The 72089-nt window shown below is 45.3% G+C and overlaps 1 protein-coding gene and 1 long non-coding RNA gene across 2 annotated transcripts; both read left to right on the top strand.

Moving 5' to 3' along the window:
* The first annotated feature begins 9520 nt into the window (after window positions 1-9520).
* Window positions 9521-12194, top strand: LOC143834518 (uncharacterized). Its single transcript, XR_013229792.1, has 3 exons — window positions 9521-9612; window positions 10076-10146; window positions 12134-12194. It is a non-coding gene; the product is annotated as an uncharacterized LOC143834518 (long non-coding RNA).
* A 3644-nt stretch (window positions 12195-15838) lies between these two features.
* LOC143831544 (uncharacterized) lies at window positions 15839-25160 on the top strand. Its single transcript, XM_077324609.1, has 2 exons — window positions 15839-15985; window positions 24450-25160. The coding sequence occupies exons 1-2, from the start codon at window positions 15910-15912 to the stop codon at window positions 25097-25099; spliced, it is 726 nt and encodes a 241-aa protein (XP_077180724.1). The 5' UTR covers window positions 15839-15909; the 3' UTR covers window positions 25100-25160.
* Window positions 25161-72089: the final 46929 nt, after the last annotated feature.

Raw genomic sequence — 72089 nt, 5'->3', positions numbered from 1 at the left:
CTACCGCTACCTTGTGTGCAGTTGTTGTGCCTCAAAAGGAATTTGTTTATTGTTCCCAAAGCACAGGTGACTGTATCAATGCACTCTGGCCAGCCTCCCTCCTCTCTGGTCCTTTCCAACTCTATGATTCTGTGATCCATTTTCTATATCCCTCCCTGCTGTTTGGCTCATGGAAAGTCTATCTCTGCTTTTCTGGGCCTAACTTGATGAACCAGCACCATTGGTCACCTGTGGGTCTTTCCCTTGCACGTTACTTGTGAGTCGTGACCTTTTGCCCTCTCTGGCATAGACCTTTTCTGGGTCCTTCTTCACCAACTTACATTTAAGAGCCTAACCAAATGATAGGATTCCTAATTACTTGGGCCTAGTGGGGAATTCAGTTCTTTTTATTCTAGTCTAGAGTCTCTGGCAAGGAGAAAGGAGGGGCCGTAGGGAACAGCTTGTTCTTCTAGAAGAAGTCAGCAGAAAGAGAAAAGTGTCTTTGAAGAGAAAGCAAGCTTTATACAGAATGGATGGATGTTTTCTGCCAAAGTCTATACAACTTTAAGGGTTTAAAAGAAATTCCATGGGATATTTTCATGGAACAACCAAAGGTTTTCCTTGACAAACAAAGTAAAAAATTGGAACCTTATTAATATTCTCCTCTTGGAAAAAAGTGAAAAGAAGGGGTTGGATACTCGGGGGAGTGTCCGGGCTTTCCTCTAGCAGAGCTGGACTTGCAAAGTCTTCCCTCCTGCCCAGCCACTCTGGGTGCTCGAGTGGGACACAAGGACCTTGCACCCCCACACTGGCCACTGGCAAAGCAGCCAGGTTCTGCCTCCCCAAGTGACCAAGTGGGAGGTCACCAAGCCCCTTTGGAAATGCGCAGACCCCTGAGCCTTGGCACATCACACAGAGACCACTGCTACATGACAGACAGCTGCATCAAACAGGGCACAGACCTTCCCCTTCAACAAAGAGTCTCCCGTCGACCCAGCACGACAGCCAAACCCACCAAGCTGGCAGCCAGGAGCCAGGGGTGGAGAGGGCGGGTGGGATTGCAGAGCAGCGATGGCAGCAGTCCTGGCTGGGAGAGCCCAACCCCATCTGTGCAGCAGCTGACCACAGACGCTGAGCAATCAGAGAGAGGCAGCAGATGAGGGGGATGCTTTATCATCTCAGAGGGATGGGGAGCACTAGGCCAGGGACACAGATAAAAGGCAGAGGGCTGGAACAGGAGTGGGTCGGAGGCAGAGGAGGTGACGGAGGGCTGACGGCTACCAGAGAGAGGGGGGGGGAGAGAGAGAGACTGGGAGAACTGCAGTGACGTTGTAGCCAGCAAGGTGGACGTGACTGGAGAAGGAGAGTGATGGCAGAACCTAGAAAGCGTGTTGCCAACCTACTGGAGATGGAGGCAAGCCAAAGCGGGTGGTCAGGGTGGGAGGAGCCTGGCACAGCCGCTGGAGCCCCCAGAGACTCCCAAAAACTGGTGGAGAACGTGGGCACGCCCCTCCCGCAAAGCGAACCCCACCACTGCTTCTCTCCTCCAGAAACAGCGGCAGGCCTGGCAGGAACAAGTGGGAGCCTTGCTGACCAGGGGGAAGTCCGCTCCCATGTACCCACGGCCCTGGTACCCCTTGAGCGGTGGCTGACAGAGCACCAGGCTCAGCTGCTGCAGGAGGTCACTCAGCAGCAGAGAGAGTCCCAGGCTGACCTTATGCGGGCTTTTAACCAGGGCCTAGTCTGCACACATAGGATAATGCACTTTCAATGTGCTTTGGCAGCTGGATTTTCTTGTGCAGCACAGGATAATCTACTTCTAAAGTGCATTGAAAGTGCATTATCTATTGTGTGCAGACTAGGCCCAGGCTATGGAAGTCGCTCGGGCCCATGTCAGCCTCGACAGAGAAAGAGCTGGAGTTTTCAACCCGCTGTGGGCCACAGGCTGCCAGTCCTGGGTACCCCTGACCCAACTGGGACCAGAAGATGAGGTGGAAGCCTACTTGGACATTTTTGAGAGGACAGCAGAGGCCGGACAATGGCCGAAGGCTCAGTAAGCCATCACCCTGGGCCCGTTTCTGACAGGAGAAGCCCAGGCAGCCCTAAGAGCCATGGACAGAGTAGAGGCAGCAGATTATGAGAAACTCAAAGCTGCCATCCTGGATCACTATGAGATTACTCGGGAGTCTCATCAACAGCGGTTCCGAAGCCTGACGTGCCAACCGGCCAGCGGCCGCGCTCCCTGGTCTCATTCCTGAAGGATGCCGCCACCCGGTAGCTACAGCCAACCACAGAAGATGGACGCCGTATCGTTGAGCAGGTCGTGCTCGAGCAATTGTTGCACATTATGCCTCCCCCAGGCCAGACACTGGGTTGCCTGCTCCAACCCAGCCAACCTGAAGGTTGCCGAAACACTGCGGGAGAACTTCCGGGCCGCTGGCCTTCCACCGCAGGCAGAGACAGGCCTGGGGAAAGATGAACACTCGAGGGCCAGACCCAACCTGGAGAAGGATGGCTGCCAGACCCAGCCTACCTTCCTGGCGCCAGGCGCCCACTCAGGGAAAAGGTCCCTGCTTCACCTGTGGGAAGGAGGGCCATTTTAGCCGCAAGTGCTCCTTGAGAGAGTGTGATTCGTAGCGTGACCTCAGTTTGCAGGCCTCCACGACACGGAGCAAACTTCAGCCTATGCTCATACAGGTCATGCTTGCAGGAAAAACCTCAGTAAGCCCTTATCGCCATCGGCAACAGGAGAGCAAGGGGAGAACCTAGAGGCAGAGGGAGAAAGGGTGTGGCCAACGAACAGGAGATGGAGGCAAACCAGAGTGGGTGGGTGGGTGGGTGGGTGGGCAGGGTGGGATGAGCCTGACACAGCCTCTGGAGCTCCCAGAGACCCCCCACAACATGAACATGGTGATGTTATAGTATTACCTGTCTTATGTCATTAAAAGACCTCCAGCATTCTACAAGTTCTTTAGAAACATTTTCAGGTGAAAGAACTGTGCGTTCAGATGAAAACTGAAGATTGGTTTACAAGGGTAATGAGAAGATTTGTAGTGGTAGTCCACCCCCCCCTTTTTTTTTTTTAGAGGCCAGTTTTTCAAAAGACCTGTCTTCCCGACGGCGTCAGGAGACATAACACAGATAGGACAAATTGTGTATTCAACAGTAATCTGTGGTAGTTTTCTCTGTTTACAGGACCCATTATTGTATGTATGTTCAAGAGGGAGTAAAATGGTTGTTCCCTCATGCTGAATAGTTACCCCAGATACAAACTCTAAAGAGCCTGTTTTCCCACCAGTTCAGCCCCCCAAAGCCCCCCATCAGGACCTCTTGGTCACTCTCCAGTGTGTGCGTGAGTGTGTGTGTGGGTGGGTGGGTGTGTGGGTGCTGGAGGGCATCATTTTTATTACGTTAATGATTTTAAACACCTTTCATTTGATTGCCTGCCGTCAGTTCATTTTGGCACGAAACGTCACGTTAAAACTACGATTCTCTGTTCTTTGGTTAGTCGGATCCGCTCGTATCTGTGTTAGTCAAATAACTTGTTCTGAATACAATGGCCATCTATAAGAGTTGCTACTCAGGATACACGAAGCAAGTGGAAACGTGTTCTTACACGGCACTTCTTGCAGGTGCACTGGGAAGCATTGCACACCCAGCCAGAGTTAAAGAAACAACCACAAAAGACCCTCCAGCCAATCAACCCCAAGAGGACTCAGCTGGCTGGACTGCAGCTGCAGCCACCAACAAGTTGGCCACATGGGGGGAGCCTTGGCCAGCCAAGGTTTGTATAGCCCCTTCCCACCCCTTCCAAGCCCATCATTGACCATTTTGGGAGGAGGGTCCAGGTAAATGTAATTTAAATCCCCCCCCTCCATCGGTGTAATGCCTCTGGGGCTCTCACGTAACCTTAGGGGCAGCCGTTTTCAACTAGGGTTTCATGACACCCCAGAAGGGTTTTACTGATTGGTTGGGAGTTAGTTAACTTTTTATATTTTAAAAAATTATTATTATTATTAATTAATTAATTTGATTTATTACAAGCCACTCCCAGATGGCTCGTGACAGGTTACAAAAGTCTAAATAAAAAACCTTTAAATTAAAAATTTATCTGTGAAATGACCATATACGGTCATGTCGACCTGTCACTCTTTCTCACTCAGTATTTCAGCTTCCATGATCCAATCATAGGATCTTCTCTCACTGGAGGACTGGGACTCAGGTGGACTCTATGGCACTGTATCCCACTGAGATGCCTGTCCTCCCCAGGCTCCACCCCCAAACCTCCAGGTGTTTCTGAACCTGGATCTAGCAGCCCTACCCTCCTGTGCCCCGCCAGTGACCAGGAGTAACCTGGCAACCTGAGTAATAAAAGATCACTCTGGGATTACGATGCCACGAAACTTTATGACCTAATATTTTCCAAGACAGACTTGTTTTGAGAAAATTGGCTGAAGTCTTATAAGCATTCGGCTTACAAATGCTTCTCGAAAAGCTCGCATAGAGAGAGTCAGCTTTGTGTAGTGGTTAGGAGTGCGGACTTCTAATCTGGTGAGCTGGGTTTGAATCTGTGCTCCCCCACATGTTACCAGCTGGGTGACCTTGGGCTCGCCACAGCACTGATAAAGCTGTTCTGACTGATCATGAATATCAGGGCTCTCTCAGCCTCACCCGCCCAATATGGTGTCTTTTGTGGGGAGAGGAAAGGGAAGGCAGTGATATCAGGGCTCCCTCAGCCTCACCCACCTCACAGGGTGGCTGTTGTGGGGAGAGGAAAGGGAAGGCGACTGTAAGCTGCTTTGAGACTGGGTAGAGAAAAGTGACATATAAGTACCATATAAGTACCAACTCTTCTTCTTCTTCTTCTTCTTCTTCTTCTTCTTCTTCTTCTTCTTCTTCTTCATGTTGTGCCATTTCTTTGCTCTCAGGCTTCCACTCCTCACGCAGGAGGTAAACAATAGGGTTGCGTGCCAGTCTAGATCCACCTTTATTTTTAGAGCCTCTAAGAATAATTGTGCTACGGTGCACTTGTGCAATGTCTGAACAGCATACTGAAGCAACACCAGACCGAGAGCGAGACCAAGAGCTGGTGTTCCCCTTTCCCTTACGTGGAAAAAAGGAATGAGGAAATGGTTGCTTGCACGCTCCAAGGGGATCGCGAATGCTGCGTTTCAAAACTCACTTCTCCCGAGAATCGGTTTGCTTACTATTCATGTTCTTACCTCTGCCCATTTTGCCCCCGTTTCTTCTTTATTTCCCTTGGGATGGGACAAGAGATGCTGCCAGCTATGTGGCCAACACGTTTGAGATGTGAACATACTGTGTTTGATGCGGGAGCCAGAAAACTGATACATTTGCCTGCTCATTATTCACCTCAAATGAAGCAAAAATCACTTAATTCCATGATGGCTCCCATAAGACGGTGTGAAAATACATGTGTGAAATAATGTCAATAGCACAGGCATCCGACTGTAGGACTTTTAAATATATATATATATATAGTTTTTATATATAGTTTTATTTAGAGAGCCTCTTGTGGTAAGGCAGCAGAAATGCAGTCTGAAAGCTCTGCCCATGAGGCTGGGAGTTCAATCCCAGCAGCCGGCTCAAGGTCGACTCAGCCTTCCATCCTTCCGAGGTCGGTAAAATGAGTACCCAGCTTGCTGGGGGGTGAACGGTAATGACTGGGGAAGGCACTGGCAAACCACCCCGTATTGAGTCTGCCATGAAAACGCTAGAGGGCGTCACCCCAAGGGTCAGACATGACTTGGTGCTTACACAGGGGATACCTTTACCTTTTTATATAGTTTTATTTATGTATTTATGCATTTATTTGATTTTTATACTGCCACTCTTCCAGTGGACTTGCGGCAATTTACACAAGATAAAAATAGTAAAAAACACAATAAAACCCCATAAAACACCCCTTATGAAAAATAGACAAAATAGATGGCGACCTCTTGCTCATCCTTCTCTAGTACCAATGTAGCTGCTAGGGTCCTCACAGGTACACCATGGAGGGCCCATCCAGCCGGTGCTGAGGCAGCTGCATTGGTTGCCAGTTGTCGTCCGGATCCGATTCAAGGTTCTGGCTTTGACCTTCAGGGCCATACGTGGTCTTGTGCCCAGCATATCTGAGGGACCACCTGTTGCCCTGCAAGGTTTTACATTCTAATATACTGGTCATTCCCGGCCCCAGGGAAGCGTGCCTGGCCGCGACCAGGGCCAAGGCCTTTTCGGTCCTGGCCCCAATCTGGTAGAAGAGCTATGGGACCTGCAGGAACTTCTGGCATTCTGCAGGGCCTGCAAAACGGAGCTCTTCCACCAAGTCTACAGTTGAGGCCAGGTGGCAAGGAAGATCATTCCCACCCCCCTATAGGAGTGGCGGTAGCGATTTCCATCTGTGCCCTCTGCTCACCCTTCCCCTCCAGAATGCATTATTGGGATTGTTAGAACTGGGATGAGTTTTTTGCTGCAGCCCCTCATGGAGCTTTGAACTGTATTTAGCATTGGTTCAGTTTTTATGTCTGTTTTAAGGGGGGTTTATTGGGGTTTTTTTTCAGACGTTGTAACCCGCCTTGAGTCTTCAGGGAGAGATGGGCAATAAATTCAAATAATAAATAAAATAAATACCCATCCCCTTCTCCCCTGTTCAGCGGCATGTTGTCTCCCATCCAAACACTAGCCAGGGTCACCTCTGCTTAGTTTTTGAGATCTGACAGGATTGGGCTTGCCTGGGCTATCTCAGTTAGGACCTCTCATGGATATGCCAATGACTTCACTTTTCTGGGGTGTTCCTTTCTAGCAGGAGGGACTATAGTTCAGTATTGGAGCAACTGCTTGGCATGCAGAAGTTCCCGAGCTCATTTCCCCAGCATCACCAACTGAAAGACCAGGTAGTAGGTGCGGTGAAAGACCTTCACCTGAAACGGTGGAGAAGCCCTGCCAGTCTGAGTAGACAATACCGGCCTTGATGGTCAGACTCATGATAAGGCAATTCCACATGTTCATGTGAAGCGTGGGCAGATAGGCATTCATGTCAAATCAATTATCCGATTTCCAAGAACCATCCTGGAGAGTTAAGTAATTAACATTGTTTCCCACTGCATTGGAGGTACAACGATCATGAAGCAACACCAAAGAAGGTGGCGGCAGTGATTATGGGAAACAGGGGTGGGTGTGTGCAGGGCCTATCAATAGCAACAAACAATTGCACATTGTTTTGGGATGAAGGGAATGGGTGGGCTGTGCTGGAAAGAGCATTCCCAGAAAAACAGCATCAATGGGTTCTCATAAAGGACATCAGATACATGAATCAATACCAAAGTCACTGGTTAGGAAAGATCTACATTAACAGGAGTTGCTGAATGGCTCCACTTCCGCGCCATTTTCCCAGCAGGCTACAAGTTAAGGGTGAAATGGGCATAACTAAAGCAGGCTAGTACTGTCTATGGAGCCTTTGACAAAGTTTAAACAGTAAGGCACCAGGTTCTTTCCAAACCTAAACAGAAATGACTTTGAAACCTGTGTCGTGTATCCATTTTATGGCTTACTTTTAGCTTGCCTTCTCCTGCAATGGGAAATATGCCAAAGGAATATGGAGCAAGAGTACTGTGAATGGCACATGGGACACATGGGATAGATGTGCCAAGAACTATTTTACTGAGTGAAAGGGAAGATTCACATTGCACTCTTCGAGCAACTGGAGGATATAGTCTCCATTCATGTTCAGGTCAAGCCAGAAGCAAGTCTGCTGTGTCATTTCTATTATCTATTTATTTATTGATTGATTTGATTTGATTTTGATTTTTATACTGCCCTTCCTTACGGCTCTGGGCGGTTTACATAAAACGTCGTAGAATAGTTACATAGAACATTATAACAATACTAGAATTAAAGCCCGTTGTAGCTGATACAATGAACCCCAGCATAGGGGGAAGGGGGAAAAGAGAGGTAGAAAGAAATAGAGTGATTAAGAGAAAGAGGATAGAAAAAGATAAAGAAAGTGAGAGATAAGAAAAGAGAGAGGGAAAAGAGAGTGATAGGAAGAAATATAGGTAGAAGAAAAGAAAAAGATAGAAAGAAGAACAGAGACAAATATAGAGAGTAAGAGAGGGGGGAAAGACAAAGAGAGGAGTACAGAGAAAGAGAGAATGAAAGACAAATTAAGAGAGGGAGAGAAGTAAACGAAGAGAGGGGAAGAAAGAGAGAAAGTCTCAAGGGGTGGTGTGCCACTGCCTTCCTCTAAGGAGCCTTCCTTGGTGGTCTCCCATCCAAGGACCAGTCCGGTTTAGCTTCTGAAACCTGACAAGATTGGGCTATGCCATGGCCTAGTTATTTGGCTTCTTTGCTTCAGTTCACAGGATCCAAGAATCTGGCTTCAACTCTCATGTCTAATTACTGTTTGTCAGTCCGAGGTGTTCTTTGTAGCAGACACACCTCAGTAAGTGGCTAAGTCCTCGTGGAAGATTCGCTGCGGTTATCAGAGCTTGATTTAATCTGCATGAAGTGTAGCTAAATCTGGGCCAGAAGGGCAGACAAAACTGGGAATTACTGCCCCCCTGGAAACCCCGAGCCCCCTAGAATAGATCGACAATCTGAGACATGTTTAAAAACTTGCACGTAAACACGATTGTCCCAGGGTCAGTCAGGAAGGCTGATGTTGAAATTTGTCTTTTTTTTTTTTAAGCCGAGGAAGCAAAAGCTCGCCCTTGCCCTTGCAATCTGATCCCTCATAGCGAACATCCAGTTCCTCCACAACTCAGAACTATGCAGACATATCATAACAGGATACTCATAAAACGGCAAGCTTTTTCCAGGGCTATTTTGGCCTCCAAGCCCGCCATAGCTCTCCTTGGGGCCAGGCTAAGGTGCAATCACTGCAACTCGCACAACTCACCCAGGCGTGGCTATGACCTGACGCTGTACAACTTGTCTGGGCTCTGGGGCGGCCTCTGCACAACTTGCATTGCTTGGCTGGGCCCAGCAGCGGTCACCACGAAACACCATGCAGCTGAGTAACTTGCTACAGTATGACTTGCAACTTAGCCGGAATGGCCCAGGGAGAGGCTCCTGGGGGAGGGAAGGAAAGCAAGCAGATGGCCGTGTGATTAGAGCAAGGATCCCCAACCAGGGGTTTATAGACCCTTGGGGGTCCGCAGGAGCTCCTGAGGGAGTCCATGGCCTTTCTCCTTGTACCAAAGTGGACTTGGCCACAAGCTAGGGAACTGGCCATCTCCCCCCAGAAGGCTTGCCGCTGACCATGCCGAGCATTAATGATTTTTCTAGCAAGTTCGATCGCATGATGTGTCCAAAGTAAGTGAGCTTCAGCCGTAATATCTTCCCTTCTAATGACATAGTTGGTTTGCTCCTCTCTAAAACTGTCTTCTTGGTAACTTTGGCTGTCCATTGGATTCGCAGCATTCGTCTCCAACACCATAATTCGAAATCTTCTATTCTCCTCCTGCCTTCCTTCTTCGGGGTCCAGCTTTCGCATCCATAGGTTGCTATGGGGTAGACAACGGCGTTGACTAGCCGGCACTTTGTATTAAGGCTGATATCCTTACTCCTCCATTTTCGGTTCATGCCTAAAATTGTGTTCCGGCCCAGTGTTATTCGCCGTTTGATTTCAAGGTGACAATATACTTTATAAAAATGACAATATACTTTATAAAAATGTTCACAAACATTGTGGTTAGGCCTTCTTCCTGTCCCAGTGGTAGGACCTTTGAATCTACTCATTGTCCTTCTTTATATAAACCCATAATGCCCCTCTTCAATGGGGCCATTTAGCGTTGCTCACCTGTTCCAGAGCACGTGATAAGATAGTGCCATATATCCAGATGTTAATCAGACAACCAGGGCCTGCTGAGCCAAAGGATGCAGAAAGCATTTCAGATAATTTATTTGCGTACTGGGACACATCATGACCCTCCCACATTCCTTTAAGACGTCCCAGTTCTGCTATGTGGGCAGTAAAGCTGGTACGGGGAGTTCTGCTGGCTGCTTGGCCTCCAAAGATAAATCCTCTTTGACATTCATTAGGTGAGCCTTGTTCAAGCAAACCAAAGGGACATCTCATTCTGTTTTCTCTCAGGGGCAAACAACAAGTTACCCGCCGTATCATCAGTCAGGTCAGTTCCCACAACCTGATGGTCCTTTTTACAGGTAGGCATCATGTTGGAGAAGGTCGGTTCCCAAAAACTATGGTAAGGGGAAGGAAGGGACTTAGTTCTTCCCTCTTGCTCTGTTTTCCCAAGCAGCAGGAGGTCCATGCTTTGGGACTTTGTATGTACAACTGGAATATCACAGTTTAGCCTGCTGTGTCCAGCCAATGCTCTTGGGATGTGCACAAAAAAGAGCAATTACACTTTCCTACTCTTGTTCCCAGTCACTGGTATTTAGTGGCACTTCAGCTCACATGAAGCTGTCAGAATTGATAGCTGCTAATAGACTAGCTCCTCCATGGATTTGTCTCATCCTCTTTTGAAGCCATCTTAGCAAATGTCTAGCACCACAATATTATTTAGAAGAAGAAGAGTTGGTTCTTATATGCCGCTTTTCTCTACCTGAAGGAGTCTCAAAGTGGCTTACATTCGCCTTCCCTTTCCTCTCCCCACAACAGACCCCCTGTGGGGTGGGTGAGGCTGAGAGAGCCTTGATATTACTACTGGATCAGAACAGCTTTATCAGTACTGTGGCGAGCCCAAGATCACCCAGCTGACTGCGTGTGGGGGAATGCAGAATCAAACACGGCTTATTGGATTAGAAATCCACATTCCTAACCACCACACCAAGATGGCTCTCTTTCGCAGCGAATACACACCTTGGATGAAGTTGGCTTTTGTCTGTCCTGCATGTGTTGGCAATTTCATTGCATGACTCTCAGTTCTGCAACAGGGGTGGCCAAACTATGGCCCTCTGGCTGTCCATGGTCTACAACAGGGGTAGTCAAACTGCGGCCCTCCAGATGTCCATGGACTACAATTCCCAGGAGCCCCTGCCAGCGAATGCTGGCAGGGGCTCCTGGGAATTGTAGTGCATGGACATCTGGAGGGCCGCAGTTTGACTACCCCTGGTCTACAATTACTTTATTTACATTATACTTATAGTCTGCCTTTCTCCCAGGGAGTCAAGGCAGATAACGAATAGTATTATAGGAAGGAGAAGGCAAAGTTCTCTTTCAGCTTTCTCTCCCCCATGCATCATTGAGGAATCCTGAGACATAGGTCTCTGACCTTTCCAGATGGGAACTGCTTTAAATGCCATGGTGCCGTGTAAGCTAGTAAGCTGTCAACACAGGACAGGAAGCCAGGTAACCGGTCACAGGAAGAGGTGGAGACATAATTATTATGATTTCCACACCGTGAGCCCTAGTGGAGCACTGAAAGACTGACTTTTGGGATAGTGGTCATCAGGCCCAACAATGGAGGTGGAGGAATAAGAGGAAATGCAAAGGAGAACTTGTGCGTGCGTGCGTGTGTGTGTGTGTGTGTGTGGAGTTTTGAAAGACAAATTCTCCATCAAGAAGTGACTTTACTCCAATGTCCCCTTTCAGCAAAGAGAATTAGGTTGTTTGTTTTGGGAGCAGAACATGGTAATGTTGTGGTACACAGTACTGTGACATCACTTCTGGTTACATTCTGAGAAGTGATGTCACAGTGATGCTTTAGGAATTTGCCATATTTCTGTGGTAAAATCATAGAGATTTTGGAAGGTCCTAGAGCAGGCTTTCTCAACTTTTTTTTACCATTGAGAAAACCCTGAAACATTCTTCAGGTTTCAAGAAACCCCAGAAATGGCACAATTGTTCAGAACATGGTTGGGAGCATAGCTGTGTACACACCCACCCCTTCTCACCCTCTCTAGACCCATCATTGGCCATTCTGGGAGGAGTGGGTGTGTCAACATGCCCATATACTGTCATATCGCCCAATAAAGGTTTAACAAATTTTAAAAAATTATAAAAAATTAACTCCCATCTGCTTAGGGGAAACTCTTCCAGGGCCATCAAGAAACTCCAGGGTTTCATGATACCCTAGTTGAGAAAGCCTGTTCTTGAGCGTTGCTGCAATGCCATGATGTCACTTCAAGGAACATAACTGGAAGTGGTGTTGTGTCATGTGGATTTCTCTCCTTCTTTTTCCTCAAGCAGCAGCATGAACCTGGAGCATGAGGGCAGGAGATCTTCCTCCAGAGTGGGAGGCTTGGTATCCCTACATGAAGACTTTGCTCGCTACGCATGGACAGGTTCTTTCAAAAAGCAGCAGAAAAAGAAAACGTCGGTTCTGTAGGACTATGCAGTCCACAAGTTGGGGCTCCGTATTTCATCTGAGCAACTGAATCCCAGTTTGAATGCAGCTGTTCTATCACCCCTCCCCCCAGTCCTATATTTCTACATGATAGAATGATGCTGCAAGGTGTGGAGAAACTGGGAGGAGATTGTAGTTTCTCTGTCTCCCAAAGTACTAAAATCTGAGGTCAGCCAGTGAAATTGAAGACATGCTCACATAGTTCTTAAAAGCATTCCCTTTTATGGTGTAGAATAGCAGTCCCCAACCTTCTTGTAGTTGGGGACCACCTCCGAGGGTGGGAGAGAGCCGGTGGCCCGGCCGCCGCTGCCGCTCGCAAACGCGCATGCGCAGTTGTCGCACATGCATGTTTTTGCCACTAGGTGGCGCTAACGCGCATGCGCACAGCTACTGCTCGAGCGCGTTTTCGCCAGCAGGGGGCAAACACGCATGTGCAGCAGCTCCACATGTGTGCATTTGCGTTGCTAGCGTGCCAGCGGCCGTACCTGCCTCTTCCCCTCCCTCTCGCTGCGGAGGGGGGGAGGAATGCGTGGCCGCTGGCGGCCCGGTACCATGGCCCGGGGGTTTAGGACCCCTGGTGTAGAAGAGTAAGAATGATCTGCTTTCTGTGTTTCTGCTTCTTGTTCTATATTAGCGTGCCTCCCAATTGGAAGGAGGGAAGGCAGAGCTGTGACTCGTGCACATGAACAAATGAAGCTGCCTTATACTGAATCAGACCGTTATTGCTTACTCCGGCTGGCAATAGCTCTCTAGGATCTCAGGCTGAGGTCTTTCATATCACCTACTGCCCAAGACTTTTAACCAGAGATGCCAGGGACTGAACCTGTGACCTTCTGCATGCTGAGCAGATACTCTACCACAGACCCATGGCTCCTACAGAGCTGCAACAGGCAGCCTCCTATCTGGAATATATTGTGCCTAATTATGTCGTGACTTCGTTTCTTGTGGCACACTAGTAATACAACAGCACGTTCACGTTTGGGAATGACCATTCTGTGGCCCTGATCCACACCTTGGGAGGAAGTGGGTTCATAGCGCATCTAACTTACAGAAAGGGGTAGTTCCCCTCAAAGATGGTCCAGCATCCTTTGCAAGAATCCCAGCTGGTCTGCCACAAACCGGTCTTTGGTTCTTGACTTACCTGTTTGACTAATGTTTGCCAACAAAGCTCTAGTCAGACCTGCAAAAGTCCAGGCCAGTGGATGAGAACAGCTTTCCAGAGTCTGAGGTCAGTCTTCTACCTGTGATCTTTTAACTGCAGGTTCCAGGGATGGTGCTATGGTTAGCTCTGGTTCCGCCCTAGCAAGGAAAAGTTTACGGGCGACAAGTAAAGACACCACTCAGCCAGTTATACCAACCACATGACTGTTGTTCCAGCCAGCAGCAGAATCAGCTTTTGAGCCCAGCAGAAGCTTGATGGAGGATAATAGGCTTCTGCCACTGAGTGGTGATTGCTGGAGGACACCACAAAGTTGTCCTAGAAGCTTCACATATTGGCAGACTTTGAACATGCAGAGACAGTAAAGCACTAGACTGCTTAAAGAATAAATTAGGTTTATTTAGGAAGATGAACAATTATGTACAGAAGGAGAGACGCAGAGACCTATAATCTAAGAAACTTATCTTCTGTCATTCTTCTGTTCAACTGCTGTTTTGGAGGCAAGCAGGGAGGAAGTATGCTCAAACAAGCAGGAAGTCTCTTCTTGGGCCAATCAGGACACTGGAGGAGATAATTTAAAAACCATCAGGAAGTTCCTATCTCATCTATGCTAAATGTATATCTCCTCCGAAGTCACCTGCAGAACACCTTTATAGTCTAGCTCAATTATACACACTGCAGATCTTGCAAATTCCAACACAGTGGTTATTGGTCTGCAACTTCTAAGAGACTCATGCTCCCCATTGCAAGTGTGAGCCATGACAACAGTGGCCCTTGGGTGCTGCTAGCTATTCTGCAGCTGTATACACACATGCTGCTGAACTAACATTCCTTGTGATCCCATCGTTGTCATGCAAATGTTGGGATCTCCTTCCTTCTCAGTCACTAGCCAGTAGAACTGCCATGAGTCCCGTTATAGCAGGCGACTTCTCAGCAACAGCTCAGTGCTGCTCAGTTGAGCACCAAGGGAAAACTATCTGATCATCACTGTTTCAATGATGGTGTGACAGCATTTCTGGGAAGATTGTAGAAGTAATGTCATTCTGTTGACACAATGTGTTAGGAGTCAAAGAAAGCTATAGTAACTGTAGAGTTTCTGGAGAATTCCTAGAGTGTTGTGTGGATGCTGTGACATCACTTCCTTGTTCACCCTGGAAATGACATCACACTGTCAATGTGATGCTTTAGGATGCTTAGGGCTGATCCTGCGTTGAGCAGGGGGTTGGACTAGATGGCCTGTATGGCCCCTTCCAACTCTATGATTTTATGATTCTATGATGGAGCTTCCCCATGTTTTTGCCCACCGGTCTCCTGATGGCCGGCAACTGCTTGTTGTGAATTCTTCTTGTGCCTGGGTGTGGTGAAGAAGAACTGATTGAACTGGAAGGGGCCTTACAGACTATGTAGTCCAACCTTCTGCTCAGCGTAGGAAACATTGGAGCATTCCATTCAGCTGGCTGTCCATCTTCTGCTTGAAGACCTCCACTAATAGAAATCTCCCTGGCCAGGTAATTGGTTCCATATTCAAACTGTTCTTACCACCGGGGAGTTTATGTTCAACCTAAAATAGATGCAGCCGTACTCTCTGGAGCATTAGAGGACAAACTGTTGCTGCTTTCTTCAGGTGTTTGAGCAGGAGGATCACAGCCACTGTCATGTTATAGGGTGGATCCCACCATCCTGCAAGGAGCCTTCCTCCATCTTAAGGAGATCTTTTCCAATCCAAGTGACTCCTCCTTCAGAAGAAAAGCCATTTAAGTGGTAGGAAGTCTTCTCAGGATACAAAAAAACTTCAGTCCTTGCTCAGAGGACTGGTAAGATAGGGACAGGGTTCACCCCATTGTCGTATCACAAATACTCAGAAGACTTGGCATGGAAACTCTGAAGGACCAGCTATTTCAGCATCCTCTCGGCTGAGGCAATGGGAAAAATTCCTACAAAGTGTAGTCATCTTATTCTTTAAACAAACATCCCCATGACCCTCTTAGCTTTCTTCGAATTAGAATGTGGTAACAGCCCAAGGTGAAAGGAACCCTATTGTCTATTTCCTCAATCTGGGTGAGTGAAGCGTCTCTGTTGAGTGGAGAAACGGATGCCTCGGGTTGGGTGTGTCTGTATTTTGCTGGGCCAGGACAAGGGGTGCTGGGAAACCTTCCCTCAACGGCCAGGGGAGCAGTGGTGGCCCCCGGCCGGAGCCTTTCCCCTCATTCCCGTCTCACCTTGCCAAACTCCCAACTGGAGGCTGTCACGAAGAGCATCAGCCCTGTTGAAACAGTCGGGAACTCCCACTGCAGGTGATCACAGATTTCCACACCCTGGCCGTCTGAGAAGCCCAGCCCTTTTCTTCCCCAACAGCAAGGATATAAACTGTCCCTTTGAGAGTGTCTGGAGCCATTCATCCAGGTGCCAAGGCTGTCCTCACAACCGAAACGGGGGCCTGATCTTGCTGAAGCCGGAAGGATGAAGCACGGCCTGGGCAGGAAGCCCCTGGGGGGGACCTTGGCCTTCGTTTTGGCGGTGACCTTGCTTCTGCCAGGTAGGGCGACAAAAGGGGGCAATACCAAACGAGAGAAAGTCTATAAGATGGACACGTGGTGGGAAGGGATCGCTCGGGAAACGTGGAGCCAGTTAGGAGCTGCCCTGCGGGGCAGACTTGGAAGCTAGGGCTGGCCTCAAATGGCCTCACAACAGCCATTGTGTGTTCAGACTCCTTTTCCAGCCAGCTCAAAGTAATCTCTAAGTGGCAGCTGCTTTTCGAGGGCTCCAGAAGCGCAGAGATTTATCCCGCTCGTGCCTCTCGAGGTCATGTGGCTGGAGAGGCCAGGGGTTGAGTCTGGTACTGTCTTCATGAGCAGGTTTTGGCCACAGACCCCGGAGCCCTGCAGGCACCTGTCTGACAACCGCCCAGTCTGGACGCTCATGGCAAGGATAAACAAAGCTAGCCGATTCCCTCCTGCCACTCCCAGCTTCCACCAGGCTAAGATGCTGAGATACCCGGTGCATCAGCGATCACCGTTGACACGTAATAGTTGTTGAGGCGCTGAGCCGGAAAATTCACCTCAGTCTTGCGTCACATTGCCGAAGGAATTGTAGTAAACGTTCTGTAGAAATGTTATGAAAACACCAAACTGTCCCACTCTGGGAGGTAAACGCCAATCCTTGTTTGGACATTGTGGCCAACTGGAGTCTGGCTGAAGGCTTCCCCAACCAGGGACCTTTGAATCATGATTCTGGTGTGAGCAGAGGAAGGGAAGAGTGAGCAAGCAGGGCAGATAAGCTATGAGGTGGGTTTAGATGTTTTGAGAGTGATTTGCCCTGAGGCGCTCTGGTATTTTTATCTCACCGTTCCTCCAAGGAGGTATCCCTTTCTGTCTCTTTGTTTTTGTCCTCACAACAACCCTACAAGATAAGCTGAGGAACACTGCTTGTCCTCAGTGGAAATTGAACAACACTGCCCGTCCTCAGAGTACCCACTGAATTTTCTGTCTGAAGGGGGTTTTGAATTCTGCCTCCCCAATCTGAGTCCAACCACTACACCCCAATGGATCTCACCCAGTCAGCTAATGGCAGCTGTTGTGTGTGCCATGTTCAGTCAAGACCCCAGGGACCTTTGGGTATCACAACTGTTTCAGTGTAGGGCCGCAAGGTGACACAGTCTTGTTTCCCTCCAGTTCTTCTCAGTTCTGGGACAGTTGAACAGCAGTGGTTCAGAGGGTGAAAAGATGGAACTTGGAGAAATGTGGGTCAGGACCCAAATCTGAGTTGTGAAGCCTCTGAAAGTGGGTCATGGGCCGCCCCTCCCCAATGGCTGCCACTGTTTTTTTTCCCTTGTTCTCTTTTTATTTCGGAAACCAGGATCTGATCTTGGAAACAGTATCTTCCATGTCATATATCAATTGATATTTTTTCTTCCTGCTCTTCACAGAATAGACATATTGATCAAGTAAAGCATGTCCTGTATGGTTGTTAGACTTCTTAGAACGCAGCAATGGTGAAATATCTAGCAATGGCTGCGGATGCAGCCTCAGTGTTGGAAAAACAACCCGTTTGAAACAGCCTTATAAATTCCGGACAGTCACTGGAAGTTTTGATCATACAGCAAGCAGCAGGCGCTAGGCTGTCCCCTCCATAATAGCTGGTCTACACACATCTGTGCATCCAATGAGATCAACCCAACACTCTTTATTAGCTGTCCAACCCTTGTGGCTGCTCTGATCATCCTAAGAATGGGGCCTTTGTCAACACTGTTCAAGAATCATGGAAGACATTTCCTTTTTTTTTTAATAGTTTCAATTTTTATTTATAATCCATTACAAAAAAAATTCATTTAGCCATCTCCAAAATTACGTGTTAATAGATTATGATATCCCTCTTTAAGTATTTGAAAGGTTGTCACTTGGAGGAGGGCAGGATGCTGTTTCCGTTGTCTGCAGAGGAGAGGACGCGCAGTAATGGCTTTAAACTACAACGATATAGGCTAGATATCAGGGGAAAAAATGTCACAGTCAGAGTAGTTCAGCAGTGGAATAGGCTGCCTAAGGAGGTGGTGAGCTCCCCCTCACTGGCAGTCTTCAAGCAAAGGTTGGATACACACTTTTCTTGGATGCTTTAGGATGCCTAGGGCTGATCCTGCGTTGAGCAGGGGGTTGGACTAGATGGCCTGTATGGCCCCTTCCAACTCTATGATTCTATCCTTATACACTTTAACAAAACAAAATCAGAGTCCGGTGGCACCTTTAAGACCAACAAATATTTATTCAAGGCGTGAGCTTTCGAGTGCAAGCACTCTTCCTCAGACTAAGTCTCACACTATGATTCTATCACATTTACAAATAATAACTTCCAACTGTATTTGTTGAAGAATATATGGGGGGGGGGAAATCCATTCTCATTTCCCCGTATAAATTATAAATCATAACCAATAGTCATAAATCCACAACTATACTTTTTTCTGATATACTCTATCCATAAATTCCATTTTGTCTTAAAGTCTACTATTTGTTTATCTTCGACATAAGTTGTCAATTTTGCCATCTGAGCGATTTCCAATGTTTTCAACTGTCAATCAAATACAGAAGACATTTTCATGGGATGTGTGTTCAGCCTCTTCCTTTTTGACCTTTCTGGAGGGCCTACAAGCCCATCTTATCTCAAAGATCCGTTTTCTAAATTGCGTTATGTGTCTTTGGGCACAGGTGGATAATACTGTGGCTTCTTCACTGTGCTGAGGGGTAAACTATTTTACTATTGTTTTAATGAGAGGAATTTTTTAAAGCTATTGTTGATAGTCACCTTAATCTGTCTGTCGGTCCGTGTCTGATCTGGTTAGCTTCACACAGAGAGCAGCAGATCATATCATTTTTACTTAAATAATTCATTATAAAAATGTAATTGGCAATTAGGGAAATTCAGAACCACAAAGGCTGTGCTGGGCACGTCTAGGCTGGAAGCCTGTGATCAGTCAGTTCTTTAAGCCCCAAGGGTCTATGCTTTGTCTGATCAAGGATCTTCCAGTAGAGGCCTAGTGCCTTACAGATGACATTTCTGGTCCATTCCGCACAAGTTTAATGTAGCAGAAGGGTTGCAAATTGTAAACGCTACAAATGTGCAGTTCTGCAAGATGCCGCACACAATCTGCAACAATCCTGCAACAGTTCCGCTAAAAGTGATTCGTTGTTGCGCTTCTAGGGAAATCGGGAAAATCTGTTTGGCTCTTGTGGTTTCTAATGCATGATAGGCCTTTTCTCTAATAGGGGTGGCCAAACTGTGGCTCTCCAGAGGTCCATGGGCTACAATTCCCAGGGGCACATGGGAATCGTAGCTCATGGACATCTGGAGGATCACAGTTTGGCCACCCCTGCAGTCTACAATATTGTCTAACCCCCCATTAAAGTATTGCAGGCCAGCGGCCTCATCCTCACAGCTTATGACCATGAATTCTGTGTTACATATGTATTGTAGAATTATGTCCTTCCCCCCCCCCTGCCCAGTCCCTTTCAATGGGTAACCCTGAGTTCTAGTTTTATGAAGACACTATTCAAGACAAGGTGAACATAGGTCTGTCAGATAAATAGCAAAAATGCACCCATCCATTGCTTTCTGAAGGGACATCTTGAGTGAGGATAATAAATCTCTTGGTGACATCATGGCATGCCAGCCAGTCACGACTGCCCACAGCCTGCCTTTTTGTTGCAGACTTGCGGAAGCGTGGGTTCTCCGCCTCCACGTTTTGCCCTGAGATAGATGCATTTGAATTATAATGTTGAATGGGATTAAGCACCACTAAAGCTTCCCTTTTGAAATCTGTGAATTAGGCAACACTTTGACCGGTCTATGCATTCGGAGGGCATTGCAGTATAGATTTGGGGCAAACCCTGTAGAGGGAAGAATTCCATTCCATTCTCTGCAGTGCTGAACATCCCCTTTAAATGCCAATTTGAATTTAATCCGTAAGTCAGTTTCCAGGAGCTAGATGCTATCACACCAAGGTGATAAGAGTGCTAAATCTCCACACAGTTGTTTTTGTTTGGCTTCTGTCCCCAAGGCATTTGCAGCATGCCTCAGTTTTGATATACATATACCTTTTGCGCAGACAAAGAAGGCTCCTGAACATGGGCAGAAAGCCCTTCCCCTCCAGCAATGAGTCTTTCCTTATCTAGGATTGGATTTGGTGGAAGTGATTTGCCCAAAGCTGCCTTGTGGACCTGGTGGCAAAGTTGGTGTTAAGTGACATCCAAAGTCAACGTGGATCACATCATTCAAGCCCAAGAGCAACTTAAACACTAACAAAACTTTCCAGGTTATAAGTACTGGACAGTCTAAGTTCATTTAGTCAGATTAAAATGTGTGCTAGCTCCTGATCAGATAGATGAGATAAGGGAGATGACATTCTCTGTTTGGAAAAAAAAATGGTTTTTAAAAATCTTACTCTTCCTTCATCATATGCCACTGAAGTGGGGGAAAATGAAGCACAAACCTAGCTAGGAAAAAGCATTCACATTCCAGCTCAATGGCTGGTTGTTTCACTAGGATACAATGCCAGGACTTTGAACCCAGGCCTCCCTGAATATATATTTGCCCTCTAACCAATGTACCATACTGGTTCGCCAGGGGGAAAGAACTAAGTTAGAAGCTTCTCTTTTCTCATTCACATGCTCGGTTTTCCCCATGAAGGTATTCCAGCCCAGCCTGACCTCATCAGATCTCAGAAGCTAAGCAGGGTTGCCCCTGGTTAGTATTTGAATGAGAGCTTGGCAAGGAAGCCCAGGGTCGCTACACAGAGGTGGGCAATAACAAAGTACCTCTGTCTGAATGTTTCTTGCCTTGAAAATTCTACCAGGGTCACCAGAGTCAGCTACAATTGATGGCCTTGGTTAGTATTTGGGACACCAGGGTCTTTACGCAGAGGCAGGCAATCACAATCCACCTCTGACTGTCTCTTGCGTTGAAAACCCTACAGCAGGGGTGTCCAAACTGTGGCTCTTCAGATGTCCATGGACTACAATTATCATGAGCCCCTGCCATGGACATCTGGAGAGTTACAATGGCCTCCCCTGCCCTACAGGCCCACCATGAGCTGGCCACGGCAGTGCTTTCTACCATCCCCACATGGGGGTGATTTTTATAACACAAGGAGATTATTTTTTTTAAATGTCCCAGAATAGAATCATAGAATCATAGAGTTGGAAAGGGGCCATACAGGCCATCTAGTCCAACCCCCTGCTCTACGCAGGATCAGAATCGAGTTGGAAGAATCATCTAGTCGAGTAGAATCGAGTTGGAAGAGTCATCTAGTCCAACTCTTATCTCCATCTTGAAGAGAGTTCAAATCACGTAAGAGAATGTGGAGAATCTTGCTTTCTTAGCAAAGTGCTTTGCATTAATATACTGCTAGCCTGTTACCTGAGAAATGTACATTGCAATAGGTAAAGGTATCCCCTGTGCAAGCAATGGGTCATGTCTGACCCTTGGGGTGACACCCTCTAGTGTTTTCGTGGCAGACTCAATACGGGGTGGTTTTGTCATTCCCTTCCCCAGTCATTACCGTTTACCCCCCAGCAAGCTCTCATTGCAATAGGATGTGCTTAACCCAGGCTTTCTCAACCAGGGTTTCATGAATCCCTGGGGTTTCTGACCTGGCTCATTCACAGGGATTCTTAGAGGCAAGACCTATTTGAATCCTTTTAAAATAAGCTGCAGGTGACAAGCAATGTGATTGGTTTCATGGTGGAGCTTGATGGCTTTATGAATGAAATTTCCAATTGCAATCCCAGGGAAGGGCTGCTATATGCAGAGGGGCGATGTTGTTGGTTTTTTTAAAGTCAGAATTACTTTGAAGTATTACAAAGCCAAGTCTTAAGAATTCTCGTAAGTCTCTGTCAGAGCTTTAAAACAGCCATTCTCAAAGGGGGTCATATGGCCCCTGAGTGGGGACTGGCACATTTGAAGGGGGCCACAGGCTGGAAAATGTGAGAAGGGGAGCCCAAAGGGTTTGGGCTGCTCTCAGTGATATATTGATGCTCTTTCCCCAACAGTCAGCACTTTGAGAGACTGCTTTTCTGTCATAGCCCATTTGCTGTTTTCATATAAAGGATACAGAATGAGCTAGGCCCAAAAGATGAAGCTGGTATCAGGTAGACTGTCTAAATAAAATTTAAAAATCACTAATTTTCCCTTGGATCTTCTGGCTAGTTTTGTGAATAAACTAATTCCAAGGTAAACACTGTAGCGTCATCTTGGTGTAGTGGTTAGGAATGTGGACTTCTAATCTGGTGAGCTGGGTTTGATTCTGCACTGCCACACATGCAGCCAGCTGGGTGACCTTGGGCTCACCACAGCACTGATAAAGCTGCTCTGACTAAGCAGTAATAGCAGGGCTCTCTCAGCCTCACCCACCCCACAGGGTGCCTGTTGTGGGTAGAGGAAAGGGAAGGAGATTGTCAACCACTTTGAGACTCCTTTGGGTAGATAAAAGTCCCGTATAAGAACCAACTCTTCTGTGGGGAGAGAAAAGGGAAGGCGAATGTAAGCCGCTTTGAGACTCCTTCGGGTAGAGAAAAGCAGCATATAAGATCCAACTCTTCTTCTTCTTCTTCTTCTTCTTCTTCTTCTTCTTCAAAAAAGTGTTGCGAGAATAGCACAACAGTAACTCGCCACAGTGATGAAATGATAAGAAAGGGATTTGCCTCTTTAAAGATCTACCTTTCTTTCCTGGTGCCTTTAACACGATAGGAGGATATTCATATGGAACTTTCCCAGCTTGGAAATTCAGTGATGGGGAAAGCTGTACCTGTCGACTGTCTGTGAAAGTCCTGCCGAAAAGGAGGTGACATCATCCTCTGGGATTATACAATGTGTTTACTCAGAGAAAACAACGTGGGTGGGGGAATGACTTAGAGAAGTTCCTTCTTTTCCCTTCTGCTTTCCCAAACTGTCTTCTGGATGTGGAAATCAGCAAAAGACTTTGGTTCCTCCCAGCCGGGATTCAATCAATGAAGAATGTAACCTCGACCTACCTGCGATGAGTAATCCCATTGGCTCTAAACACTAGCACAAGGTCTGCCACGTGAGCTCTGGGTTTATGGGAAATGAAGTCGGAATCTAAGCAAAGGTTATGGTGAACGCTCTTGGGTTGCTGGGGTGGGCAAGGGACCTGGCCTTTGTTTCCCATCTGGTTAATGGGAACAGCATGCCCCATCTGATGTTGTACCAAAAATGTGGAAGGGTTGTCATCTGTTCCTCATAAAAGGGTGAGGCTAACATCGAAACAAATTATTACTTGGGAGGAATTGGTAGGCGTGTGAAGCTGTCGCCTGCGGCATCAACAACAGCAACACCTTAGATGGAGCAATAAAGAACAAACTGCCTCTGTGGAGAAATCCTGTAGTACAACTCTCCCGGGCTCCATACCACTGCCTCATGGACATGAGAGGTGTCCAAATGATCTTGTGGTGCCACAACTCCGGGGGAATGACTTCCTCTCACTCTCCAGACCACTGTCCCTTGGGGTGTGGTTGGGCAGAGATAATGGAGAAAGGTAAAAACTGTCCACTCTGCTCCCAGAGCTTTCTGGAGGAGTGGCAGGATTTTAAAAAAACAAAAAAACAGGTAGAAAGTTAGCTTCTCAATCTTTTTATAGCATGGAGGTATAACATCACCTGCTAAATGACATCCCATTGGGCCATTCTGCACGACGGCGGCTGTCCCGGGCCACCGGCCATGTGGTGCAGTTTATTGTGTCCTCGTGGGGGACACGTTTCGGTGCTGGATCTGCTCCAGCACCAAAGTGTGTCCTCACAGGGGACACATGTCAGTGGGACACCTGGTGTCCCCCTGAAATGTGTCTCCCTGGGAAACAAAGCAGCGGTGGATTAGTTCTGCCATGTGGGGTGTGTGTGGGTTTTTAAAAATTTTGCAGGAGGGTGGGATTACGTTCCACACAATCCCAACTTCCTGCAAAATAAAACTTAATGCTCCGGTCTGCTCCACGTTGCAGCAAAACACCACAAGGTCAACCAGGGCATTCTTTGCTCCCTCTTGGCCATTGTGGGACCAGGCTCTGTTGGTCCCCCAGCGGCTAAAGGAACACAGATTCTCCTGCATTCCTTTAGCCCAGAGCAAATGAGGGCCTGATCCATGGCAGGCCAGGGAGAGGACCTGCCCAATGGCTGCATCTTGTGGAACCGGGATTTGCTCTGCTTCCATATGACCACCCTCTCAGACTTTTCCACCTATGTGAAATTGGCCATTCAGCCTTTGTTGTTGAAGGGATAGGACATTTTTCTTTAGGCCACTTGGCAGCCTTTGGAGGAAGAGAAGGATAAAAATATCTCAATTAAAAATACAATATTTTTACTCCAACGTGGTGCCGATGAATGGTAACGAAGTCTTGCTGTGGTTGGGGAGATGGATAGTTGATCTTGAGAATTCTTGTTGAGTTCTGGGTCTCTCGGTTTATAAATCTGCTCCTTCATCCTCTCTGTCTTTTATGGCCCTTTCAGGTGTGACATCTATGTCCATTGACCCCACCGCCACAGCATCCCCCACAGCAGTGAGTGACATCAACGAAACCGAAACAGCCAACGTGGAAGAGTCCCCACCGGGTGACAACGGAACAAGGACAGACGAGGAAAGTGCTGAGGAGGACGCTCTTGCCCTCTTCAGCCTCCTCGTCAAGAGAGCCGTGGACGAAGAGATTGCGGATGTCGGTGAAGAAGAGAAATCAGAAACAGATCTAGTCGATGAAGATAAATTTTCGATTTCTGATTTCCCCAAACTCTTAAAGCCCTTGATAGATGCTTTTTCCGATGAGTCACGTTCTGAAGCGCCCTCAAAAGATGATTTCTTGTCCTGGTTTCCTAGCCTGAAGGACCTGCTAGAGCCCAACAAACCTAAGGGAACTGAGGCAACAAGCAGTGCTACTCGATCGGGAAGAAGGTCCAGCCTCTCTACTACTACAGAGCCTCCTCCTCCAACAACTTCTGCCTCTGCACAGCCACCTGAACATGAGATCCTCGCCTCCTCTCAGCTAGATGCCTTGGCTACTACCGTTCCAACCATAACCAGCCCTCCTATAAGCATAACAAAACCCCCAGTATCCATTCCCCCAGAGGACTCAGCTTCTGCAGAGAGTTCAGAGATGGATTTTTAAACAGGACGTCATCTCTGAAGGCCAGCAGTTAAAATGGGTGATGGGGGAGGGGCCTTGTCCCTCTCTGACTCCTGGGAATTGCTTATATTTGGGGTCATTAAGACACATTTAACAAACCCCAAAAAGGCTTTGTAAAAACACACTGCTTTCCCACAGCATAATCTTTAATATACCTAAGAAGAGATCTTTGGAATTTTCTGTGTGTCTTCACTCCCCTCAACCTGAAACGTGCGGCACCCCTGGGAGGAAATCCAGTCAAATAAAGGGAAGGCAGGTTCTGGGAGTTCTCTTCCTAATTCTGGTAGGATTCAGAAGGAGGAGGAAGGACAAAATAGAGAAAGAACAAGGTGTTTTTTTTTCCTGCCAGTAAAAGCTAGGACATATAGTGGGCTAGTTTGGTGGGTAGAAATTAAGTATTTCATTGGCTGTATCCTGAGCATTGTCACCAGCTGTGGAAACATCCATTCTTAGATAACATTGGGACCATAATGGTTTATGAACGTTAGAGTATTTAACTTCCTGGTCATTGGTTGCTTGATGATTTTTTTTTAAATAAAAGGACTCTACTTTCAATAAAAATTATAAAACACAAACGGGCCTCCTTTCATTGGTATAAACAAATTTAAAGGTAAAGGTAAAGGTATCCACTGTGCAAGCACCGGCTCATGTCTGACCCTCTAGCGTTTTTGAGGTGACGCTCTCTAGCGTTTTTTTGGCAAATTCAATATGGGGTGGTTTGCCAGTGCCTTCCCCAGTCATTACCGTTTACCCCCCAGCAAGCTGGGTACTCATTTTACCAACCTCGGAAGGCTGAGTCAACCTTGAGCCGGCTGCTGGGATCGAACTCCCAGCCTCATGGGCAAAGCTTTCAGACTGCATGTCTTCTGCCTTACCACTCTGCGCCACAAGAGGCTCTATAAATAAATTTAGGGTTACCATATTTGGAAAAGCGAAAATAAAGGTCATGTCTCCCAGCTAACTACTTCAAACAAGTGATCACTATGATGAATCTCGTTTCAAATACCACTGCTGATTAAGCTGTAGTAATTGCTACTAACTAGGAATGTTCCTAACCTTCCATTCCCCAACCCAAAAAAAGGACGTTTTCATCAGTTTGTTTAAAAAAAGCCCAAAAGAGGAGCAACATTTTTTTAAAAGGACATGTCCTCTAACAAGACATCTGGTAACCCTAGTAAATCAGAATATATTCATATCCAAAAATATTATATGTTTGTGTCAGGGAAGCAGGCTATAGCTGATTGGGACACTCTTGGAGGAAGTCTTCAAACTTTGCTGAGCTGAGGGGTAGGATACAAGGCTAAGACCTTATAGCAGCCTTTCTCAACTTTTTTTTACCATTGAAAAATCCCTGAAACATTCTTCAGGCTTTGAGAAACCCCCAAAGTGGTGTGACTGTGGAGAATATGGTTGGGAAGCATCACCATGTACGTGCCTGCCCGATGACCCTTCCCTTCCCACCCCCTCCAGGCCCATCATTGGCCATCTTGGGGTGTGGGTGGCTGGGTCAATATGACCATATTTGGTCATAGGTAAAGGTAAAGGTATCCCCTGTGCAAGCACTGGGTCCTGTCTGACCCTTTGGGTGATGCCCTCTATCGTTTTCATGGCAGACTCAATACGGGGTGGTTTGCCAGTGCCTTCCCCAGTCATTACCATTTACCCCCCAGCAAGCTGGGTACTCATTTTACCGACCTCGGAAGGATGGAAGGCTGAGTCAACCTTGAGCCGGCTGCTGGGATCGAACTCCCAGCCTCATGGGCAGAGCTTCAGACAGCATGCCGGCTGCATTACCACTCTGTGCCACAAAAGGCTATATATTTGGTCATATCACCCAATAAATGCTTAACGTGACTGGGAGATATGCTTAAATTCCTCTTTTACAATGTCTTTGTATCTGTGGGAACCCAGTAGTTGAAGATCTGCCACACTATCTACTGAAATTTCCACTTCACACAGATCCAAGGAGGAAAGTTCTAAATAAAATTATTCCAGGGGCATTTTCTTCAGCTCATGATAAATTAAAGTATTTGCTTTCTGATACGGATCCATTCGTGACACAAAGGGTTGCCACCTTTGCTTTGGCCGCTGAACTTGTGGCAAATACTGTGGGCTTTCTAAGTAGCTAATGAGCAGAATGTATGGTCATATCACCCAATAAATTTTAAATGTATATAAAAAATTAACTCTCACCCATTCGGGGAACCCATCCAGGCCCCTTAAGAAATCCCAGGGTTTTTATGTTATCCTGGTCGAGAAAGCCTGCCTTATAATATTCTGAAATGAAATGTCTCTATAATTTATTATTCCTGTAAATCTCCGCTGACTGCTCAGACTTGTTATATGTATAATGCTGATGATGAACATTCTGACCAGCGTAATCCACACGGACCATTTAAATCCACACTGCAGGCTACCATAAGCAAGAACCTCCTTAATTTCTATGTGCGAATATGTTCCGAATGCCAGAAGCCTTTGCTTGCATTAAATGTGTACCACAGAATAGATGCTTATTAATAATTCCTCCCTTCAGCCAAGAATGAAAACTTACACATACCATCTGGTTTTATTGTGCTACTTCAGGCCAACACGGCTACCCGTTTGTATCTATACATACCATATAGTCCACTAGAGGGCAGAAGACGTTAAGAAATTCTATTTTGGAAGAAGTTGCAGAATAGATTTAATGTAGCCATTGGTGGAACTACATCATAAGTTTAGACCAGGGGTAGTCAAACTGCGGCCCTCCAGATGTCCATGGACTACAATTCCCATGAGCCCCTCATGGGAATTGTAGTCCATGGACATCTGGAGGGCCGCAGCTTGACTACCCCTGGTTTAGACTCTGGATTTAATGGCCTTTTGGAGGGCCCTCTGAGGAAGGCCTGATTAAGCACTTAGCCAAGTGCCAGATCCAGCTTCTGGGTTAGGTTGCTTGTTAGGTAGAACATGGCTTTGTGCCAGCTCCTGTGCCACATGTGCTGTCCCACCTAAGCATAGATAAGGACATTGACAGATGACCAATGAGGTCAGTTTTAGAGGCCAGCTTAACTGGATGTAACAGGATAATTTTAACATGGCTGGCTGCATGTGGAGGAGGAGTGGGGAATCAAACCCGGCTCTCCAGGTTAGATTCTGCTGCTCTTAAGCACTACACCATGCTGGCTTTCAACAGTCCTCACTCTTCTCTAGTCTTAGGCCAGCAGCCAAGCATCTCACCACATTCTAGTCCCCAATCCATCCTAGAATTGGCAGTAGAACCATGTAGGTCTCCATGGGAACCCAACTGGATAACTTGATGTATCTCCATGGCAACTGACCTGAGGTAGGTACAGAGGGCCTTCCCAGGCTGGTAGTAGTGGATGGAGTATCCCACCTTTAGCCACATGGTCATTTGGAATGGCAGACCTTCAGCAGCTCGTAGAAGGCAAAGGAAAGGGCACATTTACATTACTAAAGGTCATTATACTACGTCTGAGAAAAGGGACTCAACTGAGGACCTGGGGCACGGTCACAACGCATACTTACACCAGTAAGAATGAAGCCAGTGGCCTAATAAGGTAAAGGTAAAGGTATCCCCTGTGCAAGCACCGGGTCATGTCTGACCCTTGGGGTGACGCCCTTCAGCGTTTTCATGGCAGACTCAATACGGGGTGGTTTGCCAGTGCCTTCCCCAGTCATTACCATTTACCCCCCAGCAAGCTGGGTACTCATTTTACCGACCTCGGAAGGATGGAAGGCTGAGTCGACCTTGAGCCGGCTGCTGGGATCGAACTCCCAGCCTCATGGGCAAAGCTGTCAGACGGCTGCCTTACCACTCTGCGCCACAAGAGGCTCATAGTGGCCTAATATCTGTCCATAATTCATAGAGTTGACAGTCTCCAGGTAGAACCTGGAGATGTTCCAGAATTACAAATTATTTCCAGATGAGAAGGATCTGGTCCCCTGGAGAAAATGGCTGTTTTGGTGGAGTTTATTATACCCTGCAAGGTCCCCCCCTTCCTCATCTTACTACATTCCCAGGTTTCACTGCCAAATCTCCAGCCCAGAGTTGGCAACACTAATAATCAAGACCTTCCTCTTGGTGTGTCACCTCGCCTCCACTGTGTTTCTTGTGATATGAGTAGTGGGTGCCAGCTAAATGTGACAGCTGATGGCCTAGGCACCAAATTACACATTGGGCAAGGAAGTGGGTGATGGATCTCCTCATCTTTCTTTTTCAACCTCACACAGCAAGGTGGTCTGAGTGCTGCTAATTTAATTGGGAGAGCAATGTGGGGGCACACTTAATGCCTTTCTCCATCACATTTCCCAATCTAGATCTCAATATTTACTGTGAGAAGGAGGGGAGAATGCAGGTATGATACACAGGCAGCGTTCTCATTCTCCATGTGGGGCTTAGAGATCTCCTGACTACAGAGATCAGTTCCCCAGGAGAAAAAGGCCCCTTTGGAGGGAGAGTTGTATGACATTATGCCCTGTTAGGCTCCCTCCTCTTCCAAAATCCCATCCTTCTTTGGCTCTGCCCCCAAATCTTCCCACCTAAATAGTACACCCTTCCCAACTTCTGCATTTTTGTTTTCTTTCTTTGTGGCTCGCCACCCACCTAAACGTAGAAGATGGGGGCACCTGAAGGAAGGTCTGTGAAGATGACCTTCACGTTGGGGTAGGTTTTGGTGGGAGTAGACAATTCTTCTCAGCCTCTGCCTCTGAAGTCAAATGAGTTCTAGGCATGGACTCTGGATACCCATTTTCTATTCCCCTCTCAACAAACCCAAATCCAAGCATGGTGGGAATTCAGATTATACGTCAATGAAACATATTTTACTTCATTTTAGAGGGTAGCCATGTTGGTCTGCCAATACACCAGCTGCATTTGAGTGCAGTTGAGATTTGGGCTTATACCCCAGTATCTATACAGTGGTGGCCAAATGGTGGCTCTCCAGATGTCCATGGGCTACAATTCCTATGAACCCTTAGCAGCATGGCAGGGGCTTATGGGAATTGTAGTCCATGGACATCTGGAGAGCTACCATTTGGCCACCCCATAGAAACTTTTGTCCATCTCTAAGGTGCTTCTGGACTAAAGTCTAAATATTCTATATAGTTCATGTTCAGTTAATGTTTATGCTGGCCCTGGAAAGGAATGTAGAATGCCCTGCCCCAAACGTGGATCATGAGAAATGTTGCAGCCTAAACTCTTTTGTTGCACCTTAAACTCATCATCATCAGAGTAAAAAAAAAAGACATTGTCTCTTCCTTCTGTAAAAACTGAAATTCTCAGGTGGCTGAATTCGGTGCCAGGTAGGACATCCTGTATTTGCAGCCAAGGTGAGACTGAAATGCAAAGCAGAGTATCCAGACAGCCTAGTAAGCAAGTCTAGGACAACTTTAGCGACTAACAGTGCAATCCAAAAACCCTTCTTTAACTCTGTTCAACTTTAATGGTCTTAGGAGGATGGGCCTACATGGTTTTAGAACTACACAGTAAGAAGTTTAGACTGACACAGGAAATAATATGCTTTATCGTACATGCCATTGAAGGTATAGATGGCTTGATGTGCTTCATCAGATGCATGAAGGAAAGATGAAATAGGCTATTGCATACAAGGTGCAGGACATATGGGGGGGGGACCAGTGGTTCAGTGAGAGATAGCAGGGAATGGGGGAGATAAGTTTCCCAGATCCAAGATGGGAAACTCCTGGAGATCTGGGGAGGGTGGGGGCCTCAGTGGGATACAATGCAATGGAATGCACCCTCCAAAGCATTTATTTTTTCCCAGGGGAGACAATCTGTGTAGACTGGAGGCTGATCCTCCCTAGTGAGAGAACATCTGCTTGGCCTGCAGAAGGTTCCAGGTTCCATCCTTGGAAAGTATAGTTTAAAAGGATAAGGTAGCAGGAGATGTGAAGGACCTCTACCTGAGACCCTCAAGAGCTTCTGACAGTCTGATTGCACAGCATTGACACTGATGGACCAGTGGTCTGATTCAGTATAAGGGAGAATCATGTGTTGATGTATAATTCAGTTTGGCACTGTGAGGGAAGGCTGAGGGACTTGGGAATGTTCAGCCTGGAGAAGAGGAGGTGGAGAGGGGACAGGATTGCATTTGAAGTATTCCAAAGGTTGTCACTTGGATTAGGCAAGAGAGCGGTTCCGGTTGGCAGCAGAGGATAGGACCCACAGTCATGGGTTTACATGTAGAACAGTACCGGCTACATAGCAGGAATACTTTTTTTCAAAGTCAGAGTAGTTCAGCAGTGGAATGGGCTGCCTAAGGTGGTGGGGAGCTCCCCCTTACTCATAGTCTTTGAGCAGCAGCTGGACAGCTCCATATCCTGAATGCTAGGCTGATCCTGCATTGAACAGGAGGTTGGACTAAAAAGGTAAAGGTATCCCCTGTGCAAGCACCGGGTCATGTCTGACCCTTGGGGTGACGCCCTCTAGTGTTTTCATGGCAGACTCAATACGGGGTGTTTTGCCAGTGCCTTCCCCAGTCATGACCGTTTACCCCCCAGCAAGCTGGGTACTCATTTTACCAACCTCGGAAGGATGGAAGGCTGAGTCAACCTTGAGCCGGCTGCTGGGATTGAACTCCCAGCCTCATGGGCAGAGCTTTCACACTGCATGTCTGCTGCCTTACCACTCTGCGCCACAAGAGGCTCATTGAGGTTGGACTAAACCGTCTTTAAAGTACGATTAAGTAAGCATAAATAATACATATAGATTTACAAATTTGTATACAAAAGTTCAACAGGTGCAGTACAAAAATAGTCAAAGCAGAAGTCCAACAGGTATAGTACAACAGTTTGTTCAAACTGAAGTCCAAATGATGGTCTGGTAGTACCCTGTTTTATAAGTTGTCGTCTACAGTGGACCTAAATGATTAATGTAAAAATGTAGAATAGTGCAAAATATGCATATAGATATAGATATAGATATAGATATAGATATAGATATAGATATAGATATAGATATACAGAGAAAGAGAGAGAGAGAGAGAGAGAGAGAGAGAGAGAGAGAGAGAGAGAGAGAGAGAGAGATGATTTTTTCTTATCCAACAGGAAAAATGTCCTCCAGATTCATCTAGTACAACCCTCTGCAGAATGCATGAAATTCACAACTACTAATATTTCAGGGGCTGAAATATGAACACTTAAGTCCATAACTGCACGAGCAACCCTCATAATGATGTTTGGATATGTTTATAGAAGGGCAGATAACTTTCATGGTCACTAGATGTCACTCTATACATATGAATAGAATCTCAAAATACAATGAGTTCAGCCCCTATGTAAAGAAATAAAAATGATAGGGAATCTAAATCAATAACGTGTATAAGTCAGAGAAAAACATATAAATAAGTTAGAGAAAGCTATGTAAATCCAGAGAAGAATTTTAGACCCACAGGACAGGAAGTAATATTCTTAACTTGTGAATGCAACATGCTTATTTTCTAAGCAATAATGTAGGAATGTCAGTTTTATTAGATTTATATCCCTCTTAAGGTTTTGTATTAAAAATGGTCCACCAATGGCACCGCTCTGATTTAATTTTTTTATTCGTGATTTATGCTCTAAAATCTGGACTGTTATGGTCCCTCCCTCCGTCATCTATCTATCTATCTATCTATCTATCTATCTATCTATCTATCTATCTATCTATCTATCTATCTATCTATCTATCTATCTATCTATCTATCTATCTATCTATCTATCTATCTATCTATCTATCTATCTATCTATCTATCTATCTATCTATCTATCTATCGTTACATTTCTAGACTGCGCCTACCACACCTGGCACCTTGGGTTGATTCACTATGAAACAGCTAAAATCATAAAAGGAAATAGTTAACACGACAGTATGAATGACCCTAGCTGTGAGCCTGTTCTTATTGGCTTATACACACACACGAGGCTCCAAGCCCATTGCTCCGAGGGATGCAACTGGTGCTAGCAGAGGGAGGGCACAACTGGCTCGATGTCACCCTACCTGAGGTCGGTGTTGGCGGCTCGTGCAACGTCAACGGTAGGTGGCTAGAGGGCAGCTGTGGTGTACTGGGTGGACTTCAGGGGAGATCTATCCCAGGGGTAGTCAACCTGTGGTCCTCCAGATGTTCATGGACTACAATTCCCATGAGCCCCTGCCAGCGTTTGCTGGCAGGGGCTCATGGGAATTGTAGTCCATGAACATCTGGAGGACCACAGGTTGACTATCCCTGATCCATCCCATCCAGCATAAAGACCTAATTAGGTGGCCTTGGGCCACTTATTGTTGAGGGCGGGTTGATAATGGCTGCTGTCTAACCCCCATTTACAAGATTACTGCTAAAATGGAAGGGAAATCCCATGTTCATCTCCTGGAGTAATTTAGCAGAAAGATGCAAATCACGTATCATGTGAAGCAGCCACTGGTGTCTGCAGTGCGCAACTGGAGAGGCCTTTATTAAGCAGGAAACATTGCATAGGATGAGGGGATGGATCTCTTAGCTCATGCACCATGCATGCTGCTAGGTGTTGTAAGCCAGGAGAACTCAAGCACCATGAGTGGGCATAGCCATAAAAGTCTTCCTTGGGTTGGCAGCACATTTTCAAAGCAACCTTCAAAGTTCCTTGTGCTTTTAACAGTTTTTATAAAATGAATCTGTAAACAATTATTATCTCTATCAGTGTACCATTTTCTGTTCATTCCCCATGAATGCTGTAACATCCAGGTTGGCTCCGAGTCTCTTGACCTTCCTGGCCACTTTTTCTTTTGGGGCTTTCCTGGGTGTCTTTCTTGTGAGTCAGTATTTCATGCCCTGGCCAAGGATGACTCCCTAAACTGATGATGCATTACCTCTCTCCTCTCTTCCCTGTAATCAGTATGGTGTCTGGGGCATTATTTCCACTGAGGGTGGGGACAGAGCTATTTCAGTAACTCCAGAAGCTCTGGTTTATCTGGTCTCCAAGGGTTTATATAGCCTGGAGAAACTGTCAGAGTGCTGGAGCTCTGAGGTGCAGAGAGAAGGAGCTACCTGCTTTCCCAAGGGAGCAGAAGCCAGAGATTTCATACCATTGGGTATAACCTTCTGGACAATTTACTTGAGTTATAGGTGACCTTGGGTAAAGTATATATTTGAACAGTGGAAGGGCTGCAGGACCAGGAGAGGCAAGTGAATGATAAAGTTTCTTGGACAAAGTTTCAGGAAAGGCAAGTGGTCGGGAGTTGTTTTGTAAAAGGAAAGGTGGTGAATCCAGAACGGAATTTAGATTAACTAATAACATCACTGAGTTGGTTCCTACCACCACAGACCCCTCCCATGGGATGGGGAATATTATTGGCAGCTGCTTGGATGCTACTGGGGCAATGAAATCTTCAAGTAATGTTTTAACTGGTTTTAATTGTTTTAATTAATACTGTACCTGTGTTAAAGTTTTAATTTTAATGTGATTTTTACTACATTGTTAACTGCCCTGAGCCGTCTTACTGGGAGGGTTGGCATATAAATCTCTGGGAGTGGCGGTATATAAATCAATTAATAAATAAAGCATAAATAAATAAATTTGCTTCCAGGCCTGGATAACGATAGCTATCTGCACTGATCTGGGATTACACAGCAATCCTTTGTGGTAGACATTTTGGAAAGTATTATTGGGTTCAGTGCCCTTAGGAGTCCTACCTACCCAATTCATTCTAGCTAATATCACAAGAGCCTCTTGTGGCGCAGAGTGGTAAGGCAGCAGAAATGCTGTTTGAAGCTGTCTGCCCATGAGGTTGGGAGTTCGATCCCAGCAGCTGGCTCAAGGTTGACTCAGCCTTCCATCCTTCTGAGGTCGGTAAAATGAGAACCCAGCTTGCTGGGGGGTAAACGGTAATGACTGGGGAAGGCACTGGCAAATCACCCCGTATTGAGTCTGCCATGAAAACGCTAGAGGGTGTCACCCCAAGGGTCAGACATGACCCGGTGCTTGCACAAGGGATACCTTTACCTTTACTGTGGGGTCCTCGATACTGAAGAGAAAACACTTGGCACATGGTCAGAGGAACTAAGTCACTGCTCCACAGTTTCTGAGGCTGGGCTGAGGAACTGAAGATCTGACACAAACGAAGCTCTCATTGTAGGTTATAACAGGTCAAAGCATAAGCCGCACAAAAGGGGGAGGGACTGTCGGGAGCCAGGATGTCTGATTTAAAAAACCTTCCTTTCATTTTCTTGGCTGGATTCCTGTACTTTTAATAGCAATGTGACAGACAAAATTTAGAATGCAATGTCCCTGGGCAGCTGCTCAGTTCACCGAAGTCAAAAAGGATACAAAAAATAAGTGACAATGTTCATTAGAGAGGTGTAGTCAGGGTGGGAAAGTTTCAATGGAAACTCCTTTATGGCCTGTCCTGAGAAGTTTGTGCCTTCACAGGGAGCCAGGCAGGTGGATTTTAGGCGAGTGCTTTAGAGTGAGTCCAAGCTTCCTCATCCATCATGGACAGTAGAAGAAGAAGAAGAGTTGGTTCTTATATGCCGCTTTTCCCTACCCAAAGGAGGCTCAAAGGGGCTTACAATCGCCTTCCCATTCCTCTCCCCACAACAGACACCCTGTGAGGTGGGTGAGGCTGAGAGAGCCCCGATATCACTGCTCGGTCAGAAGAGCTTTATCAGCGCCATGGCGAGCCCAAGGTCACCCAGCTGGCTGCATGTGGGGGAGCGCAGAATCGAACCCGGCATGCCAGATTAGAAGTCCGCACTCCTAACCACTACACCAAACTGTATTGTCTGTGCTGATTGGTTACAACTCCGCAGGCAGGCAAGCTGAGAAAGGTGACAGGGACCGACATGTAAGGTATAAAATGGCTGCAAGTCCCCCAAAGGCTGTCTCTGCTTACAGAGAATCCTTTGAGGGTGTTCAGAATTTGGCTTTGGCCAAATATGGCGATAGCTGCTTTAGAATAGCTGTTGTCACAACCAACAACTTGGCAAATTTAAAATCTAGGCTTGGTTAATTTTCATTTTCCCACAAGTCAGTCGGTGGCTGGTGACTTTGGAGGTTTTCTCTTAGTCTTTGCACCATTTAAGGCAGGTGTTCTCAACCTGCCATGGGAGGTGGGACCAATCTGAAGACTTTGAGATGTGCCCAAAACATTGGCTGGTTGCAGGTTAAGGATCTTTCTACCGTAGAGGCAGCTATCTCGAAATTGGTGTTCCTTACAAACACAGTGATGACGCCTCCTGTGAACTGCTGAAGCACTACCTACCTTTCCAAGGCAATTGGTACAATAAATTTTATGTATCAACAATGTTTTTTGACTGACATTCCCCACAATACTTTACAGAGCCGGTGGACTATCTATATATATAAATTGTTTGATAAGAGTATAAGGAATCAACCACTGAAGAAAAATTGTGAAAACGGAGTATATCTAGAAACCGTTTTGGTTGGTCCTTAAAAAAATTATTGATACATAAAATGTATTGTACCAATTGCCTTGGAAAGGTTCTGTTTTTCTCTGTATATGGTTTGAACCTTTCTTCCTTTTTTGTATTAGAAGCACTACCTACGCCAAAGAAATGGGGGAAATCCAGGATTGACTCTTTGATTTATGAATCTGGGGGAGAAGGGAAGTGGGTCTCAGGAAACATTATTGGTGGATTTGGTGGTGGACTGGCCGTGTAATTTATACCAATTGTTCCTGATCAGTTCTTATCCTAGAGAATCTTATGGGGATCCTTAAGCAGCAAGAACTATCGGTGCTAGCTCACTCATTGTCTTCTCCTGCACGGCTGCCATTTTGTGGGAATGGGTGAACCAATATCCATTGATAGGACAGAGGAGCTGAATAGTCCTGCAGTGCTGCTTGGAGCATCACAAGAGTCACTCAGCTAGGCTTTCCCCAGAGACATTTTAACTTCCTAATCCATCCCTGGTGGGTGCAATGATACCCACAGGCACCATATTGGGAATCACTGGCCATGAGTCATAATTAGGTCATTGTGGTGGGAAATGTTGCCCAAGTGTTCTTAAAAAGTGTAAATATTTATGGATATTTACTTGACTATTTTATGTTGTGGTAGGAAATGTTGCCCAAGTCTTCTCAAAAAGTGTAAATATTTATGGATATTTACTTGACTAATTAGTTAAATTAACAGTGCTATCAAGGAATCAAGATCACATTTCTAGTCCTTCTGGATTCTCTAGGTCTGGATCCTTCTATGTGGTATCAACATGTCTGGCAGTGATCCAGGATCTGGTTCTTCTGGCCCACCTGGTGTCCCTCCTGTGCCAAAACCCAATAATCCTTTGGTTCCAGTTCCAGAGCAACCTTGGCCAGTGGGACCTCCCAGACCTGCAGATCCTCAGCCGCTGGGACCTCTTGTGCCTGGGAAGCCGTGGCCAGAAGGACCTCCTGGGTCTCCAGAACCTAGACCCCCAAGATCTCCTCAACTACCGCCAGGACCCAACAACCCCCAACCATTTCCAGGACCGTCCAATCCTCCTAAACCACCCTTGCCTGATGATCCATATCTACCTTCATCAATACTTCCTCTTGCACCTTGGCCGCCCCTGCCTGAGTGGGATGATTCAGGGAACCCTCCTAAGAACCGTTCTGATGAAGACTAATTTTCTTCTAGTTGTTTCCCTCTCAGCCTCCTTTCTGCTGCTATAGAATCACACCATGTCTTACCCTACACATTCCAATACCTTCCTGATGCTACCGAGACTTATTCAGAATTCAGAATGCCACCCAGGTGTAAACCTTTTCATTATTTTGATGTTTCTTAAAAGCTGCTTAAAAGGATTGAGGCCTTCCATGTTTATAATCTGTTGAAGAAGCAATTTAATTTTGGTGTCCATGAAGCTGAACAAATGTCTACCACCAACCTTCAATCAACCCACCCTCCAGTATAGCACTTTGTTTTGATTTGCCTTTATTTTTATTGTCTTTCAGTTAATTTGATCCACATTTGCACCTGTCTTTCTACGTGTGTGTGTAGCTTTTCTGTCTTATTCAGAGCTAGTTTGATACAATTTCAGCTATTTTAATAAATGGAGGCAGGTGGTTGTGACTTGCCCAGTAAAAGAGGCCCCCAATAAAAATATTTGAATTAGAAATCTGTTTCCTGTGCTTGAATGCAAACCTTTGAGCTATTTAAATGTAGATGTACTACATTTGAAGTTGCAACTGATCCCAAGATGACAGTGATCAAGTTCCCTTGGAGAAAATGGCAGGCTTCGAGAGTAGCCTGTATGCATTATGATCCTTCCTCTCTCCAATCTCTGCCCCCTCAGGATTTACCCTCAAATCTTCAGGAACCTGGAGCTGGTAGTTCTAACCCTCCAATTACAGTCAAGAAAATCCCCTGGGAGGATTATCCAAGTACTAGAATGAGGATGATCATGAGGAGCAAATGGAGAGAAAGAAAGCAGATAAGGTCCTCAAGACGAAAGAGATTTCAGAGATTTTTTGCTGGTGGCCTGCTGGTTGCTCTCCGGTAGCTAGTGCTACATATGTTGGTGAATCCACTTTTTGGGATTCACCAACTAGGGCTTTAAAATAGAGGATGAAGCTGGCTGTTTACTGTTGAAATGCTGCACGTTGGCAACGTCATATGGACCGTTTATGCACTGGAGGTTTAATGCCAGGTTGCAGGCTGGAGTTTTAGTCGTGGCAGATTGCCCCACCTCTTCCTGCACCCACATGGGGAAGCATTTGGCCCAGTGTGCCTCATCCACCCCCTATCTGTGCTCCTGCACAAGAGCTGGGGCAGTGAAGTTCTCAGTGCATAAACGGTCATGGAGAGGCTGGAATATAACGACAACAAATGGTAAGTATCTCACTATTTTTAAAGGGTGCGGAAATCCCCTTAGATTTATACAAACTAAAAATAAGAGAAATGCAGCAGTGTCATGGAAACATATGTTTCCAAAGGACAGTTTCCCCCTCCCCCCACAATATTTTTGTTATCAATGAGGTTTAAAGGCAAATTTTTTGTTCTGAAATAATTGGTACAGAATAAGTTTAAGGATAAGCTAGGGAAGCTGCAGCTAAGAGCCTTACAACATGAGGAAATAAGCCCTGCCCAAGCTTGAAATGCTGTTGTGACCAGCTGTTTTCACAGCTCCCCTTTCCATCTATAAGTCAGATCCAAACACACCTACAAAAATGTCCCTTACAATAAAATGTCATAAAGTCAGCATGCTCCACAAAACAGCATTAAAACCAATATATATTTTAAAACCAGTATTTAAAAAGCTGGAACTAATCCCAAATAATTACACCGTAGCAATTTCTGAACACTCTGTCTCGATCCCTTTTTGTGGAACAAGATGGGGCAAAGCAAACCTCCCTAAATCAAGAATTTTGGAACTGCATTGTTACCACAGAGAAGACTTTGTCCTTTTAATGTTGATTTTCCTCTTAGGCTAGGTTAAATGGCTAAAGAGTGTGATGCAGAAGAAAAAGGCAACTTTCCCAATATAGACAAATGTGTAGCAAGATTCCACAGAGCCTGGCTTGAGACGAGGGTTGTAAGATCCTCCCTGGCCACTGGTGGGGATGAGGGGTAGGACTGCCAGATCCAGGATGATTTAGCAATGGAGCCTGGGGAGGACAAGGGGCTTCAGAGAAGTACAGTGTCACAGAGATCACCCTCCAAAGCATGATTGTTACTGGAAATAAACTTGTCTCCTGAATATATGAGGGGGCAGGGGTTAGCAATTCTAAAAGACATGCTAAGCAAGATAGGTAACAATCAAAATCTCCATCTGTATAAATATTGGGATTATCCTTTCCTGAAGGCTTGGGCAGAGATAAACTTTTAAATTAAAAAAAAAAGGATTTTTTAATTGAAAAACAAAAATAAAGTCTTTAACACACTTTCATGCTATTTAAACCAGCAAGCATACAAGAAGAAAGTAAAGGGTTCAGATGGTGTAAAAGACAATAAATATCTTGGGTCAGAAAAAGATGAATGGCTACCTTCCAGTGTGTAGATGTCCAAAAAAGAGGAAGCAGCAGCAAACATCCAGCTGCTGCTTTGTATCCAGTGCGCAGTTTGTATCACGGAATGCCACACACCAAACTGGGTCAAATGTGTCTTGTTAAATGGCCACATTTGTGTCCTAAGGCTGGGTCGGATGGTTAGCTCCTAAAACAATATGTTTGAATTAATTATTGGTGTGAAATAAAGAAAAGGAGACTCACAAATGGTTCTAGAAAGTATGTGACAAAAGATCCTTGATAGGGTTTTCTCAGGTAGTTGTAACATTTGCATCCTCACCTGAATGGGGGCTCGGGTGTGACGAAGCATTATGTAAAAGTGAGCTTGATGATCTGGTATTAAAGGATGGTGAAATGGCAGAAGTAGGTAAATCAATCAGGAAGAGAATAAGGAAAAGAATGACCACAGGTATGAGAAAGAAGCTAAAGGCTATCATATCCATTAGCAAGCTGCCAGAGACCATTATACCATTGTTGATTCCTTCCGGGGTGAGGGAAAAGGTCAATGACCAGACTCCTTGTGCAATTAATCAGGTCACTCAGCATGATCCAAAATCCTGCCAGAGGAATATGGCAACTTATTAGAGCAAGCAGGTATTACCTCTGGCATGTAAACATGTCTGGACAGGTTCCCCAGCCTAGCCATACTTTGCTAAAGATGCACCAGATATATTATTAAAAGGAGGTTCATTGCAAACTCTCCTTTATGCACAAGGAGGGCTCCAGGGGCCTAACGAGCTGTAATTTGGAGGGATCCCTAGGTCCCACTTGAAAGCCGGCATCCCTTATTGGTCCTGGTGTTATTTAATTTATTTATGCATGGTCTCAATGAAGAGGTGTCCATATTTACAGATAATACCAGACAACCAAGCATGATGATCACCCCCATATATATGGATGTATTTATCTGGTTTCCCTACAAGGGTTAAATGCAACACAGGCAAGGTAGTTTTGCTAGGGAAAATGGTGTGAAGGGAAGGAAAAAGAGCTAACCCTCTCTGTCAAGTTCTGCAGCTCTGATCCAAATTCCACCTTGTTGTGTTTGCTTTTCAGGATTAAGGAGGGGAAAGAAACATATAAATCTGTTCATGGAAGTCCAGCATATCTATTGTGGATCTCAGAAAAGCAAAATACGTGTTAGGGATTATTGGGAAATGAATTAAAAACACAGTATCCCAAATGACAATGCCTTTCTATGACTCTATATGATCAATGGCCTGAATATGAAGAAAAACATCTGTTAAATTCCATTCCCAGACAGCTGTGAACATTTGAGAGCCACCACAAGGAAATGTTTCCTAAGGGCTGGCTTGCAAAACTCTCAAAGTTTCTTTCTGGCAGTGCTAGTATGTGTCATGCCCCCGCTGCCACCTCCCGTATGGTTTACAAGGCTTCCGAGAAAAGGCATCTGTTATGTCTGTGGGCATTTGGCCACTGATGCAAATGAGGGCTCCTGCCAGTCAAGGAACTAACCAATCAAAGGAACCTGTTAAGGTCCAACCAGATCGCTCTGCTTAGGGCCAATTGGATTGCTCTGCTTAGGGCCAATCAGTGGCAACAGCGGGCTGCCTGAAAGGTATAAAAATGCAGGAGTTTGCCTGTTTTTCTCTGTTCAGTATTTGGAGTTTGTTGCTGGAGTTGCTAAATAAAAAGAGCTGTTCTGAAGAATTGGAGTCTGTGTTCACTGAACGCGCAGACTTAATAGCATCCATTCATTCTGAACGTTGGATGCTATTGTCTCTGACTCAGAACCCATGGGGAAATGGAGGGTGTGCCAGAGAACCTTGAAGGTTCTTAGAGTACTAGAGGAAGGGTGATTTCAAAATCCCAGATGAACCACAAGCAATTTAATCAAATCAGAATTGTGCAGAGCTGGAATATATCACAAAGGGCCATCTAGTCCAGCCCCCGCCCCTTTCTCGGGGACTTAAAAAACACACACATTCTTGATAGGTGCTCATCCAATCTCCTTCTAAAAAATTTCCAACAAAGGATATTCCACCACCCTCTGAAACAGCATATTCCATCTATGAACAGCCCTCAACATCAGAAAATGCGTTCTACTATTTAAGTGGCACCTCCTTTCCTGTAATTTCCATTGCTTCTAGTCCTTGTCTCTAAAATGGCAGTAAACAAGCTCGCCCCCTCTTCAACATGTCTGCTTTTTAGGTAATTAAACACAGCTACCATACCTGGGGTTTAGTTGGAATTCTAGGAAACTCCAGGCCTCACCTTGAGGATGGCAACCCCATTTGACCCACAGATGGTCAGCTCTGGAGATTCTATTCTGCTGATCATTGAGGGCCTAAGGAAGTTTAGGGAAGGCTAAACTTTGCAGGCATCTAGGCACTCAGAGAAATCAGAGAATAGCTTTAAAGAACAAACCTCAACAGAGAGGAAAGTCCTATTTTATTCAATGGGGCTATGTGTTTTGAAGGCACATGCCTTCTGAAAGCACAGGGGCCAGTGTCTGGTATGGGAGGACAACCTTGGGACAGCTCCAAGATGGAAAAGAGATGGGTTACAAGAGTAATGAATACAGCATTTTCTGCTGTTTGTGATTTAATGACTCACTAGCCCCTGGTGACTTTTGCCCTGGGGCTGTCCTGTGACTCAACATTTTTTTTTTGTCATCCTTCCAATATAATTCAATATGGTGTCTGGGGAGTTGCTTCCACTGAGGGCGGCGACTTTGCTATTTCAGTAATACCAGCTGCTCTCGTTTAGCTGGTCCTCAAGGGTTTATAAAGCCCAGAGGAGCCCTTGGAGCACCGAAGCTCTGAGATTCAGAGAGGAGGAGCCACCTGCCTTCCCGAGGGAGCAGAAGCCAGCCATTAGGTGTAGCCGACTGGACAGAATACGCAACAAGCTCTGCAAAGGTGACCTAAGAGTGAGTTGTATGTTGGGACTGGGTCAGGGCAACTGTCAAGAAGGAAAGGAGATACTTGTTACCGGAGCCAAGTAAGGATTATTTTCTAGTGCAGAACATGTGCCTTGAATTCAGTCACTTTCCTGTCAAGCAGATGGAGCAAAAGAGATCTGAAAAATATATATTGCTGGCGAAAAATTATGCAGGTTATAACTTACTTGGGTGATAGGTCCCTGGTGTGTGAAGTCTGTGACCGTTTGTGGGTTTTGCTGGTGTTATATAGATAGATGGAAAAGGCACAGTGGCTTTCAACTGTTGGGTGGGAGAAGACCCTGGTTTTAGAAATATAATGAAAGTTTGCAAAATTTCAGACATCTAAATTCAGATTTTTATAACATATCTCATTGGAAATTACTGTTTGACATGTATTGAAATCAGATGAGAAATTTGATGTGAAATTCACCTGTTTTCAATGGCTGGATGAATGAAGTTAAGGTGAGTGATTAAATTATCCAGAAAGTTACATATTAGATACGGTAAAATAATGGTTGTCGTGTTTGTGTGGAATATTTCTGTCAGGACTGTCAAGTATTGCAGAATTCTCCATGTCAAATGTGGATATGAACCATGAAGTATTCATGGATTAACTATTCATGTATCAGGGTAAGTTCACAGAAAGTATTGGACAATGAAATCAACAGATCAGAAACTGATTGGCCTGTTGCTTAGTGGTAGAGCATTAACTTGGCATGCCAAAGGTTCCATGGTATCTCCTCATAAAAAAAGAGTAGTTCATACTTGGAAGAGCTCTACTGGAGACCCTGGAGAAACACTACCAATCTGAGTAGACCTTGATGGACCAACCAATGGTCTAATTCAGGATAAGGAAATTTCATGTGCTGAATTCTGGGAGAAATGGGGGAGGGGTCATTTCAACTCTAGTTTTGAAATTTTAGAAGTAGCAGAAGCTGGAATCATCTTCACTGGGAGACTTCAGAGACAGCTAGAAGGTGGCTCTTATGAATTCTCATTGGTCAACGATGCTTTGAGTATATAGGAGGGGCCAAGTCTCAGTGGTAGAGCATCTGCTTTGCATGCAGAAGGTCCCAGGTTCACCCTCTGGCATCTCTTATTTAAAGCATCAGGTAGAAACCAAAGTGAAAACCCTTATCTAAGTCCCAGAAATCTACTGCCAATCAGAGTAGACTATACTGACTTTGACAGACCGAGATTCTGATTCAGTAGAAGGTGTGAGCTGGATCATTTAATCCCAATACATGCTTTCCTTCTCTGTCATTTGATAGATGGTGATGAGGCTATCCATTCTTTAATTAATGGAAGTTCATAACAGTGTTTCCTCATTCCATCAGTCAGTTACATCTCCTATTGATTATTTTTGGGTCAGACTAGGTGTGTCCGAAGGAACTGGGCAGATGTATCAAAATAACACTGTTTCCCATTTCTCTAATCTACAGCATTGGATCTTCCACTGAAACCTCACCATGTCTAGTAGTCATTCTGGGTCTGATTCTTCTGAACCACCCAAACCTGACAGTCTTCAGACATTGGTATCTCAGATAATTGGAAAACCAGAAGACTCCCCTTCACATTCAGACTCTAGACATCCAGCTCAAACATCAAAACCCTTAGAACCCAATGAGAAAGGACCACCAAAGCCACATAAGTCACCCCTGGGTGATGATATAACTTTTCCTGGGCTTCCTCTTGCTCCTTGGCCACCATTGCCTGAGTGGCCTGTGGACCCTCACAAACCTGACAATCTTCAGACAACGGTATCTGAGGTAACTGGAAAACCAGAAGAACCTCCTTCACATTCAGACTCTAGACATCCAGCTCAAACATCAAAACCCTTAGAACCCAATGAGAAAGGACCACCAAAGCCACATAAGTCACCCCTGGGTGATGATATAACTTTTCCTGGGCTTCCTCTTGCTCCTTGGCCACCATTGCCTGAGTGGCCTGTGGACCCTCACAAATCGGACAATCTTCAGACATCGGTATCTGAGGTAACTGGAAAACCAGAAGAACCTCCTTCACATTCAGATTCTAGACATCCAGCTCAAACATCAAAACCCTTAGAACCCAATGAGAAAGGACCACCAAAGCCACATAAGTCACCCCGGAGTGATGATATAACTTTTCCTGGGCTTCCTCTTGCTCCTTGGCCACCCTTGCCTGAGTGGACTGTGGACCCTCACAAATCGGACAATCTTCAGACATCGGTATCTGAGGTAACTGGAAAACCAGAAGACTCCCCTTCACATTCAGACTCTAGACATCCAGTTCAAACATCAAAACCCTTAGAACCCAATGAGAAAGGACCACCAAAGCCACATAAGTCACCCCGGAGTGATGATATAACTTTTCCTGGGCTTCCTCTTGCTCCTTGGCCACCCTTGCCTGAGTGGCCTGTGGACCCTCACAAATCGGACAATCTTCAGACATCGGTATCTGAGGTAACTGGAAAACCAGAAGAACCTCCTTCACATTCAGACTCTAGACATCCAGCTCAACCATCAAAAGGACCACTGAAGTCACCCCTGGGTGATGATATAACTTTTCCTGGGCTTCCTCTTGCTCCTTGGCCACCATTGCCTGAGTGGACTGTGGAGCCTCACAAACCTGACAATCTTCAGACATCGGTATCTGAGGTAACTGGAAAACCAGAAGAACCTCCTTCACATTCAGACTCTAGACATCCAGCTCAAACATCAAAACCCTTAGAACCCAATGAGAAAGGACCACCAAAGCCACATAAGTCACCCCTGGGTGATGATATAACTTTTCCTGGGCTTCCTCTTGCTCCTTGGCCACCCTTGCCTGAGTGGACTGTGGACCCTCACAAATCGGACAATCTTCAGACATCGGTATCTGAGGTAACTGGAAAACCAGAAGACTCCCCTTCACATTCAGACTCTAGACATCCAGTTCAAACATCAAAACCCTTAGAACCCAACGAGAAAGGACCACCAAAGCCACATAAGTCACCCCTGGGTGATGATATAACTTTTCCTGGGCTTCCTCTTGCTCCTTGGCCACCCTTGCCTGAGTGGACTGTGGACCCTCACAAATCGGACAATCTTCAGACATCGGTATCTGAGGTAACTGGAAAACCAGAAGACTCCCCTTCACATTCAGACTCTAGACATCCAGTTCAAACATCAAAACCCTTAGAACCCAATGAGAAAGGACCACCAAAGCCACATAAGTCACCCCGGAGTGATGATATAACTTTTCCTGGGCTTCCTCTTGCTCCTTGGCCACCCTTGCCTGAGTGGCCTGTGGACCCTCACAAATCGGACAATCTTCAGACATCGGTATCTGAGGTAACTGGAAAACCAGAAGAACCTCCTTCACATTCAGACTCTAGACATCCAGCTCAAACATCAAAACCCTTAGAACCCAATGAGAAAGGACCACCAAAGCCACATAAGTCACCCCTGGGTGATGATATAACTTTTCCTGGGCTTCCTCTTGCTCCTTGGCCACCCTTGCCTGAGTGGACTGTGGACCCTCACAAATCGGACAATCTTCAGACATCGGTATCTGAGGTAACTGCAAAACCAGAAGAACCTCCTTCACATTCAGACTCTAGACATCCAGCTCAAACATCAAAACCCTTAGAACCCAACGAGAAAGGACCACCAAAGCCACATAAGTCACCCCGGAGTGATGATATAACTTTTCCTGGGCTTCCTCTTGCTCCTTGGCCACCATTGCCTGAGTGGACTGTGGACCCTCACAAATCGGACAATCTTCAGACATCGGTATCTGAGGTAACTGGAAAACCAGAAGAACCTCCTTCACATTCAGACTCTAGACATCCAGCTCAACCATCCAAAGGACCAGTGAAGCCACATAAGTCACCCCTGGGTGATGATATAACTTTTCCTGGGCTTCCTCTTGCTCCTTGGCCACCATTGCCTGAGTGGCCTGAGGAGCATTGCAAACATGTCACTCCTCGTGGGCCACTGGTGCCCAGAAAGCCAGAAGGACCATCTGAATCTCCACACACTAGCCACCCTTAACCTTCTCAGCCATCAAAACCATCTAGTCCTCCTATGCCACCTTTGCTGGAAGATCCATATCTACATTTTCCTTTGCTTCCTCTTGCCCCTTGGCTACCATTATCTATATGGGATGATTCACTGATTTCTCCTAAGGACCATTCTGATGAAGATTATCTTCCAGCCATATTCTTCATGATTCCTTATTTTATTGCTATAGAATCATATTCTGCCTTTCCCCAACCATTCCTATACTCCCCTTATTCTACTTACATTCAGATGGACTGCCAGCTGTAAACTTTACCATTATCTTGTGGATTTGGAAATTATTAAAGGACAGAATCAACCATGTTTGTTATCTATTGATGAAGCAACTCATTTTTAGTTTCTGTGCATATATGGAAGTTCTGGGGAAATAATTATTTTTTATTTCTATCAATGGGGTCCAAATAAGCAAACTGAAGTCTAGTAGAAGCAAAGTCTTTATTCAGTGTCGATCCCTACAGAAGTTCAAGACACTGACCCAGTTCCTTTGTCCAGGATGAACATTTATAACAGGTTTTACATCAGATGAATATATTAACATACACCAATAGAATCAGGCTACAACAGATCTTGCAAAAGTTATTCTTCAGTCCTTTCTCCTCCAGGACCTATTGGCATCAGGATCATGCATAACTCTTCCTCGCTTTTCTCAACCTACTTTTAAGAATACGACCACTACATGCATAGCACGGTTGCTGACCAGGCAATTGATTCAGGTGGGTAGCCATGTTGGTCTGAAGCAAATAATCAAATTTGAGTCCAAAGGCACCTTTAAGACCAGCAAGGAAACTCTGTCCATTTAAGGCAGAGAGGGATGCAGACTAGCTCTTTCTAGAACAGGGGTAGTCAACCTGCAGTCCTCCAGATGTTAATGGACTACAATTCCCATGAGCCCCTGCCAGCGTTTGCTGGCAGTCAAATGAACATCTGGAGGACCACAGGTTGACTACCCCTGCTCTAGAAGATAAGAATGAAAGTTAGCAAAGCAAATCAAGCTTTCTCTGGGTCAACCCTCTCTCTTGTTGATTTTATTTGCTCCTTAGAAATGATGGCTGCACTATAGCTCAACACTATACTTCCAATCGGAGACAGGGGCGCATGGCGGAGATTTTCCTATAGAATTGCCAAGGTCGGACACGACTGAACGGATAACATCATCATCATCATCATCATCATCATCATCATCATCATCATCATCATCATCATCATCCTTCCAATGAGTCCCCCATCAGCCAGCCACCAAGGCATCCACCTGCTATATAATGTTGTCCTGACATATCATTTTAGCTGTGTTCCTGCCCATCACATCTGTCAATATCTGTCTGTCTGACTATCATCCGTCTTGTTTGACCTAGAGCTACTTTTGCTTCTCGTAAAGGTAAAGGTAAAGGTATCCCCTGTGCAAGCACCGGGTCATGCCTGACCCTTGGGGTGACGCCCTCCAGCGTTTTCATGGCAGACTCAATACGGGGTGGTTTGCCAGTGCCTTCCCCAGTCATTACCGTTTACCCCCCAGCAAGCTGGGTACTCATTTTACTGACCTCGGAAGGATGGAAGGCTGAGTCGACCTTGAGCCGGCTGCTGGGATCGAACTCCCAACCTCATGGGCAGAGCTTTCAGACGGCTGCCTTACCACTCTGCGCCACAAGAGGATCTTTGTAGGGAATTGTAGTCCATGCTTCTCATAGCATCTGCTTTTATACAAGCGAATGCGATTTTGACTAATGGAAGAAGCTTTCAATTAAAAAAATGACTTTGATTCTGTATTTACATGATCCTTTGTGCCTCTTTGGACTTGCAAGTTCACATTAGCCAGTCTCCCTGATCTGTGCAGTATTTGTGAATGCCCACCCACTGGGTGGGGGTCCACCACATCCGTTGCAGATTTCTGAGCGAATAATCATATATTGTCAGCTATATTTAGCTGATGCCCAGATAATTTGTACTTTAGAGAATGTTTTGTCAACTAGTCCTCCAACAAGGGCTGGATATGAATTCCTGCTTTCTAGTCAGGGAGAATGAGCCTCTTCTGGCGCAGAGTGGTAAGGCAGCAGAAATGCAGTCTGAAAGCTCTGCCCATGAGGCTGGGAGTTCGATCCCAGCAGCCGGCTCAGGGTTGACTCAGCCTTCCATCCTTCTGAGGTTGGTAAAATGAGTACCCAGCTTGCTGCTGGGGGGTAAACGGTAATGACTGGGGAAGGCACTGGCAAACCACCCCGTATTGAGTCTGCCATGAAAACACTAGAGGGCGTCACCCCAAGGGTCAGACATGACTCGGTGCTTGCACAGGGGATACCTTTACCTTTAGTCAGGGAGAAGCATCAGGTCACTTGAGTGAGAAAAAACAATCATCCACCCAGTGCAATGGAGAATGCTCAAGAAGTAAATGTTTTGACCACTGAGAGCTATTGTGGTGAATCAAAGAACTCCCTGGTTCATAATCCTTCCATCTCACCCACAAATTCAACAGGTGACCTTAGGCGTTATAACTCTACTCATGCATTTCTTGTTGTTGAGACCGATACCTTATGTAATGACCTCTCCCAGCTTTCTGTAAATGATGCAAAACAGAATTATGCAAGAGGGATTCTTTTTTTACAAAGGTAAATCAGACTGTACTGTCAACAAAATGTTTCAGAAAGTTTCATCAGTCATGGGATAGGGCAGGCTTCTCAACCCAGGGTTTCTTGACAGACTTGGAAGGGTTTCCTGAATGTGTGGGGATTAATGAATTTGTTATATATTTTTGTTTAATATTTATCAGGTGATTTGTCCACCTATGGTCATGTCGCCCTTCCTCACCCCCCATGGTCAATGATGGGCCTGGAGGGAGTGGGAAGAAGAAATGCCACTTTTCTCTACCCGAAGGAGTCTCAAAACGGCTTACAGTCGCCTTCCCTTTCCTCTCCCCACAACAGACACCCTGTGAGGGAGGTGAGGCTGAGAGAGCCCTGAGATTACTGAAGAAGAGTTGGTTCTTATAAGCCACTTTTCTCTACCTGAAGGAGTCTCGAAACGGCTTACAATCACCTTCCCTTTCCTCTCCCCACAACAGAAACCCTGCGAGGGAGGTGAGGCTGAGAGAGCCCTGATATTCCTGCTTGGTCAGAACAGCTTTATCAGCACTGTGATGTGCCCAAGGTCACCCAGCAGGCTGCATGAGGGGGAGGAGCGGGGAATAAAACCCAGTTCACCAGATCAGAAGTCGGCGCTCCTAACCACTACACCAAGCTGGGGCCCAGATGGGCGTGTTCACAGCTATGCTTCCAGACCATGTTCTATACGGCCGTGCCACTTATGGGTTTTCTCGAAGCCTGAAGAATGTTTATTTAACCTATCACATTCCAATTCTTATTGTTTAGGGAAGGATCCCCACAAACTCTTAGGCAGGCTTGGTGGCAGCAGCTGCAGCAGTGAGAGGCAGCTGCCAGCTTGTTGTGGTGGTGGCAGCAGTACACCTCAAGAAGCAACTGTCAAGCAAGACACTCTAATTGAACCTCAGCACATGGCTATGTCAGGCTAGTGATATTGATTTGCTTTGCCAGGATTGTAACCTGATAAGCCGCTCCACTGTTTCCATGTCCTTAATTAAATTAGGCTAGCCGGGCTTAGCAAGGTGTGATGAAATCCGATAAAAGTAATTAAAGGCAGCAGCTGCTGGTGTGTTCAAGGGCCACAGTATGATGACATTTCAGATGAAGGAAGAAAGCTTGCCATAAAGGAATTAGGTAATGATTCTTTTGGAGGCATGAGCAGCCCAACCACAACGACATGCGAAAAGGAAACCTCATATCAGCTAGTACAGTGGTTCTCAACCTGGGAGTCGGGACCCCTTTGGGGTCCTTTTCCCAGGGGTCGTGGCAGGGCAAGCAGCTTGGGCGGGGGAGCACCACTGTTGTCACGAGATCGGCATGGTGGGACAAGAGGCAGAACTGAACTGAGAAATCCCTGGAAAAAAACCCAATTTATACACAATCCTGAACGATGGATCTTCACGTCATTGGTCAGTTTTGGTTTAATTTCTGTGAAAGAACCCTTGCATAATTTTACGGTTGGGGTCACCAAAACATGAGGAACTGTATTAAAGGGTCGCAGTATTAGGAAGGTTGAGAACCACTTAGCTAGTAGATGCACCCCAAACCAAGATTCTGTAATTTGCTGTGGACCATCTGTGAAGCTTTCACAAAGCAGAGGGCTTCCATTCCTGTTTGGTGAAGCCACCAGGTGACATATGCAAAGGCTTGTAGGCATCAGCTACTTCCACCGAAAAGAATGGAGGTAAGCATTCTGGACAGAGGAATGCTGTCTGTAGGCCTTGCACCAACCAGAAGGCTAGACTGGGGTGTGAGAGAGTAGAAGACAATGACCAAGGACTATTGGTAACACCAACATATATTCCTGACAGCCTGGCTGGGGAGGAGGTGCCTTAATAGCATTCTCCCTTAAGCTAAAATGGCCTGAAGAAGGTAGGTCTACAGACATCAGGAAATGCTATGTTCTGTCATCAATCTCATATCCCACTGCATACAACCATTTTCTCACATACCATGTTAGCTGTGGAGGTCTGTGAAGATCTGGTGAAGATCTTGTGAAGCAAAGTACCCTCATTTCCTTCAAGGCTTAATGTGATGATTAAAGGACGTAAGCCAATTCGTAGTTTGTCCATGACCTGGACCCTCTTGCAGATACCATCCCTTATCTCTGTCAAGAAGGTGATAATGGGTTAATTGTAAGAACCTCCCCTTAAGGATATTATTTTCAACCAGGCAAGAAAAGTAAATTGCAAGACATGCAGAAGATGAATGAGGCAGCTAATTCTATCACTTGAAAGTTCCCTTCCCTTAAGGATATTAGACTCACCCAGGCAAGAAAAGTAAATTGCAGAACAAAAAGCACCCCGAGGGTTGTGTGGGCTGGGGAGGGTGCCAGGGTGTCAGGCAGTCAGCGCAGCTCTACCTAGTAATAAAATGGACAAGTTGAGAAATCGCAGGCTGATGAGGAAAGGCTGCATATTAGACATCTTGCAGACATCTTGCAAGACGTTCACAGAGATCTGGCTACATTTTACTGAGCCTTTGACATTCAATGACCTTGTAAACAACATGGTGAGTTTGGGGCTGTTTTCATTGCTTATTGGCCCCAAAGAAGACTTTTTCTTTTGACGGGAATTAGAAGTGTCTGTTTGTTAAAAATTGCCATTTTTAAAATGAAAATAGGAATGCCTCAGTGAAGACAGTATATCAAGGGGGATCTGAACAGAGAGACGGGAAGAACGCATGAAACACTGGAGGGAAATGATGGATAAAGAAAAATCCATTCTGCTATTCTCTTTCTGGATACTGAGAAAACATTTGATACGTTGCAATGGAACCATCTTCGAGCCTGTTTGGGGGGATTCTGCTTTTAATTTTATTAAAATTATATATAAGCTGAAGCAAAAGGTTTGACTGGTGAGTATTAGAGCCAAGTCTCAGTGCTGCCTGTAAGAGCAACAAAGTTTTCTAGTGGGTATAAGCTTTTGTGTACATTTCCCAAATATTCTAGAGAAGGCTGATATTCTTGTAACTTTTACTAGCTCAGCTGCACAATTCGTTAGGTCTGCTGTGAAGTTTAAAGGCTCATGGAGGAATTTCAATCAGGGAAAATAAACTATGACCAAATCTATCTATCTATCTATCCATCCATCCATCCATCCATCCATCCATCCATCCATCCATCCATCCATCCATCCATCCATCCATCCATCCATCCATCCATCATACTGCCCTCCCAGCAAACCGGGTTTACTGAAGTTGTTATACTTGATACACGAGCAATTCTAATAAATATCAGGATTTAGAGTAGGGTTGGACACTTCGGTGACCAAAGCATATAACCCTAATTTAGAGTAAGATGACAGCAAGCTTCATAGAGAAAACAAATCTCAAGGTGATCACATTTTAATCATTTATTTTATTGAAAACAGGTTCACACTGCCTTTCCACCCAGTTAGGTGGAATTTGACCAAAGGTGGCATTTGACCGAGGTGGCACTTGACCCCCAAAATAAAGAAGTGCACACAGAAAACAGGACATTGAATGGAACAGCGTAAACTGAACAAAGGCGTGTCATGACTTTCTATTTTCTTAAAAGCCATTTGAATATGTTGATATGGAAAATTAATTTCCCAGTGTGGTCACTGAAACACTTCCCTTTTTAGGAAGAACAAGTACATTTCAGAATCATGTACTAAAATTAAAATAGTTATTACATAACGTTCCCATTTTATTTGCAGGTAAGTGCTTAACAATTTCTGCCAGAACATTTTATTCAACAAGGAAACAATAAACACACACACGGAACAGGCTCTGCAATGTTTTTTTTTTAAAGGGGCCAAGAAATCCACTTACATCCTAATGCAAATTCACATAATGCAAACTAGTTCTATGCAATTACTATTAGTAGGCATTTTTTTTCATTTTCATGTAAATTATTATTATCCACATACAACATTTAATTAACTCCCACCCAATTGGCAAAACCCTTTCAAGGCCATTGAGAAACCCCAGAGTTTCACAAAGCCCCTGTTGAGAAACCTGGAGTAGTATCTGAAGGTGATACTGTAAGTCTGTCATTGTCCACAGCCGGGGTAGTCAACCTGTGGTCCTCCAGATGTCCATGGACTACAATTCCCATGAGCCCCTGCTAGCATTCTCTGGCAGGGGCTCATGGTAATTGTAGTCCATGGACATCTGGAGGGCCACCGTTTGACCACCCCTGGTCCATAGTGTCCACATTCAGCTAGTCTTTTGGTGAGCTCTGTTAGTTTAAGGATGCCCTTGGAAGCAGCACGTAAGCATGGGTTGCCAGCCAGTGCTGTCTCAGTGCCAGTGAGGTATTCAAACAGCAAGCACTGTCCTGGTGATTTATGCTCACTATATTGATTCTCACTCAATCCTAAGGGATGCCCCCCCCCCTGGCGTCTAGCTACAACTTTGGGTATCTTGTCTCTCCTGCCTCCTCCTTCTGGAGGAGTTGTGGATGGCGGGGGGGGGGGGAGGGCGTTCTCCACCATGTTCCTGGGTTATCGGTTATTGTATCGGTATTTCTTGTCCATTTTAATGGGGGTTTTAATGGAAGTTTTAACTGGACACCTGTAACCCGCCACGAGCTTGCTTGGGAGTGGCAGGTAACAAATTTAATAAAGATGAAGATGATGATGAAGATGGTGAAGATGATGATGGGATGGTTTCCTGAACAGCAGCACACTTTTTAACAGGAATGAAAGATGCATGGAGCTTTGGACCAGGGATCAGGACATCTTGTCCCATATCATAATAGCGAAGATGACTTATGCCAGAGAACATTGTGCTCTCTGTATCACCAGAGAAGCCTAACTAAAGAGGGACTCTCCGGTCTCAGGTGCTCAGCAGCAGCACCTCCCCTTCAATTAACTGAAGGGCCACTGCAGCTTCCAATCAGGATGGGATCAGGTGACTGGAGGAGCCTGTAAGGTTCTACCTGACCTTATATAGCCAATGTCTCAGGCCCAGCTTTTCCATGTGAAGAGCTCGTTGTGCGGCATAGATGGTGCTAATTCTGATTGGTGGAAGTCTTCTCTGAAAGACCAGCTGCTATCCCTGAGACGGGATTAAAGCCAGCACCAAAGGGACACCCCACTGGACACAGCTGCTTCTTAAGGATTCAGAGGTCACACATGGCTCGGTTTTGGCTCCTTGGAGTCTGTGTTGTCCTCTGCCTGGTGCTTGGAGGTAAGAATATGTGCAACAAGCCTTGTTTGCAGGTTGTAAAATTTAGACCCCATAAAGTCAGCCATTATCAGAACAGCAGGTTTTTAAAACCACAAATCAAGGGATGGCCACCATGCCATGGAAGGAAAAGAAAATGGGGAAAATGAATGTGCTTCATGTAGTTTAGTGGTAAAGGTAAAGGTATCCCCTGTGCAAGCACCGAGTCATGTCTGACCCTTGGGGTGACGCCCTCCAGCGTTTTCATGGCAGACTCAATATGGGGTGGTTTGCCAGTGCCTTCCCCAGTCATTACTGTTTACCCCCCAGCAAGCTGGGTACTCATTTTACCAACCTCGGAAGGATGGAAGGCTGAGTCAACCTTGAGCCGGCTGCTGGGATCGAACTCCCAGCCTCATGGGCAAAGCTTTCAGACAGCTGCCTTACCACTCTGCGCCACAAGAGGCTCATAGTTTAGTGTTAAGAGAAGGCAAAAAACCAGGGCAGGATCACTAGTACCAGCAAGAGGAGACCTGACAATATCAGCTGATATTGCAATATGAATGTAGGAAAAAAATCTATATATCTTAACTTCCTGAGTTTTTATCAACAAACATCCCTTATCAATACACAATAACCAAATCTATTAATGCAGTTTATGACATGCAGAATATTAATTTTGTTGTTGTTGTTAAGGTGCGAAGTCGTGTCCGACCCATCGCGACCCCATGGACAATGATCCTCCAGGCCCTCCTGTCCTCCAATATTAATTTACTTACCTACTAAATTTATACTCTGCTTTTTCTCTCATGATGAAGACCCAAAGTGGCATACACAATCTTCCTTGCCTCCATCTTATTGTGTGTGTGTGATTAGAACAGAAAATCTCCAGTCTCCCTGTCTTCCCCTTCCCTTCTCCCGCATGTATATTTATCTCAGCTTTCCAACCAGAGATTCAGTTCCTCCCACTCTGGCTCTTTTCCCTTGAAATTTCTGCTTGCCATTCATCCCTCTCACTATTACACACTTCCAGGGGCATTAAAAGCAAATCTTGCTCTGAAGAAGAATAAAAGAAAAGCCACAATGGATCAGTCCAGTGGCCTATCCAAAGCTTGTGGGCCCTTAAGGTGGTCTACTTCAAAAATAGAGTCCAATAGCACCTTTTGAGCGTATGCACTCAAAAGCTCACGCCCTGAATAAATCTTTGTTGGTCTTAAAGGTGCTCTTGGACTCTATTTTTGTTGTGCTACTTCAGACCAACACGGCGACCCATTTGAATCCGGCTGTTCTACTGCGAGCCAGCCTGGCTGCCCTCTGAAGCTAGGTTCGTTTGCTTTGGTGGCCTTTCTGCAAGGTGGGATTTATGCCGAGGTCCACTGAAGTTTTGAAATTCTGTCCTTTTGCAGCAGACGCTATAATATGCTCAGATTGCCTGCTTCAGGATCCAGAGGAGACATGCGAAGAAACGTGTGAAGTCAGTGGCTTGTATTCAGGCTGCTTGGTCAGGAAAGTCTCTATAGGTATGGGTGTGTTTTCTGCTTGTTTGCTTTAAACATTTTCTCACTGTGGAGGCCATGCTTGGGATAGCCAGGTACAAGGCAGGACAGGGATTCTGCCCTTCTCCTTTTCAGCACGCTGCATCCCAAAAACTGACCTCAGAATACTAAGAGGGACAGAGCTCCCAGCTTCCTGTTTGAATTCAGAGTTCTTACCTCTGTGTCTCCTGCAGCCCAGCACGTGGTCTCTGTGGGGACAAGTTACTGCTGGGTGTACCCCTGGGAGGGATAGCTGCTTGGACACCTCCTTGTGCTTCCCTGGGGGTTGCCCCTTTTGAATAGAAGAAGAAGAGTTAGTTCTTATATGCCACTTTTCTCTACCTGAAGAAGGCTCAAAGAGGCTTACAGTTGTCTTCCCATTCCTCTCCCCACAACAGATACTCTGTGGGGTGGGTGAGGCTGAGAGAGCCCTGAGATTACTGCCTTCCCTTTCCTCTCCCCACAAGAGACACCCTGTGAGGTGGGTGAGGCTGAGAGAGCCCTGATATCACTGCTCGGTCAGAATGGCTCTATCAGTGCTGTGGCGAGCCCAAGGTCACCCAGCTGGCTGCATGTGGGGGAGTGCAGAATTGAACCCGGCATGCCAGATTAGAAGTCCGCACTCCTAACCACTACACCAAACTGGCTCTCCAGTTTCTGAGGCATTGGGGGTTACTGTGGGACAGAGAACTGCTACCAGGGTCCAAAATTATAAAAGATTTATTAATTAGAAAAATACTTTTAAAATACATTTAGCACTCAGTCAGAGAATCCAAAAGAAATCGGGGAAACCCACAAATCCTCTGTCTCTCTGCTAAACATACCTCACTAGATGATGGAATGCAAGGTTGGCTCCTATATCTTAAGAAGTTACAAAGCTTCTAGAAAGCAGTAATTACCTCAGAACCTGTTGCAGCTCTGTGTGTGGCTATTAGTCAGGTTCGTTTGCATCCAAATGAAGATGAGCCAAAGGGGTAACTCCCCCCCTCTTTATAATAGACCACAGGGGGGAAAAAGCTTGGACATTTTCCAAGCAAGAGGGGGTGGGATATTCCGCACTAGTGTCTTTTGCAGGATTAACGTTAACAGTGAACACAGAGATGCACAAAGTATGGAGGGGATACTGTGTATTGTCAGCCCCCCCCCTCTAATGTATCTTCTGCAATAGTCTTGTCTGGGCCTTTTAAGTGGTTGCCCCAGAATACGTCAGGGAGGCTTTGCAGTGAGATATAAGACACAGTTATTCTGGAGAGTTTGTGGGGAAGACTGAACCTGGTCAAGTGGGAATATTTAACCAGAGGTGTTTTTAGATTGGACATTCATATGGTTCTAGCCTATTATAACTCAGTTCTTTCAGTGTTCATTTTCAAACTGGTTTTTTATATTGTCGTCACCTGCCCTGGGGTCCTGTGGTGCTCAAGAGAAAAGTGGGTGTATAGAGATTCTAAATAAATCTTCTGCAGGTGATAATTTGGAGAAGAGATGGCTCCATTGCTACGATATCCACGATCTCCACCTCTGTGGAACCACCTGGCTTCCAGCCGATGGAAGACGTCATCAATACAGCTGCTGTTCTAATGAGGACTTCTGCAGCAGCACGCTGTAGTTTCTTGCAAGTGCTTCACACCCTTGGACAGAGAATTCACATGCCTGGACAGAGAGGGCCAGCCCATCTTCCCACTCTGCCCAGTTAAATCTCCCATGTCCATACCGGCAGACTCAAGCACCGACTCTGCTTCAGCGAAACAGTCTCACGTTTATATGAAGTAACATTGGACTGTTTTCATCCATGCATTTATCTAGTTATTCATTTATTCGATCCATCTTATCTTCTTTTTTTAAAATGTAAGTTTGGTCTACTGATCAGAGGGGAGAAGAATATACAGTGAGATCATGGGCAGTAGTTAGGATGTATTTAGTTTTTATACAAACCTTATACAAACTTTCAGCATCACCTCCCCCTCCCCTTTTAACTTCCCTTTTAACTTAACTTCTTCTTAACTTGTTTGAGCCAGTGACATCACTTTGTGAAGGTGGGTTTAACTCCTTCAGGCTTGAAATACCCCAATGTAACCTTCTTCTTCCCTTAAATGGTCTGCTTGTCCTCTGGGATAATCAGGGGGCAGAGCCTGGGAAGGGCATTTCTTCTTGAGAACGTGTCACTTTTGAAGACAAGGAGAAAGGATGAAAAGAATAAAGGAAACAATGATGAATAATATTCGTAGGGACACCAGAGCAGGAGTGAACTAATGTGATATATCCTGGCCAATTTCACCATTAGATTATGGTTATATAACTCTAGCTCTGTTCTTTGCCAACTGAATCAAATGATGACGACATAAGTGTCAGGATCTGTCCCTGCTCTCTGCCATGCTTGAGTTTTCAGTGAACATAAGAGACTCCATCTTGGAGTGCTGTGCTTTTACAGAAACGTTCCCATGTAACCAGAATGCTTATGCCTGTAGTTTTCCTTTGATTCCTCCCCTTCTTTGATCCTTGCATTTTCACACTGCATAGTCTCCCTGCTGTGAAACAATGTTGCCCAGTTCCTGTAAACATCTTATCTGCTAGCCCGAGGTGCCGGCCTGACCAAGGCCGCGCTAACTTCAACACCTTGGCAGGAAGCCTGGGATGGCACCTGGGTGAGGGGTTTCCCCCTCCCTTTGGTAACACCTGGGTTTAGGCAGGAGAAATGTATTGATAACTGCCTGCTGTCCTGGTATCGAACAGTCTTGACTTCGAATGTTATAGTGACCAGATCTACTTCCAATTAAAGCTTTCTTCCTATAGAAGTTTGTTTGTGAGTTTTGTCGGCGCTTGACAATAAGAAAAGTTATGTTGGGTCATGCCAAAGGCCCATCCAGTCCAACACTCTGTGCCACACAGTGGTCAAGGACCAGGTGCCATGAGGAGGTCCCCCAGCTGAGCCAGAACTTGAGAAGTCCTCTCACTGTTGCCCCCCCCCACCAATTCACCAAGAATAGTGACAGTGTAACCAAATTGCTATACATGCACTGTAAAGCGTCTCCCTTTGACACATTCTGATCTCAGATGGGAAAGGGAGGGGAAGAGAAAAACCACACACAAAAAGAATCAATATATATGGAATATGCCAAAATCCAACAACAAATAGAAGGTCGTAAGCAATTCAATTAATCTCAAATCATACCAAATTCTACCAAAAAATTGCAGGTAGCTAAGGTGATCTAAAACTTTTTTTTCAAAAGCAACAGAGCATGATGTAATTTGAATGAGGAGTCCCAATCATTTGCAGGTGGAGTTTCCTGTTCAACGCTGTAAAATCCCATTGCAGAGTGGATTCAAAGTGCATTATTCAGCATGTGAAAAAAAGTATTGACAGTGCTACCTTGTGAATGGAGCTCCAGGACTGTAAAGAATACACTCCTGATTATGATGATTGCGACGCTAAAGAGGGTTTCCTTCTACAGAGCCAGGTCTTCCCATTAGCCCTCCTAGAAGGAGAAAATGTAGTAATGTGGGGGCTGAACAACTTCATGCAGAAGTTGAAAGGAAATAAGGAAGGTTTGGGGATCAGGGCTTGAGCTGGAAAGCTGGGAGAGTTGCGGGATAAGGTGAAGAGAAGTGCATGGGTTGTCAAATTCTGGGTGAGGGGAAATAAATGGGCCACACGGTAATGAAGCTTGAGAAAATCCAGTGAGAGGCAAACAAGGAGAAGAAATGTAAATTTTGCCATTTGTTCTGACCCAAAGGTGTTAACTGTCAGGAACTTCTTCTGGATGTTTAGCTGAAAATTCTTTTGAATTAATTTCATCCCATCAGTTCTGGTCTAACCTTCTGCTGCACCTTCTATATGACAGCTCTTCAAGTATTTGAAGATGGTTATCATATCACCTCTTAGTCGCCTTCTCTCCAGACTAAACAAACTAAGCTCCCTCAACCTTTCCTCATACATCTTGGTCTCCAAACCTCTCACCATTTTCGTTGTCCTCCTCTGGACTCGCTCCAGTTTCTCTACATCCTTCTTCAACTGTGATGTCCAAAACTGAACACAGTACTCCAAATGAGGTCTAACCAGAGCAGAGTAAGGCAATACCATCACCTTGTGCCATTTGGACACTATAGTTCTTTTATAAAACTGCTTTTATTGTCTTCACACCAACTTTATAATTTAAATGGCTGCCATCCACTTCAGTATCATGCATCTGTCCACATACTCTGGAGACATCAGATCCTTGGCACTCTTACAGCTTAGACCTCTGATCAGAAGGCCCTTAGATGGGACCGGTTCATTGGTGTAAGCAGAGATACATCCTACCCCACCTTCACACATATGGAGAAATGCTCTTTACCCTAGAGGTCATAGGTCAGTAACTAGGACTGTGCTCTTTCCGTGTACTGAAGCCTTGGATGGAAGGTCATAGCTGGCAGAGACATAAGATACAAGGGAATGAATCTTCAATCCTCCAAGCTAATGGCTCTGGTGTAAGACAAAAGGCTTACCATTTAACGTCTCTGCTGTATTGTAACCACTAAAGAACAGAGACTGGAAAAGCTGAAAGACGGGACTGTGACCCCACAGGGCGATGGATTCCCAAGGGGAGATTATAAATTATAAATTCTGAGGCCACAAGACTGTCTCTTCTCTTCGTTCATCTTCTCTGGTGGCCCTTAACCATATGGCCTACAGCAGGGGTAGTCAAACTGTGGCCCTCCAGATGTCCATGGACTACAATTCCCAGGAGCCCTTGCCAGCATTCGCAAGCGAATGCTGGCAAGGGCTCCTGGGAATTGTAGTCCATGGACATCTGGAGGGCCACAGTTTGACTACTCCTGGCCTACAGACTCCATCCTGACTACATGTTGAGGAACAATGATGTCCCAAACTTTGAGATATAAGGGGATGAATTATCAGTCCTCCAAGCAAATGGCTCTGGAGTACGACAAAGGGTGACATTTGACCTTAAATTAAAGACGTATACACAGAAAACAGGATGATAAACAGGTTGATTAAACGGAACACCATAAACGGAACATAAACTGTCCATAAACCAAACAAAGGAATACCATGGTTTTCTTAAAAGCAATTTGAATATGTTGATGTGGAAAATTAATTTCTCAGTACAGCCATAGAAATTTTTTTTTGTTTTAGGGAGAACAAGCATAGTAAAGAATCATGTAATACTGAAAAATTATTACATAATGTTCCCGTTTTATTTGAGGGCTAAGTGCTTAACAGAGATGGCCAGAACATTTTATTCAGCTCGTAGAAACAATAAAAGAACAAAACACAAGGAGCAGGCACTGAGGGGCAAAGAACTCTCTAGAGGGGCAAAGAAGTCTACTGAAGCAGCACTCTGACCTACTAAAAATTCAAACACTGTAAACTAGATGTAGGCAGATTTTTTTCCAGTTTCATATACATTGGAACATATATACATACGAACAAAAAAACAACCCATGATCAAAGGTAACAGATGATATAATCAATTGGAATAAGGCTGGGAGGTTTTAGTGAGCTATTTTATTTTGGTTACATGGGAAAGGTAACAAGGACAAAGCTCACCAAGATGGAGTCTTTTAGGTTCACTGAAACCAAACATGGCAGAGAGCAGAAGCTGATCCTGACACTCATCACTCTGCCATGATTGATATAGAAAGGGAACTGGGGGTCTCCTGGGTGTCCCCTGGGGGTCCCCTGGCCACCTCGGGAGGATGTGTGTGAAGGCTTCAGTTGACCCTCTTTAACAGAAGTGGACAAGTTGCTGGGTGTAGTGAGGGCGCCCACTTGTCCCCCCTGCCCCCTGTCCTTCCTGGCTCCTAAAATGGGGTCATTGGATGATATTGGGTCCCCTCATGGATGTTGTCAACCTCTCGACAAAGATCTGCTTCTAGTATACTGGGAACAATGCTTCCACTCATTCAAAAGCATAGATTTCTGTCCAATATTTCTGGTAGCGTAATAATGGGACTCTTGTGGCGCAGAGTGGTAAGGCAGCCGCTTGAAAGTTTGCTCATGAGGTTGGGAGTTCGATCCCAGCAGCCGGCTCAAGGTTGACTTAGCCTTCCATCCTTCCGAGGTCGGTAAAATGAGTATCCAGCTTGCTGCTGGGAGGTAAACGGTCGTGACTGGGGAAGGCACTGGCAAACCACCCCGTATTGAGTCTGCCATGAAAACGCTAGAGGGCGTCACCCCAAGGGTCAGACATGACTCGGTGCTTGCACAGGGGATACCTTTACCTTTAATAATGGGACAAGGGTCTTCGATTTTAGTGGCTTGTCCCATTATTATGCTACTACATATATTGGATAGAAATTTATGCTCTTGAAGCAGTATGCAAGAAGCAGATCTTTGTAGAGACCAGTTAAAGTGGAGGATCTTCTACAGCCCTGATAAAAACCAATTATTTCTTTTGGTGCAAATCATAACTAAAATTGTTTTGAGATAACAAAAACTGTGTATATTAATTGTAATCTGGCCTTTAAGAACTACAGTTCCTTTGTGTATATTACTTTCGGGGTTTGCCTGTTATTTGCCATACTCTGTATTGTTTGCTGGATCATTGATACAACATCAATTTGACCATGCAATTTCTCCCGCGGCTGCTACAGTGGGAGACTGGGGCAGAGTCTGCACTTACTTTGTTTATTCCATTGTCAATCCTGTTGAATTCAGATCGATTTGAACTTGGGTCTTCCTCTCCCCCCCCCATTGAAACAGGAAAGTGTTCTGCACGTGGTTAAGGTAGTTCAGAAGGGGGGGGGAGCCAAGCTTTCTTTCTTTTCTTGAAGGGGGGGGGGAGATAGGACCCAAGCAGGGAGCCTCTTTCTTTTCTTGGAAGGGATGGGGAGAGGATCAAAGAAGGCAGAGGAGGGAGAAAATAATCCAAGACCGACAGAAGTTGAGAGAAATTAGGGGCTTCTCCTTTAAGGCAAACTTGTCACATGATCAGCTTTGGTCAATCAGGGGTTCTCTACCACGGAGCAAAGCCCAGATTCAAAACAGCCTTCTTTCTCAATTCGATTCTTAAAATATTGAGCATTAAAAGCACTCTAAGATATCGCACAATAAAGGTAGGGTCATTCCAGATCAATCCTTCTTGCTGCAGAAGGAAAATTTAAATTGCCCAAAATCAAAACGGAAATCACATTCTGTGTAGACGGCAGGGACTAAATTGACCTGGGATTAGACTAAAAGCTCCATGCAGTTTACACCTGGAATACAACATTCAAATGCTGCATTAAAAACAACAATGGTGGATGTTTTGCTGTATGTATTTAGAAGGGTATGTAAGCAACTCTAGAACCAATTAGTATTGACACATGTCCTGAATTGGTAAATCTCAGACGGTGGGCTTGCCTCCCCATCCAGGATTGTGAATTCTCCTACTAGGACTTCTTGTCAGCTATTTCAACAACAACTGGTCGCTGCAGTAGTCCTTTCCAGAACAGCAGAGGAAGTTATGGTATTTTCTATCCATTGAAACAACGGTTCCGCAAAAATCATAGTTGTTATTATTATAGCAAGTCAGTTGAGTTTTCTCCCAGCCATCTGGAACTAGGGAGAGAAGGCAGAATGTATGTATTATTGTGAATATCAATCCATTGAGGAGTCCCCGCTCCGGTGAACAGGGTGTATGTTATGGGGATCTGTGTTTGCAAGTGCTGAGTGTCAAGAAGCACAGTCATAGGGGCTAAACTCACCTTACTCAATGGATGTCTGCAGGGCCAACAGCCTGCCGAATCAAGTCTGTCTCTGCTTGCTGTGTAGTTCCATTCTCAGATCTGCATCTTGAGTGCCTGCTTGCCATGTAAGAGCAGGATAATGCAGCGGCTTTACCCCTCTTGGCAGAAGTGCTGAAGACAGGGGATCTCTCTTCTGCTTCATACCTCACCACAGTGGAAGAGTGTAAACGAGGAATGGGCAAGGGGGTGGGAGTTGGTGCTTTTAGGATTTGAGATCAACTGAATCATTGATTCGGTGTATCAATTAGAGTCTAGTCGAATTGAGAACCTTGAACTGATCTTGCTGAAACAATGGGATCAGCTATCTGGCGGGTCTTTAAATGTCTCCCGCAGACCCCTTTGAAGCTGCAGAGACCAAGTTATGTGCCTGGGAGGGGAGCATTTAAAGAGCTGTCAAACAGCTGATCCTTCAGGATCAGCTGTTTGGTGGCTTTTCTCCCCGACCCTTCCCAGGCAGCAGAGAACCAACTCTTCACTGTATGTCCGGAGAGGGATTTAAAAGCCACCTGCTTTGTGAGGCATTTAAAGAGCCACTCCCCCTTTCCAAGCTACAGAAGGCAGGCTCTCCACAGCTTGGAAGGGTCTACCTGGGAGGCATTTAAAGACCCCACCAAACTGCTAATCCACAGTTTGGTGTGGTCCTTCTCAATGCCTCGTTCTTGAATCAGCGGAATAAAGCCTGAATTGATTTGGCCTCTGTTATTCGGCTGGTTTAAAATGATATGTTCGATTTGGCTCTGATAAACCTGAAAAGTACCCGAATCAGCATTGATCCAAGTATTGTTGGCTTATTCCAGCTGAACTGCCCATTCCTAGTGTAAACAAGCAAACACGCACGGAACCAGGAAGTTCTCTTTACCTGAATAGACTTCTCGGACCATGCATCCTGAATTTTTCTCACTGGCTTCACATGTTTCTGAACATCCCTCTGGTGGCATAGGGATGGCACATTCAGTGCACACTATGGCGTCTACTGCAAAAAACAGACATGTTTTATTTTATTTTAATGAATAAAGGCAACCATTGCCACTTCCCATATGATTCTTTTATTAACCATGAGATTTGGAGTACCAGAATAAGGACATGTCTGTCAAGGTTTGCTTCTCTGAGATCTGTACTGAGGCTTTTAAGACTGATTCAACTTTGCCTAGAAGGCAGGTTAAGAGGCAGAAAATCACTTTCTTGAAAAACTGGTGCCAGGAGCGAGTTTAATCCCTGAACAACCCATAGCCAGAAAATGTGTACTGGGGTAGCAAATCAGTTATTGCAGATTTTCACAGCAGTGAACCTTTAGCCTTGACTTCAGAGTCCTTGTCCCCCTTACACACCATTCTTTTTTTTCACCATTGTATTTATTCCACAGCTGCAATTCAAAACCTGCATTCTTCCAAATCAGGGTGTCTTGTACCACTAATCTGAAAAAAAAAACAAAGGGGGGGTATTTTTGTCAATGCCCCAGCACAGTATCATAATAACACATTTTTTTTGCCCTTCCTTGCAGATTTGCATGGTTTTCTCTTTGTCATTGTCTGATTTGTTCCTGTACACTGGTTGTGATCGTGGAAATTTTTCAAAACCTTTCCATGTAGTTCTGTTGCCATTTTTTGAAAGGTTTCCCATGCCGGTGTCTCTCACTCTTTACATCTCATGTCAGTCTCTCTCTCTCTCTCTCTCTCTCTGCTTTTGCCCAGTAAACATATTAGGGCTTTAAGTACTTTTAATATGGAACTATGGACTGTACTACTGTGTATAATAGATATTATCTGTTGCTATACGTAAAGGTAAAGGTATCCCCTGTGCAAGCACCGGGTCATGTCTGACCCTTGGGGTGACGCCCTCCAGCGTTTTCATGGCAGACTCAATACGGGGTGGTTTGCCAGTGCCTTCCCCAGTCAATACCGTTTACCCCCCAGCAAGCTGGGTACTTATTTTACCGACCTCGGAAGGATGGAAGGCTGAGTCAACCTTGAGCCGGCTGCTGGGATTGAACTCCCAGCCTCATGGGCAGACAGCTTCAGACAGCATTTCTGCTGCCTTACCACCCTGCGCCACAAGAGGCTCATGTTGCTATATGTATGGTCCTGTTTTTCCAGCATTGTTTTTTTTATTTTAGTACTCCTGCTTCTCTGCATTTTTTAACATATTTTTATATCATATATCATATTTTGATGGTTGCCTTATTACACTGCTGATCGAATGTCTCATCCTATGGACTGCATCAACTTAAAGTTTGTATCAGCCTTGAGACTCAGTGAGAAAGGCAAACTATCAAGCAAATTTTTAAAAAATTAAAAAATTAAATAAACAACACAATTCATTGTAAGAGTACAACTCTTACTCATTGTGCCGTTTTAGCTTTTATGCCATTTTATGCCATTGTTGTTCATCACTAATATGGCCATTGATTTATCCAGTACAAAGCAAATTCCTGATGAAGGTCGAGGCGGTGAAATATCCTGCAGGTCTATTCGATACCTTATTAGAGTCTCCTAAATCTCTTCCCTCACTTTGGAAAGGCTTTTCGCTTATTAAGAAGAAGAAGAAGAAGAAGAGTTGGTTCTTATATGCCGCTTTTCTCTACCCGAAGGAGGCTCAAAGCGGCTTACAGTCGCCTTCCCATTCCTCTCCCCACAACAGACACCCTGTGGGGTGGGTGAGGCTGAGAGAGCGCTGATATCACTGCTCGGTCAGAACAGTTTTATCAGTGCCATGGCGAGCCCAAGGTCACCCAGCTGGTTGCATGTGGGGGAGTGCAGAATCGAACCCGGCATGCCAGATTAGAAGTCCGCACTCCTAACCACTACACCAAACTGGCTCTTAAGTGGAAAGAACAGCTGTTCACTAGTGATAATTCTCTTCTTACCTCTACTGGTGGGACTTACCAGTAAGAGTGAAGCACAGGATGATGCAGACTCTGAATAGCCAAGCGTGAGTCACTTGTGGCCCTTGAGTCCTGAATACGATGCTGTGCTCCATTGGAGTCCTTTTGGTTCCAGGTTTAGTCCCTTCTCAGAGATGGCTGCTGATCTCCAAGAAGGAAGCTCAGATGTTGTAGACGAGTCTTCGGCCTTCTAGTCAATCAGTATCAGCTCAGTCAAGAAAACAGATTAAGTTGTTCAGATGGAAAGGTCAGATGGGACATTGCAGGCTCCTTGATTTGCCTGATCCTGTTTTGATTAGAAGCTGCAGTGACCCTGTAATTAGTTGACTAGGGGGAGCTGCTGAGTACCTGAGACCAGGCCAAAGGTCCACTGTGAAGTCAGGTTTCTCTGGTGGTGCAAGGAGCACAATGCCCTCTTTCATAAGTTGACATTATTTGTCTAGAAGAAAAAGAAGAGTTGGTTCTTATAGGCTGCTTTTCTCTAACCGAAGGAGTCTCAAAGCGGCTTACAGTCGCCTTCCCTTTCCTCTCCCCACAACAGACGCCCTGTGAGGTAGGTGAGGTTGAGAGAGTCCTGATATTACTGAAGAAAAAGAGTTGGTTCTTATTTGCCCTTTTCCTATACCCAAAGGAGTCTCAAAGCAGCTTACATTCGCCTTCCCTTTCCTCTCCCTACAACAGAGACCCTGTGAGGGAGGTGAGGCTGAGAGAGCCCTGATATTTCTCCTTGGTCACAACAGCTTTATCAGTGCTGTGGTAAGCCCAAGGTCACCCAGATGGTTGCATGTGGGGGAGCAGGGAATCAAACCCAGCTTGCCCGATTAGAAGTCCACACTCCTAACCACTACACCCAGCTGGCTCTCTTACAAAATGGTTCCTTTCTCAAAGCCTCCTGCACCTTTATTCCTGTCATAAAGTGAGCTTATGTCAAAGAAACCGACCCATCCCTTAGGACTGGGTGTGAACAAAGATGGTGAGCATCAACCATGAGATCAATGCTTGCCATTGGAATACCACCACTGGTATTCAATAAACGAATAATAAATAATAGCCGCCTCTTGAAATGAAACTTTATGGAGCTCTTTCAGCGCATACACTGCAAGCTTCATAGAGAAAAAGCCTCAGGGTGATCGCCTTTTAATTTTTTATTTTATTGAAAACCTTTTAACACTGCCTTTCAACCCAGTTAGGGTCCAAAAGGTGGCATTTAGAATAATAGAATCATAGAGTTGGAAGGGGCCATACAGGCCGTGTAGGCCAACCCCCTGCTCAATGCAGGATCTGCCTAAAGCAGGATAAGGATCTGTCCAGCCTCTGCTTGAAGACTGCCAGTGAGGGGGAGCTCACCACCTCCTTGGGCTGCCAATTCCACTGCTGAACTACTCTGACGGTGAAATATATTTTCCTGTTTTGTAGCAAATACCATTTTGCACGTAGTTGAAACCCACTTCTGCAGGTCGTATCCTCTGCTGCCAACAGGAACCTTTCCCTGTCCTCCCCTGACATGATTTCAGATACTTAAAAGACTCCAATCATGACCAAAAATTAAAGATGTACACACAGAAAACAGGACAATTAAATGGAACATGATAAACTGAACAAAGGAATATCATGATTTTCTTAAAAGCAATTGGAATATGTTGATATGGAAAATTAATTTCTCAGAATGGTCATTGAAATATTGCCCTTTTAGGAAGAACAAGCACAGCTAAGGGACATGAAATTAAAATAGTCATTACACAATGCTCCCATTTAATTTGCAGGTAAGCGCTTAACAGAGACGGTGAGACCCTTTTATTCAGCTTGAGGATACAATAAAAAACAAAACATAAGGAACAAGCACTGCCATGGTTTTTTAAACAGGGGCCAACATGTTCACTGAAGCAGGCCCTATACCTTAAAATAAATTCACATACTGCAAACCAGATCTGTGGAATTATGATTAGTAGGCAGATCCCGGTCTTAATTTTGTCTGCTGTACTGTTGTTGTGCTATAACTTCTGGATACACAGAATTGCTGCAGTACAGTAATAGTGCAGAATCCGAAAAATGTGTGGATGCAGTCAAACTGTTATCCATATATTGTACATGGGTTGCCTTTGGTACATTCTTCTCTCAGAGGGGAAGGCGAGGGAAAGGTAAGAGAAAAACAACAAAAACGAATCAGTAGCTAGAATTCTGAAATCCAGCAACAAACAGAAGGTTCAAAACAACTCAACATCTCTCCGTTCATATTGGTCTTCCCCAAAACTGCAAGTAGCTCAGGTGACACCTAGGGAAAGAACTTCAGAACCAACAAGCATAAAGTACTTTGAACTAGGATTGACTCATTTATTTTTAGCTTGCCCTTCCATCAAGAAGCACCCAGAAGGGGCATATATGATTCTCCCCATTGTACCATCACTTTGACTGTGTGAGGCTGATGGAGAATGACTTATCTGGAATCAAGAATAAGCTTCAAAAGCCTGGACTCCTGAAAATTCTGTCTTGGGAGTAAGCCCCATTGAATAACATGAGTCTTATTCTGAGTAGACATGTTCAGGATGGCTCCTATAGTGAGCAAGGTATCCAGCAGAAGACATTTTGGTACTTCAAATGTAATGATGGGATTTTAAGAGAACTAATATGTACTCAGCATTTGCTGGCAGGGGCTCCTGGGAATTGTAGTCCATGGACATCTGGAGGGCCGCAGTTTGACTACCCCTGCTCTATATGCTGAGAGAACACTGTAGTTTTAGAGTGCAAATATCTCATGCTAGGAATTGCTGGAACTCTACGGCTTTACAGTTTTACCAGTGAGTTTCTTGTGATTTTTAGAGCAACATGGTTTCATGTCAGGGTTTTTCTTGGAAGTAATGCAATTATTTTATGCCATTCCCCATATCCCCAGCCCCGCTCTCCCATCTCCTGCTGGTTTCTAGCCACTGGCTGGCCACTCTAAGACATAAAGAGTAGAAGAGGAAGGCAAGCCGGTTGGGACAGACTAAGAAGGCACAAGGAAGGAAGGGGATCCCAGGGGAGACACTGTGGCCATGGGCAGGATAAGAAGACTGGACCTGATCAAGCCTAGGAGAATCCATTATGACAGGGGGTGGGGGAGCCCAGGATTAAGACCTTAAAGTAGCCCTGTAAGCCAGTAGAGACTTTTTTGCACCTGATTCTTGGCATTCAGGTAAAGGTAAAGGTATCCCCTGTGCAAGCACCAAGTCATGTCTGACCCTTGGGGTGATGCCCTCTAGCGTTTTCATGGCAGACTCAATACGGGGTGGTTTGCCAGTGCCTTCCCCAGTCATTACCGTTTACCCCCCAGCAAGCTGGGTACTCATTTTACCGATCTCAGAAGGATGGAAGGCTGAGTCAAATGTGAGCCGGCTTTGCATTAAACTGAGAATTAATTAAAATATTGAGTCCAAGGGAATCTGTTTGCCATGGAAAACACTTGTGATGTTCTGCTGCCAGCTAGTGGAGGCACAAAAATACATTCTCATCGAATGTTGTGGTTCCATGCATCTCCCAAAATATACAACAATATAATTAGCACAAAGCTCAATCATAGATTAGTAGTCCTCCCCCACTGCCAGATAAATATATGAAAAGATCTATTAATGTTCATCGAGAAAACACGGCAAAAAATATAGATGTATCCAATAAACTTGCTCTTTCAGGAGACCAAGAACATATTTAACTGATGGGAATGGATCTTTTTAACTTAATATTTCATGTACTTTAACGTGTGCAAGCCTTCTCACTAAGGGACTTCCCCCAGTATACAAAGAGTTTCCATATGAGGATATTTTCCCCTGTCTTTTTCCAGTGATGTTGATGGGTAATAGGAGTCAGAAGAGGAAATGCTTCATTATTCAGTGAGTAATTAACAGTGCAATCCAAAGCAGAGTTCTCAACCCACTGAGGTCAGTGGATTTAAAAGGGTGTAAACTATGATTAGTATTGAGCTGGAAATTGTGGAATTGACTGTCAGATGGCCATGCATGGATGGCTTTCAGAAAGGACTGGACAGATTCATGGGTGACAGTTTCTCTGCTAGCCACAGGAAGCTAAATACTACAGCTAGGAGGCCGTGTCAGGGCCAAACCTTGGCTTCTAGGCCGTGTTCACTGGGCCTTCAGGGCAACTGGTTAGCTATTGTAAGAATCAGTGCTTGACTAGATGGACTGGTGGGCTGATTCAGCAGTGTTCTTTCCATGCTGTTATGTTCTCCTCCATTTTCTGTGTAACCTAACAATGACTTCTGCGTCAGCAGCTCCACAATGCCTGAAATTAACTAGTGCCCAAGACTTACTTACTGCCTCCGTACTTTTCTCTGACTTAACTCTGATAGCTGCAGTTTAGGCATAGTAGTCATGACACTAACACATTGCCCCCCAATACATCGCTAACTCCAGGAACAAAACATTTTATTTTATAAATAAGAATTTTCTTTCAATTAACAGAGTTACTTACAATTTTTACTGTAAAGACAATAGAGATTAGAGAGATTCCTAAAGGACATTTTTCTAGATACTATTTTTTGTTTAATGCTCATTCCGGCTTGTACCATAGTGTGCCGAAGGTATTTTGGCCCGGGTTAATAAGTACACAATTTTTGTGCATTTGGACTTCCAAAATATTGTCCTGGAGTGTCTGTAATGCATTCTATTGTTTTTTGAGGTGTTATTTGTTTAATGCCCATTCTGGTCTTTTTCATGGAGTTTCAGAGGCATTTTGGCCTAGAAAGGGTTAATAAAGATACAAGCATTCCATGTTCTCATTTCTAAATTATTGTTCTTAAAGCACTATGATTGGCCCTCCCTGTGGGTGCAGCCACTCCCTAATGGGGGCATACCGCTGGGGGCCGGGCAGTGGGGTAGCCACTCACTTTTATCATGGTGCCTGATGATGAAGATGCCATCAACCAGGTCTTATTCTTATCCTGTTTCGCTATATGTGTACATATTGTTTACTTGACAACTGATAAAGACCCTCTGTCATGAAATGCATTTGATCTACGGTCATACCATATGCAGCTATTGAGACTGTACATGCAATATTGCACAGACTGTGATCCTTATGTTGTAATGTTGTTTTTGATCTTCTTAACTTGAACTTCATAAATATTTGTATTTTAACCTTTATATATATATATATATTTGTTGCGCAGCCTTCAGGTTCCTGACTTGGGTTGGGT

This window comes from Paroedura picta, chromosome 3 (assembly GCF_049243985.1).
Source record: "Paroedura picta isolate Pp20150507F chromosome 3, Ppicta_v3.0, whole genome shotgun sequence".
Taxonomy (NCBI): domain Eukaryota; kingdom Metazoa; phylum Chordata; class Lepidosauria; order Squamata; family Gekkonidae; genus Paroedura; species Paroedura picta.
This window is presented reverse-complemented; position numbering and strand designations above follow the sequence as displayed.

What these genes read in the sequence shown, in the direction of transcription:
- LOC143831544 (XM_077324609.1), top strand. Translation starts at nt 15,910, where the DNA reads ATGAAGCACGGCCTGGGCAGGAAGCCCCTGGGGGGGACCTTGGCCTTC. An exon ending in GGTGACCTTGCTTCTGCCAG is followed by an intron (nt 15,986 to 24,449) that starts GTAGGGCGACAA and finishes TGGCCCTTTCAG; the next exon opens with GTGTGACATCTATGTCCATT.